At 33.5% G+C, this 72089-nt stretch overlaps 1 long non-coding RNA gene across 1 annotated transcript; it reads right to left on the reverse strand.

Moving 5' to 3' along the window:
• Positions 1 to 4068: 4068 nt before the first annotated feature.
• LOC116567204 lies at positions 4069 to 58205 on the reverse strand. The gene is made up of 3 exons (XR_004276149.1): positions 58094 to 58205; positions 5734 to 5777; positions 4069 to 4386 (listed from the first exon to the last, which is right to left on the reverse strand). It is a non-coding gene; the product is annotated as an uncharacterized LOC116567204 (long non-coding RNA).
• Positions 58206 to 72089: the final 13884 nt, after the last annotated feature.

The following is a 72089-nucleotide window of genomic DNA, read 5'->3' on the forward strand; positions in this document are numbered from 1 at the left end:
GGTTCTACTCTTAAAGTCTTTGAACTGATTGAATCAGACCTATCCAGATTACCTAGGATAATTTATCTTATTTAAAGTCAACTGATTATAGACTTTAATCAGATACATGTAATACCTTTCACAGCAAAACTTAGATTAGTGTTTGATTGAATAATTGGCAAATATATCCTAGCCAAGTTGATTAATATTATTGGCCTATATAACCACAGAGCTCATATAATCTTAATGATCCTCAGATTTTTTTTTTTCCCCGCCATCTTTAGGACCAGGAATATATGATATACATATGAAAAGGTTATTTTAATTTCTTTGCTTGCTTTGAGTCTGTTATTTTGCTTTATTGGTACCATGAATCTGTAAGTGACCATAAATTCTGTGATACATACACACCAAGGGAACTTCATTGCATCACACTCTTGTATATGCCCTTCCCTTGGAGTTTAGGAAGAATCTATCACTTGCCTCTAACAAATAGAATATAGCAAAGGGGATGAGATGTCATTCCTGTAATTGCAATATATCACATAAGATTCTGATATGAAAAATTTTACTACTGGTCTTGAAGAAGTAAATAGTCATAGCATAGCAGTAAATAGTCATAGCTTCTTATAGAAAAGCCAAGAAACATGAAACTGCAGTGACCTGGAAGACCAGAGGGCAGCTTCTCGTCAACAGCTGGTAAGAGACTGTGACCTACAGTCAAATGACAGCAAGGAGATGAATTTTGCTAACACTGAAAAAGCTGGGAAGGAGATCCTTCCCTAGGCATATGTCTAGATGAAAATGCAGTATGGTGAATAGCATTAGGGTCCTGAGCACAGCAGTCACCTTAACTGATGCCTGCTTCTCAATCCATGGAAACTGTAAGATATAGATGTTTGTTTCCTCAAGCCACTAAGTTTCTGATCATTCGCTATGCAGAAATACAAATTAATATAATTCCCTGTCTTTATTTCTGGTTAGGGAGGCCTAATTCTTGTTTGGGTTTCTGTTAGTAAGACTGTTTATAGTAATCCCATAAAGCCTCATCCCTCACTCTAGATTGTATCAATAAGAAAGGTAATATTTGGACTTCTATGTGTTTTCCTGCTTGTTTTATTGATTCAGAATTTACACTAAGTAGAGAGATGGTTAATTAGGGTACAGGAGAGACTACACTGGTCTGGTTCCTGATCTGGGGCTATTCAGAGATAAAAAAGCAAGAGAAATGTGCAGACCCAAATAATAAATAGTGAGATTTTTGGTGGAGCCTCTAGGCTCCAAAATTCTTGAACTTATTGTAAGGCCTAGGTTATGGCAAATTTTCTTCATAGCCTTTACAAATATCGATAGATTTAACATTTTTACTCAGTCTAATGGCTTTTCTGTGAGGTCTTGATCATGAGGAAATTTTAGTATTGAAACTGTAAGCATTGACCTTTATCCAGTGTCCAGGCATTGGTCCAGAAATTGTGTGGCTTGTCTGCCTTGAAATCATTCCGAAGCCTCTATCATTTACCCTTTGCTAATTTTCCTCATGAATATTTGAGATCAATAGTCAGGCGTTATTTTCAGAAACATATGACATAAAAATAAAAGGTAATAGGTGACCCTACCATGTCAGAGATAGAAGATCTACTTGAAAAGAAATAAAGCCAGATGACTTCATAACTATGTAAAGACCAAGAAGTTATCTTTACAGAGTAGTTCTTCTGAAGTGACTTGGCAATTAGGCATAGCACAAGGAAGTAGAACAAAAGATAGAGAAATTACAGGATACTTGAAATTAATAAAAGTGGTTCAGGAAATAGTTTCAGTAGTAGAGTGGTGCAGGCAGAGAAATATGGAGAAATAAAAAAGTGTAGGGGAAATACTTTAAAGGAGACTTGACTCTTCAAGGGATAAATTAGACCTGTAGTCTAATTTAGATTAAAAAAGAGGGAGTATATCTAAGACAACTTTGTATCAAATCTAACTTCATTCAAAGACAAAGTTATAAAGGAGGAGGTTTGACTGGTTACTTGGTGAAAGAACATTACTGGGGACCAAAGATGTCTAATAAAAAAGGAAAGGAATCAATTTAAGGAGAAGATTGGAATGACAACCCTAGGGAGAGATAGGATTCAGGAAATTAAAAATCACATTCCTTAACGCTTAGTTCTATCTGAAGTGCACAGAAAACAAACTGTCTTTAATAACTCTATTTGAAAGCAAAACATGACTTTACTTGAATTCCATTGGGAGAAAAGATGACTAGAGGTTACTTACAGTCTTTACAAACCTTACTTTATGTGAATATTAATACATTTGCAGCAGAAATGTTAATATGCAGTGCTATGGAGTGCTCACCAAACCCCGTATAGGTCTTACATAAAATACAATATGTGGGCAATTTCACATTTCTGTAATATCCAGATTTTGAATTCTGAAATATACTTACCACCAAGTGTGTGGAATAGAGATTGTGGAACTCTTTTAAGAAACACCCTTTCAGACTGGAAGAGATTATGCTGAGTGAAAATAAGTAAAGCAGAGAGAGTCGATTATCATATGATTTCACTTACTTGTGGAGCATAAGGAATAACATGGAGGACATTGGGAGATGGGAGGAAATGAGTTGGGGGAAACTGGAGGGGGAAACAAACCATAAGAGGCTGTGGACTCTGAGAAACAAACAGGGTTTTGGAAGGGAGAGGGCTGGGGGTTGGGTGAGCCTGGTGGTGGGTATTATGGAGGGCATGTATTGTATGGAACACTGGGTGTGGTGCATGAATGATGAATATTGGAACACTGAAAAGAAATAAAATAAAATGAAAAAAAAAAAAAGAAACACCCTTTCACATCTGAAGATAGAGAAGGCATTACACAGACTACTAGAAAACTACCTAGGATTTATAAAAGTATACAGAAAATATAACGAGTATAATTGGTGGCATGCATACCCTCTGTTTCCTGAGCAAAAAGAGTTATGACAGTTTATGGATCTAGGATTCTAAAGGATAGGAAAAAGCTATGATAAACTATGTAAAAGAAGAATTAGTTCAGACTAACAATTTAGTCTAGGCCTAATATGAATTTTGGTTCCTTAGGAAAATTATCTCTTGAATAGGATTACCTAATTAAAATTAAGACCACCTCCAAAGAGACCACAGGAGCTGTTAGAGATCTTATAGTAAAAGTCCAAGAGTATATTTTGTAAATTTATTTTTTTCTGGCTCAATCTCATTTTTTCCTCTTATTTTCTTTCCCATATATTTTATTTTTATTTTATCTTACTGTATTTCATCAAATCTTTTCAGTCCTATAAGAAATGGTATTTAACGGGTGCCTGGGTGGCTCAGTGGGTTAAGCCGCTGCCTTCGGCTCAGGTCATGATCTCAGGGTCCTGGGATCGAGTCCCACGTCAGGCTCTCTGCTCGGCGGGGAGCCTGCTTCCTCCTCTCTCTCTGCCTGCCTGCCTCTCTGCCTACTTGTGATCTCTGTCAAATAAATAAATAAAATCTTTAAAAAAAAAAAAAAAAAAAGAAATGGTATTTAAGCAAATAGAAATAAATATACATATATCATGATATTAATGTTTCTAAGGAGTAGTTTCTTTCTTTCTTTCTTTCTTTCTATCTTTCTTTCTTTCTTTTTAATATTTTATTTATTTGACAGAGAGTGAGAAAGAGAGATCACAAGTAGGTAGAGAGGCAGGCAGAGAGAGAGGGGGAAGCAGCCTCCCTGATGAGCGGAGAGCCCAATGTGGGGCTCGATCCCAGGACTCTGAGATCATGACCTGAGCCGAAGGAAGAGGCTTAACCCACTGAGCCACCCAGGCGACCTCTAAGGAGTACTTTCAATAATATCACTATTCTACTAAAAAATCCTTGACTAGATTCCCATTGCTTATTCAAAATAAAACGTGTTCTGTGCTTCAGTTCTTATATCCATGACCTCCTATATTGTCTTGAGAATGGAATAAACCTTAAATGCTATTTTTAAAGAACACATATCTTTCTGAGAACTTCAATAATGGGTGTTCATTTTTTCCATTTGCAATTGGTATGTAAGAAACTACCCTAAAACTTAGTGACAAGCCAGTGAACTACTATTTATTGTGACAGTATGGATTGGGATTTGGGGCAGTACTTTTCCAGGTGGTTATTCTATGAAACCAGTTGGGAAATTTATTCAGCTGCATTCTGCTGGCAACTGGGTTAGGCTGGACGGTCCAGGAAGGCTTCACTCAGTATTTGGGTGATTCTGTATTCCTCCCCATGGCCATCTTCTTTCCTTGTATCATTTTCTCCAAAGCTTTTTTTTGTTGTCTCTCTCTTTCCCCTGCAGAATATCCTGAATTTGCTTACAGCATGGTTGTTGGTTTTACAAAATAGGAGAAATGGAAGCTGACAGTCTTCTTTAGGCCTAGATTTGGAAGATACAGAACAGCACTTGCGCTGCATTCTGTTGCTTAATGCAAGTCAAAATGCATGTACTGTGAAGGGACAGATTGTTAATGACTCTATTTAGTGGCTATCTGTTATTCAAAAATACTTATTCACATATTCAATATGTTAGGCAAGACACTAAATATTGCTGATATGGGTACTGCAGACACCCTTTTATTCCAAACAATCTATTTACATTTTTAATATGTCAGACATAAGCCTTTTTTCATTGAACTACATGTCTAAAGACAAATACTAATCGAATAATATATTTAAAATCTGAATCTAAATTGTTATATTAATAATAAAAAATTCAAGGAGCTTTTTGCATCATCATTTAATTTGGAGGTGTTAATGAATAATTTCTGGGCTGGTAATGAAGACTGAATACAAGTAACTGGATGACGTGGTAGAAAGAGCTTGGTAGAATTTCAAGCAGAAGTAAAATGTGACAACACAGGTATGATAATATAGCAACATTGATGTTAGCTAGTGCTATTAGATTAGAGAGATTAAGAGAAATACTGGCTTGAAATGAGGTTAAACAGAGAAGCTGGAACAGAGTTCTGGGTCTTGCAAACTATAGTAGGAGTCTTTGTCTTTATCCTTACAGTAATGAGCTTTTATTGGTAAGGACTGATATGATTGTCTTTATTTACATTTAAAGTTTACACTGGCTGCAAGGTATGCAATGGATTGGGGAAAAGACATGTACATAGGGAAGAACATTTATTTGAATGACCAGCAGTAATTGAGGCAAGAGATGCTGGTAGTTTTGTCTTGGTAGTTGGAGTTGGGGTTCTTAGATGAGAGTTTTTTGTTTTTTGTTTTTTGTTTGTTTTGTTTTTGTTTTGTTCTTAAGTTAAATCAACAGAACTTGGTAAACTATTGGACAGAGGAATTAGTGAAAGTGATGTATCAGGGATATAGCTTTTTCAGAGTCTGAAATTCTCTTTCCAATTGTCTGGCTTGAGAAGGTAAGTGAATTTTGGAAATGTGATTCTTAAATGCCTTTGACATTTCCAAGTTGAAATGTTAAGTATGGTCTTGGATATATATGAGATATATGAGGTGGACATTTTTCTCCTTTGAATATTATTTTTTTAATAGTTTATTTTATAAATTTAGTTCAGGATATGTTATTTTATCTATGTGGGTACTTATATCAGTTAGTTACACCTTAACATATTACATTTTTCAAAGTACATTTTAAATTGAATTAGCACAGTTTCTAAGTATTATTTACAGTTTTAGCTTTCTCCTGAAATTAGGTCATATATATTAGATTGATCTATTTCAATATAGTATTTCTTCAGAATCATACCCTGCAACTTTCTCAGAGTCTGGCATTTTCTTTTCTCCTTCTTCCTACAGAAATAAAAACATACTTAGAAGTTATACTCATATGATAATGAACTTAATTAATATGTTATCTACTCTAAGAATACAAAAGAAACATTTGAAACAAGGTAGAAAAGAGAAACTCCTTTTTCTCTTCTTTGAAGAAAGTAACTCTAAGTATGGCATTTCAAAATCTATTAGCTGTAGCTTAGTACTATTTCGTCTTAAAACATCACACTTCTCAGCTAACAGTCTCTAATGTGTGCATTTAAAGTCCGGATTTACTTTAACAGTAGCAAGCAAGGATATTTTTCTATGCTCTAGTAGGACAGATGCGTTTTGTTCCTTATATTAACTTAAAGGTTCAAGGAAGTATTTCTTAAATATCATGTGAGAGTACTTCCCAATTTGACTGTTCTGGTTTACACATGTATCAGTATACTTCTAACTATTCTTTTATTCTCAACATCATCCCTGTTTGGATAATAAAGTACATGATCAGGTTATGCAAACATTATGAATTATCTTATTTGCTGATATTTGTGACCCTTCTGAAGACTGTCTGTTTTTTGTTTCATTTTCATTTTAAGCCCATCTTAAAACTATACATTTCCTTGGATTATACAATAATGTAAGACATTCTATATTTTTGTTAAATGCTATAATGTACTCACCTACTTTAATTAATTTACATCCTTAAATCTTTTTTTTTTTTTTTTTTTTTTTTTTAGAATTTACTGAGGTATAATTGACATATAGTATTCTATTACTTTCAGGTACACAACATAATGATTCAACATTTGTATACATTGTGGAATGGTCACCACAATAAGTTTAGTTGCAATCTGTCACCTGACAGAGTTAACACAATTTCATTCAAGACTGTATTTCTCATGCCGTACCTTATGGGACTTACAACTTATTTATTTTATAGCTGGAAACATGGACTTAACCCCTTTCACCCATTTTGCCCTCCCATCCCCCAAACTCTCTCCTGTCTGGCAAACCAGTCTTTTCTCTGGATCTATGAGTCTGGGGTTTTTGTTTGTTTGTTTGCTTGTTTTGTTTTGTTTTAGATTCCTCATGTAAGTGAAATCATGCTGTATTTGTCTTTGTCTCACTTACTTCCTTTAGCATAATACCTTTAGGGTCCATCCATGTTATCATAAATGGCAAGATTTTATTCCTATTTATGGATGAATGGATACCACATCTTCTTTATCCATTCTTACGTTGATGGACACTTAGGTTGTTTTCATATCTTAGTTATAGTAAAGAATGCTGCAGTTAACATAGAGATGCATCTATCTATTCATTTTTTATTATTTGTATGGAGGTATAATTAACATACAGTTTATATTATTTTAGTTGTACAATATGATTCAATAATTCTATGCATCGCTCAGTGTCATTATGACAAGTGAACTCTTAATTCCCTTTACTATTTCACCCCTCCCCTTTAGCAACCCCCAGTTTTTACTCTTATTTAAAAGTTTTTTTTACGTTTGTCTCTTTGTTCTTTGTTCATTTGTTTTGTTTGTTAAATTCCACATATGAGTGAAGTAATTTTGTGTTTGTCTTTCTCTGTCTCATTTATTTCACTGAGCATCGTACCGTCTAGGTTCATCCATGTTGTTGCAAATGGCAAAAATCTCATTCTTTTTGAGTAATATGCCATTACATACATATCTACACACACATACATACACACACACACACACACATACACACACACACACCACATCTTCCTTATCCATTCATCTATTGATGGAAACTTGGGTTGTGTCAATATCTTGGCTATTGCAAACAATGCTGCAGTAAACATAAGGGTACATAAAATCTTTCAAATTAGTGTTTTTATTTTTTTGGGGGGGGGTAAATAACCAGCCGTGGAATTACTGGATCATATTTCTTTTTTATATTTTTAATATTTTGAGAAACCTCCATACTGTTTTCCAGTGACTGTAGCAATTTACATTTCCCACCACCAGTGTATAAGCATTCCTCTTTCTTTTTTTTTTTTTTTTTTAATTTTATTTTTAATTTTTTTTTTTAATTTTATTTCCAGCATAACAGTATTCATTATTTTTGCACCACACCCCGTGCTCCATGCAATCCGTGCCCTCTATAATACCCACCACCTGGTACCCCAACCTCCCACCCCCCGTCCCTTCAAAACCCTCAGATTGTTTTTCAGAGTCCATAGTCTCTCATGGTTCACCTCCCCTTCCAATTTCCCCCAACTCCCTTCTCCACTCTAAGTCCCCATGTCCTCCATGCTATTTGTTATGCTCCACAAATAAGTGAAACCATATGATAATTGACTCTCTCTGCTTGACTTATTTCACTCAGCATAATCTCTTCTTTATATCCTCACCAGCAACTTGTTTTCTGTTTTTTGTTTTTCTTTTTGACAATAGCCATTCTAATATGTGTGAGGTGATACCTCATTGTGGTTTTTATTTGCATTTTCCTGATGGTTGGTGATGTTGAGCATCTTTTCCTATGTCTCTTGGCTGTCTGTATATCCTCCCTGGAAGAATGTCTGTTCAGGTTCTCTGCTCCCTTCTTAATTGGATTGTTCATGGGTTTTCTTTGTTCATTTGTTTGTTATTGAGTTGCATGAGTTTTTTGTTTGTTTGTTTTATTTTTTTCTTTGCTTTTTTTAAAGATTTTTATTTATTTATTTGACAACAGAGATTGCAAGTAGGCAGAGAGAGAGAAAGGGGAAAGCAGGCTTCTTGCCAAGCAGAGAGCCCGATGCATGATCCCCGGACCCTGGTATCATGACTTGAGCTGAAGACAGAGGCTTTAACCCACTGAAACACCCAGGTGCCCCAAGTTGCATGAGTTTTTTATATGTTTTGCGTATTAACATCTTATTAAATATGTGATTTACAAAAGTTTCTCATTTAGTAGGTTGCCTTTTCATTTTATTGATAGTTTCCTTTACTGTATGGAAGCTTTTTAGTTTGTAGTAGTCCCATTTGTTTATTTTTGCCTTTTGGAGTTAGGTTAAAAAAATTGCTAAATCAAATGTAAATTTACTTACCACCTTTGCTTTCTTTTGGGAATTTTATGGTTTCAAGTCTTACATTCAAGTTTTTAATCCATTTTGAGTTAACTTTTGTACATCATACAAGATAGTGGTCCAGTTTTATTCTTTTGCATGTAGCTATCCAGTTTTCCCAGCACCATTCATTGAAGAGACTGTTCCAGTTGCATGTTTTTCCTCCTTTGTTGTAAGTGAAATGACCATGTATGCATTGGTATATTTCTGGGCTGTCTATTGTGTTCCTTTATATTTGCCTCTTAAATTATTATATTTTAAAATTTGCCTTATAGTATTATATTTTTAAATTGTGCCTTACTCTTTTTTTTTTCCCCCCCTCTCCATCACTGGAGTAACATTACGTTCATTCAGCTTTTTTCTCCTCTCACTATGTACTTTTTCCTCTCTGGACCTTCTCTAATACTCATTCTTAAAAAAAAAAAAAAAAATGTGATGACCAAAAGTGCTTGGAGTATTCAAGGACAGGTGCATTAAGGTTTTCTACTAGAGTAGGATAATATGGGCTTTTGGGTTTGCTTTTGCTTTTATGTTTGCTGGCTTCCAAGACCTGTCCTGAGGGTGTTAAGTATTGTGTTGGCTTCATTGTCTGCTGTAGCACTTTGGCTTGATCTTCCCAGGGATGAAGCTCCAGCTTCCCACATTGATACTCATCATGGTGTCTTAAGGGTGCCACAAATGTCTTCAGCTGCTGTTAAAAATTGGCAGTTCAGATATCTCCTTCGCCATTGCCTGAGTTAAGCCCACTATGACACCAGAAATATGAATGAATGATGATGGCATATTTCCTTCAGAAGCCACTACCTTTGTTCTAGACATTAGTATTTTGGAACCTGACATTTTCTATCCTTCACAATTACAGTGTCCAGATAAAATGTTGTTTTTTTATCTATTATCTATCTATATAAGGAACAATGTTTCTAAAATCATGGAGTAAAACATTTTTAGATTTCATCCATATAAATCAAATAAATCTTTCAGATGTTTCCTACAAAAAACTGAATAGTTTATATTTTATTCATATTTAAGGTATACTTCTTCAAAGCATTATATTCTTAAGACAAAGACATTGAAGAAATGGTTTCCAGAGCTCATATTCACTATCTCACTTCTTTATTTTTTTTTTAAGATTTTATTTATTTACTTGACAAAGAAAGATCACAAGTAGGCAGAGAGGCAGAGAGAGAGGGGGAAGTAGGCTCCCCGCCAAGCAGAAAGCCCGATGCGGGGCTCAATCCCAGGACCCTGAGATCATGACCTGAGCCAAAGGCAGAGGCTTTAACCCACTGAGCCACCCAGGTGCCCCCACTATTTCACTTCTTAGGCAAAAATTCTTATAGTTTGGAGGTACATTATGAGTACTCCTCCCCTCTTAATAATGGGAGGTTTTAAAGTTCTGTTTAAGGAATAGTATTTTACAGGCTGAAATCTCAAAGGAGAACAACAATCTGGAGTTATTTTCTCTTAAAAGATAGGGAGAAAATCCATTCTATATGCTTTTCGTTACTAAGTCAATTTTCCATCCAGCTTTAGGAAAGTGATTTGCACAATCAACTGAGAATGAAGACACTAGCATTTATCTCTCTTATGTAAGACTTTTCATAAGCTAAGCAAGTCTCTTGAGGAGTAGTAGCATTTCATTTTAATCTCATGGCACAGAAACAATACCTCAGGTAAATACAGAGAGAAAAATAAAGCATGGATAAATGAAAATAATGTATTTATAGAGTGGATTGTCTACTCATAGAAATGTATAAAAATATAACCAGAAAAATGCTTAGTAGTGATCATCATTTTTTTTTTTTTAATGGTTTAGGTGAGAGACATTGTAAGAGGGATTTTAAAGCAAGGGGTTCAGAAACTCTTAAGGTATAAACTCTCTTCTGATCCTGTTTACAGAAGAATTGAGCAGTTTGATAATCTGTTAAATGATGTTTTGGGGGGACTGTGTTCTCTGGAGGAGAAGGTAGACTGTCAGAGAGTAAGAAATTTCTTCTTGTCCAGCTTTTCCCATTTTATAGATGGGAATACTGAATACCAAAGGGAATGTTCTAAAGTGCTCCAGAGGGTAAATGGGGTGACTTGCCCAAGGACATACAGGGATTTGGTGACAGGACCCAGACAAATGCTCAGGTTTCGATCCTGCTGTAGGTTGTTTCTGTGGCTGTCTCTGGATCCTGGCATTTGGGAGCTCATCTGCTTAGCATGCCTTGGCTATGCTGCCCAGGATGTGCAGTTCCTTTAGGCATCTCAGAATATTCCTCCAACTCTGCTTAGAGGAGAGGGAGATGTGAGATGCCAGGACACAGCCTGTACATTCCACCCCAGCTACAGAGGGCCTGTGATAAGGAAGCTAGGATAGTATCCTGCAGTGAATGAGAAGGGTCTCTGCCCTTAGAGGAGAGAAGTTTTATAGACTAGTGGGGGAGAGAGGCAAAGGAAGAGAAACATTACTTAAGTGTTGAACTTATATTATCTTTATTTTACATATGAAAAACATTTCACAAAACAAAACAAAATAAAAGAACAACTTGCCTAGGATCACAAAATTTTTAAGCCAGTATTGAGCCGCAGCACACAGAGTCCAGACCTTTCTGTTCTAGCAGTATATGAGAAGGTACTCCCAAGCAAATTAAGATGGAAATGTTCAAGGAGAAATACAAATATCCAAAAGAAATATACTTTAGGAAATACAAATTGTATTCATTAGTGTTGGATGATGATAAATCCTTACATTTTCCCCATAGTGGTCATAGGTCATTTGATAGGTGTTGTAGAATTAGACAAAGCTTAAAATTATGAACTTTACTTCATATAGATGAGTCAGGAGATAACATTTTCTAAAGGAAAGAAATGCAAGAAACTATAATGTTTTTAAAAGCCTCTTTGGATTATGGTATGATTTTACTTATTGTAAAAACAAAATACAAAAATAAAAAAAAAGATAAATTTTTTTTTTGTTTTATAATATCAATTTTGGGCTAGAAAACAGGATGATATTTACTTATTTGTATTTTAAAGATTTCAAATATTCAGGAATCTATATTTTATGATTTGAGCCACTTGATTCTCTTAGGTATTTAGTAAATATGATATATCTATATCTCATATGTAATATGAGATATATAAAATATGATATATATAATATGATATATATACAACACTAAAATATCTTCATATAATATATATATGAAGATATATATGAAGATATCTTAGTGTTTATATGAAGATATATGAATATATATATGAAGATATTTTAGTGTTTTATTGATATTCATAGTATAAAAGGGGGAGGATGATGAACTTTAGAAAACCAATCAGATATTTTTGCTGTTTCCTGAAAATCAGTCAAGCAGAGAAGCTTTTGCATAGTTGAAGGTTTTTTCTATATCCATTTCTCAAACAGGCATGCTAATGCTATAGGTTCATCTGAACAAAAGAGGTTTGTTTGACCAATGAACATCTTAAAACATACCATGATAGAAATTATAAGAATTAACTGAGAGAAACTTCTGTGAAATTTTAAAAATTATAAATATGTTATTTAATTAGTAAATGGGAAAGAAAATACATGTTACAGCCATACCATACAGGTAACCAGAAGATAATGTTCCGTATTTCCTGCCAGAATTAAGTATGTTTACTTATTAAATAAATTATATAAACCACTTCCCTTTTTCCAAGATATGGTAATATGTTTTCTTTAAGCATACTTTTACATGAAGCAGTTTTCCATGTCTATCAAATACTTTTTAATATATAAAAGTCAAAGATCATAATTTTACTTGGTTTTTTTTTGTTTGTTTGTTTGTTTCAGTAAGGAAAGGCTCCTCACCCCCACCATCTCCCATATAAAGAAGCATTTCTTCAGAAATTCCCTATTTAGGTCCTTAGCTTTTTTTTTGTTTGTTTTCTTTTTTTCCCAATCTTACCTATCTTTATCTTATATGTTGCGGTTATTTTATTTCTTTCCAGTTTTGTTATCCTTTCATTTTTGACATACATATGTTTCAAAAATTACGTAATTAGTTTTATTACATTATGTCTGTCATTTTCTGTTGTCTTTCACTTACAATGAAGTCCCTTATGTTGAAATTAGATATGCACCCACACTTACTTTTAATGTTGAAGGTTTTTAAATGTTTGTTTCTTTGAGCAAAATAGAATTTATTTTTGTTTGTCTGTGAGACAAGAAATTTAAGCGTTTTTTTCCTAAATACTTTGCTAGCATTAGCTATATTTATAATTTACCTTTTCTGTAAAAGTGTGTCATGGCATCTTCTACAAGTATAAAATTCCTATATATACCAGCTGTGTTACTGGGCTATCTATTCTATTTAGTGAATCTTGCTGTCTCTGCTTTGCAGACGCCAGAATTTTAATTACTGTATTATCATTTATATTATAATAAATTAATTTACTACTAATAATTATTTCTAGTTACAGTTATGCCTCTGTTACTCTTACTTACTGATTTCACTGTTTATTACACTCTGTGATCTGCAAGATGAAACTGTTTTTTGTCTTTTTTTTTTTTTTCACATTTTGCCTTGTTTAGATGGTTTGGAGAAGCATCATTAGGAAAAATACATCAGTCAGGTTAAGTTGGGTTATACTGAAATACTGGCAAAAGAAAAAAAAAAATCTTCATGAGTGTAAGAAGGGTTTATATTTCAGTCATATTCCTTGTCCTTTGCAAATTAGTGGGTTGAGTTGGAGACAAGCTTGTCTGATAGTAATTAACAAGGGTCTGGGCTGCCAAAGACCCCCATCTTGATGTATGTGCCCACAAGAGACAACAGATACAGGAGACCTATGGACTTTTTCATTCACTCTTAAATCTTCTGTCCAGGAGAGACATACATCCCTTTGATCATGTGTCAAATCAAATTAGTCATATGATTTCACCTACCTTCAAAGAGGGAGGGGAGTATAATCCTGTTGTGTTTGAACAGAAGGAAATCTGAATTATTTTCTGAAAATTTTACCCTTCTGGTCACCAAAGGTAAGACATACTCACTCATAACTTACAAGAAAAAGACACAAAAGTGCTATGGTGAGTGTGTGAAATGTGTAAGCCTGATGATACACAGACCTGTACCCTGGGGCAAATAATACATTATATGTAAATAAAAATAATGATATGTCTTTAAAAAAGCATTAATAGCAAAAAGTTGGCATAAGATGTCTCAAAAATAAAAATGAGGATGGGAGAAAAAAAAGAAAACACAGCTTTATGTTGTGGTCTGGGTGTGTACTTAGGTTTCATCATTCAGGTTTCATCATCAGCAGGTGATGTCAGCAGGTGGTCTATAGTGTATCTAAAATGTGTTTCTCTTGACTCAGAAATTTAAGATAAAAAAACAAACTACGTTTCTAGCCATCCAATATATAATCAGTACAACGGTGGAATAAGGGCAGGCTAACTAAAATATGTATTTCCATTCAGAAATAATTAATGGTTATAATGTAAAACACTCAGAAGTCATATGTGTATATATGCATGTATGTGTGTGCATATACTTAACAATCAAATATATATATTTATTCCTAGCAGACATTATATCACATAACAACATAATTGTCCACATATGTAATTGAGTGACCATCTTCAAATTCTGGAAGAATTGAAACTGCATTTGAGCTCCAGACTCTGATAAAATTATTTATGCCATTAAGGATGCAACTTTTACTTTTTTGATTATTTATCAGATTATTTTTTCTTTATAGGAATCATATGCAATTATGGAGTTAGTGATGGAAATATTATCAGTGATGGAAATATTGCTATTAGAGTATTAGAGATGTGTGTCATATGCTCTCTCCCTTCTGTCCCCATTTTCCCCCTATTTCTCCCCTATTTCTGCCATTTATACTGTTAATTTTATTCACTGCCAATCATCTCCTAATTACCCTGGACACAGTTGATTTGATATGATGCTGTGTCAATCATATAAAAGCTAATAGAAATCTAAATGTGGACCAGAAGAGATTTCATTTTGTGTTTGGTCACAACATTTTAAGAGTATATGATAGTCACTGCATGGAAATTTACAAAAAAAAAATGCAGGGGAATTTTAAAAAGCCTATAAGTTTGAATTTCTCAGATTTTCATGACATTTCATATTAATAGAGGCTTGTCACTCCCAGAATCTATTAATTGCATCTGAGGAATGTGTGTTTCATTGACAAGTCTTTCAGCTGAGAATAACATCCTATATTGTCAAATAATCAGTTATGATGTTTGGTGGTTCATTCATCAAAGAAGAGTTGGAGTAGTGGAGCAGAGAACTTTGGTAATATAAGATCTACACAGCACTTTAGAATAGCTAGGTGTTGCCTTTACCCAGATTGACTTCCTTCCAATCACTGTGGGCCATGTATATGATTTTTTTTTTATTCTTATTTTTGAAGACAAATCATTAGTTCTCAAAGAAAATAGAGAATGAAAAATTAGAAAGTAACATTTTTTGAAAAGTTTTATAACTTCTAAGCCTATGTCGCTTCAGCGGATGTTAACTTTCATCTTCTTACTGAGAGCACTTATAAGTTCTTTCCTTTATTCTATCCTTTTAAGTTGTGTGTTTATCTAATGCTTGTGGTAGTTATCATCATAGATTTCTCCTGAACTACCAGTTCAAGTTCTAAGGACTTAATAAGATCATTAACTTAAAATTTATTAGTGTGCACATATTTATGATGAAGAGATAAAGAAAATGTTGTATATATATGGAATAGAATATTACTCAACCGTAAAGAACAAAACCTTGCCATTTGCAGCAACATGGATGAAGCTAGAGAGTATTATGCTAAATGAAGTATGTCAGTCAGAGAAAAACAAATAGCGTGTGATTTCACCCATATGTGGAATTTAAGAAACAAGACAAATGAACAAAGGGGAAAAAAAGAGAGAGAGAGAAGCAAATTCAGGAAACAGACCCTTAACTGTAGAAAACAAGTGGGTAAGGGTATGTGTTAAATAGGTGTTGGGGATTAAGGACAACACTTGTGATGAGCGCTGGGTTTTGTATGGAAATGATGAGTCACTGTATTGTAAACCTGAAACTATTATTATACTGTAAGTTAACAAACTAGAATTTAAATAAAAACTTAAAAAATGTTAGCAACAAAATTTCAGATGTTCATCATAATAGTTTTGGTTCATATTCGATTCATATTGCTTCTTTTAAATTATTCTATTAAATTATCAAATATTATATTTATTATTTGTCACATATAAATTTTAAAGCTTTATTTGATAAATAATAAATTAAAAATATGTAAAGCATACATTTGGTGAGTTCTGATATATAATTAAACCTGTGAAACCATTGCTGTGGTTAAAGTACTGTTTTGGAAATCTCGCTAAAAGACATCCTGTAATGCAAACAGTAACAGTTAAGCCTTAAAGAAATTAAAATTCCTAGTAGGGCTTGTCATCATATGTTCAGTTAATTTTTTTAGGAATTTCAGATAATCTGATTGGTGAATACTGCATGATTTAAGAGTGCACTACCCTGGGCGCCTGGGTGGCTCAGTGGTTTAGGCCTCTGCCTTTGGCTCGGGTCATGATCTCAGGGTCCTGGGATCGAGCCCCACATCGGGCTCTCTGCTCAGCGGGGAGCCTGCTTCCCCCTCTCTCTCTGCCTGCCTCTCTGCCTACTTGTGATTTCTGTCTATCAAATAAATAAATAAAAATCTTAAAAAAAAAAAAAAAAAAAAAAAAAAAAAAAAAAGAGTGCACTACCCTGGCTTGGTGAATGTAATTTCTCTGTAATTATAGTCTACCAATTACAAAATTACAAAATTGTGTGGATAAGAAAAATCATAAAAACTTGGTTTAGGTCATTTAAATGATCAGCTCCAACTCAAACATTACTTCTTCTTTCTAGTCAACAAAACGATTCATGATAATCTTATCCTTAAGTTGATTATGGTAAAGTTGTAAACACCTAGCATTTCATGAAAATAAAATAAAACTTTAATGAAATCTAAAAAAAATTATAAAACAGGCAGATTTATTTCATGACTTATATAATAGAGATATTAAAAACTTCTCAAAGCATACAAAACATTTAATTTCATCAACTAAAATTTCAGTTTTAATTTTGAAATGGCAACATAATAGATATTTGAATACAGACTGATTGAAACATCAAGAGTAATAGTAGCCCTTAAAAAAATGATGGGTATTTTGAATATATGAAACCTGAAATGATATAGATAGCAGCTGAAAATCCTCCAGTTCAAGAGAAACCAATTAGGGGCACCTGGGTGGCTCAGTGGGTTAAGCCGCTGCCTTCGGCTCAGATCATGATCTCAGGGTCCTGGGATCGAGCCCCGCATCAGGCTCTCTGCTCAGCGGGGAGCCTGCTTCCCTCTCTCTCTCTCTCTGCCTGCCTCTCTGCCTACTTGTGATCTCTGTCTGTCAAATAAATAAATAAAATCTTAAAAAAAAAAAAGAGAAACCAATTAAAATAAATAAATTAATTAATGGGACTATGACCTGAATTTGAAAACAAATAAATTCCTGCTGCTACAGTAATCTCTTTCAGTGAACTCATTCCTTACTATTTATTTTTTAGTAACACAGGTAAGATATGAACATATTATCACTACAAAATAAATACATTACATTTATAAAGCCGAAGTTTTCTGTATCTGCAGATCTTAGTACTGTACAAACGACTGTCACTACCATTCACATACCTATTAGTATATACATGGTAACTATTATGCAATAATTAGTATACAGTTATATATTATAATAATCATATGACTATGGTGTATCAATATAATATAATTATGTTAATTTATATTGATATATTTATATGTGCATAAGCATAGACGTGTGTATTCATTAGTAGGACTGATTAGATATATAAAAACATAAAATGTGGAATAATATGTAGTTATTAAAGTGAGTAAGGTAGGTATGTATGAATTATACAAAACATGACAATTCTATATTATTAAGTAAAAAAGAAGAAAGTTTTGCAAAAATTTTAATTTTGTAAAAAATTTTGCATTTTGTAAAACTTTTAAATTTAATGTTTCTGTATTGGCTGTGAATGTGTATATACAGAAAATGTCTAGGAGATGAACATTCAACTGTTAATTATGACTTTTAAATTCTGTCTGGACCATAGTGAGATCTTAATAAGGTTTAGGTATATTTTAGGGAAGGAGGGAGTGGCTGGTTAAGAATGTCTTTATTTCTATATCCTTACCTACTGTATAGTTTTGATTTTTATAACAATCCTATTGCACTTATAATAACCAATAAAATTCAGTTATTTTAAAAATATAAAGAATTACTCATTTCTTTTAAATCAGGATGCATATGTTTAATTTTTATCAACAAAGACGTTTTTTAGACAGAAATTCTTTACATTTGATTTATTCAGATGCATCAATTCCATGTCTTATCATTTTTGTTTTGGGACTTTTGAGTATGTGCACTGTATACTTTTTTTATTGTTTATAAATAAATCATTTTTTCCATGTGGACATAGCTCTTCATGGAAATGTATTCTTTTAAGAAAATATCAAAATATTTAAGTTGAGTTATTTAAAAATCAAGCTGAAATACTTACTGGAATTCCAATGAATTTATGGAAAACTTGGAGAAAATTAACATCTTTATCATTTTAAGTTCTATCCAAGAATTTGGATTCATTCTCTTATTAAAGTTCATTTATATTTTTTCACTAATATATGACTAATATGTCCACTATAGGGACATATTAAACTTTATTTTTTATTATTTTTTAACGATTTTACTTATTTATTTGACAGAGAGAGACACAGCAAGAGAGGGAACACAAGCAAGGGGAGTGGGAAAGGGAGAAGCAGGTTTTCCACCAAGCAGGGAGCTCGATGGGGGACCCGATCCCAGGGTGCTGGGATCAGGGTCTGAGTCCAAGGCAGATGCTTAATGACTGAGCCACCCAGGTGCCCCTTAAACTTTATTTTAAATTTATACTTTAAGGGGTGCCTTTCACTCGGGTCATGATCTCAGGGTCCTAGGATCTTTCCCTGCACCGGGCTTTCTGCTCAGCGGGGAGCCTGCTTCCCTCTCTATCTCTTCCGACCTCTGTACCTACTAGTGATCTCTCTTTGGCTATCAAATAAATAAATAAAAATAAAATCTTAAAAAAAGATAAATTTATACTTTAAGCTTGATATTTAGATATTGTATAGTTGTTGCTTTTCATATTGGTATATATTACTTTTAATTATATGTTATTTTTTATTCTTTGGGAGAAATGTTAATGATTTTTGTAGTTGATATTCAAACACATATTGTAATTGATCTTGCATTAAAAGTACTGAAAACACTGATACTAATTTCATATTGTATTTTGTACGTAGTTTAATCATCTTTAAATGATATTACCTTATTTTTCTTCATATATGTATCTATATTACTTACTTTGTTTTTCTTGGTTATGTCCCTGATATTTAAAGGGAACATTTGTGGCATGCCTGGGTGGCTCAGTTGTTAAGCATCTGCCTTCAGCTCAGGTCATGATCCTGGGGTCCTGGGATTGAGCCCCGCATTGGGGTCCCTGCTCAGCAGGGAGTTTGCTTCTCCCTTTCCCTCTGCCCCTCCTCCCACTCATTCTGCTAATCTCACTGTCTCTCTCAAATAATAAATAATAAAATCTTAAAAAAAAAAAGGAATGTTTATAGGGCATCTTCTTTAAGAATAATAGTTACTACAGATTTTTAAAAGTGCTGCCTATTCTAAGTAATTTCCCTTTGGTCCTTAGATTACTGAGCTGTTTTAAAAAATCATAGTTGAAGGTGCCTCATTAGTGCAGTAGGTAGCGTGTCAGTCTCATAAAAATCATAGTTGAGGTTTTTGACCTCATCAAATATTAATCCTTCTTCTGAGAAAATTTTTTATAATTTTCCTCATAGTCTATTAATGTAGTTAAACATAAAACATTATTTTATTTTTTAAAGATTTTATTTACATATTTGACAGAGAGAGATATCACAAGTAGGCAGAGAGGCAGGCAAGGGGGAGGGGGATGCAGGCTCTTTGCTAAGCAGAGAGCTGGAGGTGGGGCTGGATCTCAAGACCCTGAAACTATGATCCCACCAAAGGCAGAGGCCCAACCCACTGAGCCACCCAGGTGGCATTATTTTAATACATCATTGGATTCAGTTAGCTAATACTTTATTTAGGGTTTTCACATAACTGAATTAGGTTCTTTTATTGTTTCTTTTCCTAGCTTTATGGTCTAGGTACTGTTTGATTTAAAAGTGAAATAAAGAGCCTTCCAGTTTATATTTTCTGTGAGGTCATTTAAGAGAAAAATAACGTGTTCCTTAGAAGTTCGAAAGACCTTCTTTGTAAAATTATCTAGGACTTGAACTTCTTTTCTTTCTTTTTGGAAGAAGACAGAAATATAGAAAGAAGATACAATTTCTGTTTCTTTAGCAATCATTGAAATGCCTACATTTTTTGTTTCTTAATTGTTCAGTTTTAATATAGTGCAGCTTTATGAATATTTTATACCTAATAACTATCATATTATTTTAATATTTTAAGTACCTTTTGTTATCTAAAGATTCCCCTTTATTAATTTTTATATTGATTTTTATTTGTACTAGTCTTTTCATTTGTCAACCTTTGAAAAACTGTATCAATAGTATTTCTAAATAACCAAATGTATGGTTATATTTGCTGTTTTTATTGCTGTTCTGTATTTCATTGACATCTGTCTTCATCTTTATTATTTTCATTTTCATTTGAGCTTGCTTTCATGCTTTTTTGTCCAAAGTTCTCAAATTGAGCACTTCATTTTTTTTTTAATTTTTCTTTTTTCTAATTTCTTTTTTCTTTTTTCTAATAGCCGTATTTAATACTTACAAAAATTTTGATAAACACAATAGTTTTCATGCAGTTCTAAATATATCATCCCCATGAATTATCTTTTAAACTAAGAATTGTGTAGTAATAGTACCTTTAGTTTCTAGGCTTACGACATTTGTTTTCCTTATTTTGATATTGATTTTTATATTTATTAAATTTTATTTTATTTTTTAAAAGATTTTATTTATTTGAGAGAGAGAGAGCTGGGGCAGGGGCAGAGAGAGAGGAGAGACAGAATATCAAGCAGACCCTTTGATAAGGGAGCGCCATGCAGGACTCTATCATAACCTGAGCCAAAATCAAGAGTCAGATGCTTAACTGACTGAGTTACCTGGGTGCCCCAATTTTTATTGAATTTTCATCAATAACCAATATATATAATCATAGCTATTGACATGATTTAAGTTGGCTTCTGCAAATATACTTACTAATATGTTCATTTCTTTTGAGTCTTCTGTTATTTATTTTATATATTTAAAAAGAAATATTCATTATTGTTTGTTCTTTTAGAAGTATAAAATTTTCCATTTTTATTTGAATTTTATTTTGTCCACTACAGATATGCTATGTTGTTTTATTTTATTTTGCTCATATTCATATTTGGCATTTTTATTTTTCATTTTAAAAATTTCATCTATTTTTATCCATTGCTTTGTAGTGGGAATCATGTTACCATGGCTCTCAAATATCCATGTTCTATAGGTTGATTGCTTCTTTTTTTTTTTTTTTTTTTTTTTTTTTTTTTTGTTGATTGCTTCTTAATGGTATAATTTAACTTGTCTTCTTACTTCTTGCATTTCCTGGGAATTGTTATATTGATCTAAAGTACTGGTTATAACCAGCTAATTTTGTTTTACATAGGAATATTTCATGAAATAATGTTTATTGTATATTATAGGGTAGTATCTCATTTTCTCATTAGTAAGTCTAAGATTGAAATGTTACTTCTGGTGGTGCTTTGCTTCATTTGGAGGAATTTATTTCTGTTCTTGCTTCAGTTCTTTCTCCAGGAGTGTTTTTATTATGGCCTTCCCTGTGATGACACTTCTGAGGCCTTGAATGCTTAAAGGATTATTTCTATTGCACATACATAGATGAATCACAATTTTGTAGGATACTGTTTTACAGGATGTGTATTCAAATGTCATGTCTTCTTACATATTGGAAACTTTTTTTTATGTTAGATCAAGGATTGCTTGATTTTTATTACTTGTGATCTGAATTTTCTCTCTGAATGGTTTTAGAATTTTTTGTCCCTCTTAATTTCTTAAATTTCACTGTAATATGTCTTAATAAACACTTTTATTTTCTACACTGTTTGGCATTGTTGAGCACTTTTAATCTTATATCTTCATCTTGATCTGATTCTAGACCATTCTTCCCATGATATCTTCAAACATTTTCTATCTTCATTTTTCCCTATGTACTACAACTTCTATTTTTTATATGATGATCTTTCTACCGTTCTCATGATTCTTAGCTGTTCTCTTACATTTTATTTTTATTCTCATTTGATATTTTTTGAAACAGTTATTAAATTGTTCTTTCAGCTTATGTTTTTAATTTTTCCATTGGCTCCATTCATCCTATATATCTTCCCTTTCCCAATTTTGGACTTAATTAATTTATTTTACAAAATAAATGTATTCCCCTAATTTATAAGTGTATATATACAGATTTGGGTACACACACACATACACACATACCCCACTTATATATATGTCATTATATTATATGTGTTTCCCTTGGCATCTCTGTTCCATTGCTTTGTTGCTTATATATTGCTTTGTTTGCTGCTTATTTTTATTGTGATCATATGTCATTCCAGGTATCTAATTAATTTTGATCTATGAACTCATGTTCCCCAAAGGTTTTAGCTACCCTATCTCTGATAGAGTAATGGAGTAGGAGCAGAATCTCAGGCCCCAGTTTTTTCCCTGCTGGTGATGTTAAGAAGATGCTACGTAGGGGCAGTGGTTAAATAATTCTAGATGATCACAGATTAACTATTGACCAACGCAGTTTACAAACACATCCTCATGTAACTTTTTTTTTTTTTTAATTTACAAAGAATGCTTTAGTTGTTTTGTTTTGCTTTAATCACATAATCTCACTTAAACTTTTTGAAGTAAGTGTCACTGGAAAAAAAAAAATAGACTCCTTACTCTCCTCAAAATTTGAATATTCAGAAGAGCAGAAGCTAGGGCACAATTTTCCACACTTGTTTTCATCAGCTACTTTCTCCAGAATAGTCTTAGCACTGTTGGATATTATACAACTTATTTCTAATGATGTGAGCTATGGCTGCCTATTTCCACCTTATTTTGGAAATGGGAAAGACAATGTCTTTTCCAAGAGCAGAAATTTAATCTTTCATCCACTGTATCCCTCCATTAAGCCTATCCCCAAACATCCCTAGCTGTTGGCACATACTTCTCCTTTTATGCCAGTTTAAAGAACCTTAGTCTTTACAAATACTTCCCACAGTTACTTGTAGTTCCCTAGGCTCATGCTGAGCTATATTTTCTGTAGTTTCTGCAGAGTAGATTATGGTGAAAAGGGACAAGAGCTGGTGCCAGTTTATCATCGTTCTAGGATCTGAGAGTATCATCCTTAATTTCATTTCAGGATTGTTTCTTTATCAGCATCTTTTGTAGAGTCATTTCGTGTATGTGTACATATGGGAGAGATATTTCCTCTAACCATATAAAATGTATTTTTAAAAAGTGTTAACAATCCTAACTTTAAATGTTAGTTTAGCTTATATGTTAATTCAGGAAACAACCATCTTCGAAGACATAAATAATTGACATTATTGACATTATCCTAAGTAAATGTGTATATACATGTATCTATAAAACTTACAGTAACTTGTGAATACAAGCATAACATCAACTGAATTATGCACTAATAATAGTCATGAAATTAAAAAAAATCCTACTCTGTGGGGTTAATCTAGTAAAGCATTCTCTAAGAAATCAGAACTGATTCTTATAAATATCTGATGAAGTATGAAGGAAAACAGTGTCTCTTCAAATATAGTCAACCCTTGAATAAAGAGTTTGAATAATGTGGGTTCACTTATACCTGGATTTTTTACAGTAATATAAATTATTTTTCTTCCTTATGAATTTTTTAGTAATATGTTATTTTCTCTACTTTATTCTAAGAATACAGTATACAATACATATACAAAATACATGTTAATTGTCTGTGTGTATTATTGATAAGTCTTCCAGTCAACAGTAGTCAAAAGTTACATGCAAATTTTCAGCTATGCAGGGGATCAGCACCCCTAATCCCTGGTATGATTCGAAGAGAAAGTGATATCTAGTTGGCTTTAATTTTGATTATATCTGTAAATCTAAATTATTTTTTCTTTGTATATTTTTTTTCTTAATAAACCATGATGTTGATTGAAATGATAATTACAAAACGTAAAGAGACTGGACCCTCATATATTTGCAGCTCATGACCTTGATTAGTTTAAAATTTTATCCTAGTTGATGTAGTGAATGGATCTTGATTCTTAAATGTTTCATTCACCATTTTGTACAAGTTAAATAGAAAGAAAATATATACTCTACAAATGCACTATGGTTCATTAGTTCATTCCAAGCCAACCATTTACTTAGCCTTCTATACTATTTATTTCTTTCATCTTATCTATATATTAAAATAACAAGCATTAGCTTTCACAATATTATCAGTGAGTTTCATTGAAGAGACAAAGATTCATAGAAACACTTATCAAAGCTGCAGTTAAAAATTAGACCAATTTTTTTCATTTAATTTGTTTTTCTTTCTGACATTTTTTATCCTAACATGATACTTTAGGACCTCTGCATGTGATCAAATAATGATTTATGCAAAAAGTGGGAAAATGAACACTTAAAATTTATTTATTTATTTATTTATTTATTATGTTCAGTTAGCCAACATATAGTACATCATAAGTTTTTGTTGTAGTGTTCATTAGTAGTATATAACACGCAGTGCTCATTCCAACATGTACCCTCCTTAAAATGTTTTTAGATATTGTAATCGTGTGTTACAGAAAGCACTGGTGATGTTGAATTTGTGGTCGTTAGAACATAGGTCAGCCATGCAACTGTCAACTCAAAGTGAACTACCTACTGTATAGGAAATCTGATCATATGTGTCTTAGGGTAGCCTAAAAGTGAAGTAATATGAAAACAGTGTGCAAGGACGGTTTTAAATATTAATATATGAGGGGCGCCTGGGTGGCTCAGTGGGTTAATCCTCTGCCTTCGGCTTGGGTCATGATCTCAGGGTCCTAGGATCGAGCCCCGCATCGGGCTCTCTGCTCAGCAGGGGGCCTGCTTCCTCCTCTCTGCTTCCTCTCTGCCTGTGTCTCTGCCTACTTGTGATCTCTGTCTGTCAAATAAATAAATAAAATCTTTAAAAAACATAAAAAATAAATATTAATATATGAATATATATTACTTCATGTTTGTTTATCCTATTGCTCAGTGCCATCCCAATTCCAAGAGATAAATGTTTCAATTATAGAGAAGACCAAGTGGTAAGGATACCCTTACTCCTATCAAATGACAGAAGATGAAGGGATAATACTGACATTTATTATATTCTGGGTGTTTTATACATATTAAATATACATGTATATTATCTAAAACATATTATAAATCAAAACCCATGCATCATCATCTGTATTTTATAAACAATCCAATTCCAAAGATTGTTTTTAAAAAAGATTTTATTTATTTATTTGAGAGAGAGAGACAGCATGAGTGGGGTGAGGGGCAGAAGGAGAAGCAGATTCCCACTGAGCAGGGAGCCTGATATGGTACTTGATCCCATGACCCCAGGATCATGGAGCTAAGCTGAAGGCAGATGCTTAACCAACTGAGTCATCCATCCATCCCACAAAGATCATGCTCTTAACCATCAGAGTGTGCTAAAGTGAACACTCTGATGTTGCTATGAGAGTTGAACTTCATAATTTGTAAGCACCAGATGAGGTGTGAGCAGTATTGATTTATTTGTTTTGCCTTCAGAATTTGTTGGTGTCACTCATTTTCTAGTTTCTGATTCCTAATTAATTAATTAATTAATTAATTCCTAATTCTTTGATCCTATTCAACCATTGCATATGTTTATGCACATCTGTAGTATGGAGTCAAAATACATTAACTTTCTAGGCATGTTGTTAGATACCAGAAGCTTCCAATAAAGAACTATTGTCATTTTCTAGTCTAGTGACCAATGATTGTTCTTTGTTCTTCGTTCGCTACTAAAGGAGTTCAGGAGGCAGAGCTTTCAATTTTAAAACCAAGAAAAAAAAACTCCCAGGGAAACCAGGATGAGTTGATTAATTTTTATGTTTTGCTTCGCATTGCTAGAAGCAGTGCACTTTCCTAACCTAGTCTTCATCCACACACATTTGATAGTTTTTGCTTGTCTATTTGTTTTTAAATTGTAGAATAACCTAATGTATCATTTAACATGAATGGAGATAATTTATACTGATACCTGAAACCTGTGTAATACATAAAATTTCTCTCTTGTTTAAAAGTTAAAAATATTTCACAATTTAGATGCATTTATAAGTTACCATACAGAGTATTCAATAGTTGGGATTTTGTTATTAAGGGACTTTAAGGAAATACCTGAAACCTGACAGACTACCACTGTTAACCCTTTTCCTGTAGAGGAAACTATTCCTATAAGCCTTGTATATCATCCTTAATTTCCATTTAAGAGTCATAAATTCCAAGTGACATTCCTCTCCAGAGCTGGCAAATTACGCTACCTCATTGCTTTCTGGTGTTCAACTGGAGAGCCATATATCTTGCACTTTGATGGCTGCATGCTGAATGGCCATCGGGTAATAATAATAATGTAAAATGTATAGGAGTGCGTTTTCAATGATACACAGGGTGAAATATGAGTAAAATTCCTCCTACCAATAACAGCACTTACACTTGAAGTAATAGCTCTTTCAGAGTATGGAGAATGGATCTTTATAATGTTTAATTCTAAATCATTAGATGATGATGGGCTCTCAATCTTGACAGAGCTCATGGTATGCATAGAGAAATCGCTTATTTTGATAAGATCATCTTATGCACACTGCACAGCTGAAGAACATTTCAAACCCCCTAATGATTAGAAGTACAGTTATCATCTGTGATTTATATCTTTATGCATGTATACCTGCATGACTCTCTTATAACTAGTATGTTATTTAGGCATGTGTTTGGTGACAGGACTTGCATTCCAATTTTCTCAAGGCTGTATTACTTTAAAAAAAAAAATCAGTACTGTGAAACACTATGGTAATCACATGTGTATTCTACTCTCAGCACATAAATATATATTGTATAACTTTTCCAGGCAAGGCTTTCCTACAGATTCTTAGTAGACCTCCTATGCAAGTATATAATAAATGGGAGGTAAATTTCAAACAAATAGCTTATTTTTATTTCCAATTCAGTCATCCATTATGCAGGTCCATTATGTTTTGGCTCCTATGGAGCTAAGCACTGCGGGAGCAATGAGTTGAGCAGTACTGACTACCATTCTGATTAGACCAGAAGCTGAGACAGGGTAATTTAAATAGAATAGGCTGGCCAATGGCTGGATGGAGGGGTTTGAATGAAGTGAGGAAGTCATTTACAGAGTTGGACAGCATCACAAAGGCAAGATTATCTAGGCTCAATCCCTCACCCATCGCTTATGTCGTCCTCATTGGAATACGGTGGCCATAGCCTGCTGTTAAGACTCACTTTGTTCTCTTGCAGGTTAGCAAATAACATCTATTTGGAACTATTAGGATTTGCTGTGGTTTTACTAAGGAAAAACCCCACAGAGCTTTAAATAAGAAACTGTACCTGTACTTATCTAATTCAATCTTCATATAATCTACAGTCTAGTAATTGAAAATCAAACAACAAATGTAAGAATGAAGATTATTCAGGCCCAAGAGTGTAGAACAAATAACAATAAAACTGTAATTCACATTGCAGCTGGAAGCAGGGATAATTATAGCAGGTATTGGATAGCTTTCTTTGCCGTTAGAAAAACTGGGCAGTGAGGGAGACCTAAAGGACAAAGTTGAGGGTGAATCTCTGATAGCAAGTTTAAACATTTGTAGATTTAATGATCATGCCAATTCATTACAAACAATAGTAGTTCCTGTCGCTGAGATGTAAATTTGAAACACAGTAAATGTCTATGTGGAGAAAGGAGCCATGTGGTAAGGGTGCAAACCTGGGTGAGCGCACCTTCAATAAGCAGCCTTGTTGGTCTCATTTAATGCAATATTTTTATTGAGCTCAAATAAAAAGGGGCAAAATTGGTATTGCCATCCATATTATACAGATAATAGATGAGGAAACAATGCGCTATTTTGAATTTCATGGATTTAGACAATTACTGGTAATCTTTGAATATACCCTTTGTTAATGATATTAAAAAGCACATCAGGAATGACAAGTTTTATCATTATCTTGGCATTCTGATCCATTTGAATATAGTATTTTGGAAATAATTTGTTTTATCACCATAGAACTAATGACCAGTTCTCATTGAATTAGTAGCACTATCCTGTATATTGTACAAAACTTTATTTACTAGTCTTATCACAGATCTTTAAAATTAAGAAATATTTAAATTAAAATATCATTATATATTTTAATTATGATTAGAACCATTTATAAGGCTTCTTTTCATTATTTAAATATTCAATTAATTGCTTTCTTGAATGCTCTGAAGCAAATGCTTTTCTAATTTTGTCTTAGTTGTTTAGGATATAAGGAGTCCATTTTGGAGATTACCTTTCCGAAATTAATAATTTCTATAGTATGGAAAATAAGTCCAAAAGATCAAATGGCATGTGCAGATGGAACTTGGCCCTTAAACAAAGCTTGCCTAAATCCTTCTTTCAACTGAAGACAGAATGATCTTGTACAAAATATTTTTAGTTGGCAATTTCTTCACCTAGTTTAAAGCATTTTTCTACATCTTAGGGTAAAACTGGCAGATCATAATCAGTCCTATTTTTGCCTACTAATGCAAATTGAAAACATAAAATTTGGTGGGTATGAATTAAATTAATGATAGGAAAAACACACAAGCCTATTTTATACTGTGAGGTGCAAACATAAAGTTGAAAATTGTTACCAGAGTGTACTCTGGGGCCCTTTTACCATGGGTTGATCATTTCATCTACTTTTCCTGAAAGACATAGCCAACCTATAGGTACCACAGGCTTGGAGATAGCCCTAGCCAAAATATACACAGTTGAAAGGAGTAAATGCCTATCTGTGAGCTTGCTATGTACTCTAATCCTGTTATTGGGTATGGGGGAGAAAAAATGATGTTTTCCTGAAGAACAGGTGTGCACAGTAAACCACTAGAAGTAGGAGTATCTTGTGCAACAATGTATTAGTTCAAGCAGTATTTTACCTAAAGTTTCAAGGCAGAGAGCTCCAACTTTGTAACACAGAGTATGCTTCATAATTTAGTGTTGACATTATTTGCGGTGCCTCTTAATGTGCATGTTCCCATAAATGGGGTCCTAAATTCCACTTCCCTGTATTTGGTGTGTCTTACTAAAGTAAAATGTCTATACAAGGAAAGTAAAAACTCCTTTCCCTGGGCGGCGGTATATATTTTTCTTTGTAATGGGAATATTAAAGTTAACCTTCACATCTGTTCTACTTTCTAATTACACATGGAAACAAAAATGTATAATTCACGACTGTACCACAAGACATAAGTTGTATATGATTTAAATTTGTATGCAGTCTACACTTTATTCCAGGCAATATACATCTGTTAAGTTATTCTCCTGTCATAGAAATAAATCAACAGGGAATGTCTTTCCCTGGGGAAGAATTTTCTGCTGCCTTTGCCTCTATGTAAACAAAACATGATTTTTCTCTACAAACAGAACTTTCATTTCATTCATTTTTAGAGCAAAGTTCAAATGGCTGTATTGGTCCTGTGAGTTTGCTTTGATTCCAAAGACTAGACCCAAACTTAAAAACAAAACAAAACAAAACAAAACCACTCAGACAGAAAAAGTGGTCACTTCATGAGAATTTTACAAATACCCAGTCACTTAGGAGGCTTTTTTCAGGAATCTTTTTCTTTTTTTCTTTCTTTCTTTTTTTATTGTATTTAAGAAAGTTAACAGCTGAATTGGTTTTATGTGAAAATGTAGTAGACTACAACCCTCATTAAATAAGCCTAATTTCCAGTTCCATAGCCTCGAATCATACTAATTAATTCCATTTTCAGACCAGGCAATTCATTGTTTTTCACAGTGCCAAGAGTCATTACCCTGAATAAAGAAAATTTAGCCATGATATTTTAATTTGATTTTGAAAATTAAGTGTTTGAAATAAATTATATAATATATAATGGAATTTGTGTTGGAATAATAGAAAATGCAGATAATCTCATTATTGTATTTATAGTACATGTTTTGTAAATGTGAAATAAATGGATAAATTGAACTGAAAGGAAAATATGTATCTGCCATTCATTTCATTCTCTCTGCTTTCATTTTCATTTTCAGTGTCCACACACTGAGTTCTTTTATAAAGATGGTTATTAGACAAGTCTTTCTTCAACCAAGATCACTCTTTCAATACATTTTCTATGGTGTTCTTTGAGATTTATCATCTTCAGTTACAATTTTTGTGTGATTAACTTCTTTTTTCTTGGTTATCCAGTTGGTTGCCAAATTACATCAGACTCAGTGATTTACATTGTCCTGTCTCTAAGTTTACTTATTGTTTACTCTGCCTGCTCAAATCTGTTTTGTACATTTTTTTTTCTTCATTTAGTACATTTTAATTTTGTTTGCACTTTTAAGTGACAGAATTAAATTTTGGTATATTTTTAGGTTTTCTGTCTTTTTATTGGTGTTTCCATTTTTTTCATACACTGTTTTCTTAAGTATTTTATATCATCCCATTCTTTGCACAGTTTTAAAATAGTTGTTTTAAAGTCCTTGAGTAGTATATCCATCATTAGATCTTTATCATGGCAGGTTTTGTTGATTTATTTTTTTCCTTCAAATGTGTTATATTCTTACTTCTTTGCATGCCTTGATTTTGTTGTGGTTGGGCATTTAACATTTAAATGGACATTTAAACCTACTGATGTGCTAACTATGAAAGTCAGACTCTCCCTCTCTCCTAGGGTCTGATCTTTTTCATTTTGTTTATTGTTTATTGCTTTATTTGTTTTTTGGGGGAGGGGTTTGGTGTAAGCCCTGTTGGTTGCAAGGATTATCCTGAGATATAAACTTCAGGTTTGTTTAAGTTTTGAGCCTATGCCTTTCTTTGGGCATGTGTGATGACTTTAAAGTTTTTTCACATATATACACTGGCTTTTGAACGTTCTAATCTTTCTTTAATGTCTGGCTCCCATGAGAAGAAAAAGAGAAAAATGAAGAATACTGAGAGCATTAGCTTTTTAAGTCACATAGTAATCACTTCAGCCAGAGAGGGAGGGACTTGCAACAGTGATGGCAAGTGGAACAACAATGCCTCCCTGCCTCTTTTGCCTACATCTTTGAGATCAGAAGCAACAATCAGTGATCAGAGCAAAGATCCCCGATTTTTTGTTCACCCTGGCTCTTATAAGTTGATGCAAGCAGCTTCAGGAATGCATGCATGATTACCTGACATGGGATAAGGGGATAGGGAGTAGCTACTGCTGTGCTGAGACCTAACATTGATTGAAATTAATAAAAATTAGCTACCTAAACCTTCAGTGGGAATTGCCAAGGCTTCAGTAGACTCCAGAGTTTCAAAATAGTATATGATACAGATCTGCCAATTCAATAGTTGCATGGGTGAAGAGACAAGATTCCTAGTGCCTCCTACTCTACCATCCTTCCCTGTATTTCTTTTACCTTCACTTTTATAGTTGATATACAAATAACTGTACATATTGAGTATGTACAATTGATGAGTTTGGACATATGCAAACACCTATGATACCATCACTATACTTAAGGTAATAGATATATGCAACACTTTCCAGAATTTCTTTGTGTATCCTTTTTGTGTGTGTTAAAGATGCATATCATGGCATGTATTCTCTTAACAGATTTTGAAGTATGCAATACTGTGTTGGAAACCACTGGCACTATGTTGCATAACAGATGTCTAGAACTTATTCATCTAGCATAACCAAAACTTCACACACATCAAATAATCGACCCTTACTTTTTAATGACTCTAATTACCATAAGAAGGCTTGATTTCTTCAAATCAATATTAGCTCTTCTAGTATTTGGATTTTCTTAGAAAGTTAACTCAAAAAATAATTACTGCTTTTTCTTAATTGGAAGGGAATTTTTCCATCAGGTTCCTTTGCCACAAAGAGTACACAACCTTGAATAATTCCTTTCTTTCTTTATTTTTTTGAATATTTTATTTATTTGAGAGAGAGAGAGAGAGGGGGTACACATGAACAGGGAAAAGGGCAAGGAGAGGTACCAGCAGACTCCAAACGGAGTGTGGGGCCCCACAAGGGTCTTAAACCCAAGGTCCTGGGATCATGACCTGAATCAGAACCAATAGTTAACCCCTTAACCAACTGAGCCACCTAGGTGCTCCTTGAATAATTTCTTTTAAAATAATGGCTTTAGGGGTGCTTGGGTGGCTCAGTCAGTTGAGCATGAAACTCTTGGTTTTGGCTCAGGTCATGATATCAGGGTCATGAGATTGAGCACCATTTGGGGCCCCATGAGCTCAGTGTGGAGTCTGCTTCTCTCTCCATCTTCCTATGCCCTTCCCCCTGATCTCTCTCTCTCTCTGTCTCTCTCAAATAAATAAATAAATAAATATTATCTTTAAAAAACAACAACAATGAAATAATGACTTTGTTACAGAGAGGGATATGGAAAAGGAAAGAAGTTCTTGGTTCTTACCCCAGCCCCAGAACAAAGTTTTATTAAAGTACACTCCAAGGAAAGAGTGGGCCAGTCAAGACAAACAATGGTCCCAGAAACTCCAGGGTATGGTTTTACATCAATGTTTTCTTTTTGGTGGGTCCTGTGGTCCCAACATTTGAGTGACAGGCCTGAATTATATAATTAGCCAACTAAGCATGTATTTTCCCAAGATGTATTAGAAATGTTTATGGGAAAGTTCAACATTATTTCCATTCTGGAGACACAGGTCATATAAGGACAAGCACTGCTTTCTGCACAAGAGTAATAAGCACAACAAACTGAACTCTTCCCCTGCCAAGATCTTGGAACTTCAGACTGACTATTAAATGGATAGAATGACATGGTTCCTGGGTGGTCCTTTGTTGGGGTTCTCTGTCAGGATGTCTAAGGTCCATCCTCCTGTGGTTCATGCCTATCTTTCTGCCCAACAGTCTGACCTTTTCAAAGGAGAGTAGATTACTAACAGTAGTAATCCTGTGAGGCAAACTATATGCTAATCATTTGTGTCATTATTTGTCTTAACTTTTTTAAGGGACACTCATTCAAAAGTACTATTTTACTTTTAGTTCTATACTTAAAAAAAAATCCTTCCATAGAGGTTAAAGAAAGCAAAATAAGAGCTTTCTTAAGGATTTAAGAGAACATGCATATAAAATTGGCCTTATAAATGATGGCTATATGTTTCTAAAAATTAGTAAGTGGACCTCTTCTGGAAACTAGAAGGGTTTAAATCATGGGTTTGCATGAGATTACTTATAAAATGTGAAGGAGGAAACTAATGTTATCAGGAACCATAACTCTAGTAGAAATAGTTCTTTTGGGTAATTAAAAGAGAGATAATTTAATAGGAGAAAATTAGGAGATTTTATTAATGCATGGAGTCCATCACACAAGGGAAGTCAGGCAATGTCCTAGTCTAGGTTAAAGTAAGAGTGGGATAGTCACAAATTATGGTCCATTCAGTCTCATTACTGTTTGCTAATGTACCATCAATTAACAGGGGAAGACAAAGCAGAAACCTTCACTGATCAATCCTTCTTGGCATACTGTGCAATGTATTATATGGCATGGAATGAAACTCCAAATTAAAGAGTCTAAGTCCAACATTGTACACTTGATCATGTAAAATAAATTTTACCTATTTGTGGAAATATGTTCCTGTCAGAAATACATACAAATATATTAAACAAATAACATTCTAAATTAAGTAGTAGAATGACAGGGGCAACATTAAAATGTTTCTGTACACAAATGCTATGCCATACAAGTCTATTGCACCATGAGAAGTTAAAACCAAATATCTGTGTAGGACTTAAGAGGAGATTCAGGTATGCCTGTTCATCAAACTAATCCCAATTCAATCATATTTTACCTTGCTTATGATTGATGTTAGGTCTCTGTAACATCAGGAATATACAATGTTAACCAGTTAATTCAAATATCATGATTTAGAAACCAAGAGAGTACTCTAGAGAACACGATGGAACCTGAACATACAACCCACCAAGGAACTGAGAATATGTTTTTAAGAAATAGGAACTAAACCTATGAGTTAAATTGAGAACTGTGTCATAGAGCCTTTGGAGTGGGATTTCTGATAATATTGAGATTCTAGCAATGAAATATATTACTTGTGGAACTTTAAGCAATCCCTTATTCTATAACCTTAGTTTCCTCATCTATAAAACTGAGATCTAATAAACAGTTCATTCTGAAGATTGAAGAGCTAATATTAATGAGGAACCGGATATATATAAGATATTAAATGTTAGCTATCTACCTCTTCCTCAGAAAGTTACCCCCCAGTAACTTAAATTCGCTAATACAATGTGAAGACACTGAATATAAAGGCGCATGTGCATGTGTGTGGGTGAACAGAATCTTTTTCCTACCCATCAGGAAGAAAAATGCTATCTGAAATTTATCAAAAAGATTTTGCTCCAATATATTATTTAATATTTACAATTCTTTAGACACCACTCCTAAAGATATTACTTTAGTTTGATTTATAATCTATACATATTAAGGACTATAAAACAATACCTACCTAATGGATTAATCAATTTTGAGACCAAAGGTGTAAACTCATTTTTAATTATTTACCATGACTATCAACCAACTGTAGAAGGCAGATTTCAGAAAACTCATAATTTTCTTTGAACAATAGGACAGAATTCTCTTTCTTGAAAGCAGAGTTCTTGGTACATAAGGACCTTTAAATGATAACAAGGTAGATTATTTTTTTATTTACTAAGTTTTATTTTAATTCCAGTGTAATTAACATACAGTGTCATATTAATTTTAGGTGTAAGATATAATGATTCAACACTTCCATACATCACCCAGTGCTAATCAGAAGGGTCCTCCTTAATCCCTATAACTTATTTCATTCATCTCCTTCCCCCTTTCTTCTGGCAACCATCACTTTGTTTTCTATAATTAAAAGTCTGTTTCTTGATTTTTTTCTCTCTTTTTTCCTTTGCTTATTTGTTTTGTTTCTTAAATACCACAAATGAGTGAAACCATATGGTATTTGTCATTTTCTGACTTATTTTGTTTAGCATTGTACCCTCTAGACTTGCATAATATATGCAATAACTAATTTATGCAATATATGCATAATATATGCAATATCATATTTTTCAAATGGAATTGGAACTAAATCAGTTTATGATTTTAATGAACAACCTAGTTCACCTTAGCTATGTGCAATTAATTGTTTAAATAATGGTTAATTGAAATATTTCTGTTTTCTTCTTTTAATGGTATTCAAGGACTAATAACAGTCTCTCCCTCTAAAAGGAGATCATGCCTTGTGTCTTCCCCTACTGACAGGAGTTCTGTAATACTACCAATGTAACAAAAGGGACACTCAGAATACCATTTGGCAATCTGGAAGAATTGACCTTGTTCAACACAGGTTTTATCTGAAAATCAGTTAATTCACTAGTGTGTGTCTGCAATGTCCTCTTGTCTATCTAAGCAACCTTCCATCAGTTAAGTCTTACTTGAGATTAAAGGTGAGGCAGTATTGTTGGTGAGTCATGATAAAAACTTGAAAACACTGAAAACTAGTTCTAGCAAGTCCCATTAAACAAATTGAAAAGAAGGGGAACTATACTATGCATTAACAATGAAAAGAAGGTTGTTACATATCAGCTACTGTGTTTTAAATAGTCATTTTTATGATAAGGACCTCTCCAAACTGTATATTTTTTGTTGTATTCTTGCTAAAAATTACAGTAGATAATGAGACAAAGTTTTTTTTTTTTTAATTTTTTTAATCTACTTGACTTTTCTTTTTTCTCTTTATCTCTAAATCCATGATTTTGCTTATAGGAAGTAACACTGTGTTGGGTCATTGAGATGATAATGCATTTTGTTAAAATGGGAGGCAAAATTATAGAGTGGGCTTGGGCAAAATTCTTTGTAAGTATGGGGAAATCTACTAACCACCTGCAGGGTAGCTATATACCCAACATTTATCACTGAAGTCTAGCACAAAACAATTAAATAAACATGCAAGAGGAAACCTCTCAAATCCCAAACAGACATAGATGAAATGCTAGTCAGAAAATAGAATTTGCAAATATACAAAATTACCCCAAATAAGAAATGGCACAGAATGCCATGTTAGTTTTTATGAGCTTTTTTTTTTTTTATGACTTTTCCTATCATGGAAGGGAAAGCTGATACCCCTCATCACTCTCTCTCCGAAGGAAATTTTGGTTTGTTGCATTATTCATTTTATTTGGTTGTTAAGAATTCTGTGATCTGGAGCATTTATTCCTGGAAAACTCTGCTTTTATTTGCTTTCACCTGTGTACTGACTTTGCCTATTCCATGTAGTTTATTCTCCTTCAGAATTACCATTGATCTTTCCTCTTAATAAACTTGACACCACCTTGGGATTCTGCGAATACCACCATTACTGATGGTGGTGCATTTGGTGGGGTTTTAATACTTGGAAATGCCCCAGTCATTTTCATCCCCAAACTGTTCTTATGCAAATTGTTTGTCTCTGAAGCCTTCCATAAAGTGTGCATGGAATTATCTCTATTTTCAGAAGTTCCAGATTTTAATTGGATGACTATGACTGAAGCCCTTCGTTTGTCTTTAACTGAGTATGTATTAGAGTACTTAATACGTGGAAGCTACCCCTTCTCTCAGCTCACAGTTGACTGGCATTCCAATATAGAATATTATATGACACTTTATGTCAAAAGAATGAACAGAGGAATGGCCACTAACCTGCATTCGGCAAAGGATTTTTTGTTTTTGTTTTTGTTTTTTTTAAGATAACTGAATTGAATTTTAAAGAATAAGTACTTCTTTGGCAAAAGAAGAGTGGGGTGTGTTTTAATGGGTGTGCTAGTGTTCTTGATTATATGTCTAGGCAGAAAGAAAACCTTTGCAAAGGTGTGTATGTATGAGGTATCATGGCACTGGGATAGTACATAGTTGAGCCTACCTAGACTATAAAACACAAGATTGAAATGAAGAGGAATATTTGGAAAGAAAGGAATTAAAGCAGACCAGCATAGTAGGAATTCTGCTGTCCTAATAAAGTGAGTCTGAAATAATTTACTAGTGATTTTACTAATACTATTGTTGAAGTCTCAATATGTACCAGCTTTTATGCTAGATGTTTTACACTCATTAAGTCCCTTAATATATCAGCTCTATGAGAATTACTACTATTTATAGATTTTGTTCAGATAATATTAAACTTGGAGGTTAAGTTACTTGTCCAAATTGTGTAACCAGTAAGTGGCTGTATTCTCTCTTCTTACTCAGACTACCATGCTATATCTTAATACCTACATTTTATTCCTCTTGGGGTAGACCCATAACATAAGTTTGTATTCCTAAGTGCCAAAACAAAATTCTTTAAAAAAAAAAAAAAAAGATTGTGAGATAATTATTTCTTCAAAAATGGTTAAAAGAGAATTCAGTCCTCTGCAATTTACTTTCCTACATTCCCTAAAGACTCTGCCATTATATATATATATATATATATATATATATATATATATATATATATTCCATTCTCAAACATCTTAGTTCTAATGCCTCCAACACACATGTTCAACCAATGATACTGCCACAGAATTCAGTGTAAAAAATAGAAGCCATCGTATGGGTATTCCCTTATTTCTCTAATAGCAAATCTAGAACTTATAGCCATACGCCCCAGGCTTTATTTTTTTTCTCTACTTTTAAGAAGGAGAAAGGATTTTTAATCTAATTTATTTATTTATTTATTTATTTTAGTGGAAGCCAATTCTTTTACATTTGCTTAATACCCCATACTCTCTGCTTTTAGTGAATTCACACCTTCAATTTTGCCCTCTTTTCCTACATCTTCAAAAATTTCCTTACAACTGTATCAATTGAAGTTTCTGTTTTTCCCATTTACAAGTTTCTCATCATCCTATATCTCTTTATTGCCTTATTTTTTTGAATTTCCTAGTCACTCTCATAGCAATTTTTCCTGAAAGATTTTTTTTTTTTAATATATACATAGATTCTTCAGTCTTCATCCAGAATATCTTTTCATTCTTGGTGTGTGCAGTGTGTTGAAGGAGGGGAGAGGTTAAGGTAATACAGATTTATTAAGACTGACTAGTTAAAATGAAGATTGGAATTAAATAATGTTCTACTCCTCAACCTCACATTTGGAAAAGGTAAAAGGCCCCAGTTTACCCTTATCCCACTGCCCCACTCATCATTATAATGACCAGGACATTATGGCAAAGGTGGAGAGACAGTTGGCAAGGTTTGGAAGCATTAGTTGGCTTATTGATGTATCAACAGCTTCAGAAACATCATATCTTCAAGGTCCAGATGGTGGTCTATGTAGTTTCTGTGTGTCACCAAGAAATGATTCCTGATAAATTAAACTTTTGATTTTTGGCTTAAAAAATGGATGCTGTTCCATGAACTGGTTGAACCATGAATCTACGTGGTCCCATATTATATTAAAGGCACTTGTGGTTCTATATTGTATATTAAAGGCACTTGTGGTTGTCTTCCTACCCCTGGAGCAGTAACTCAGTTATTCTCATCTGTTCTCTGATTCCCTGGGCAATGGTATCCAAAGTCCCTTCAGATGTCCCTTCATATGATCCAGTACAGCACTTCCATGTCCAGTTGACAATACAGTTAACATGAGTTACCATGCACTAATAGTAGAAGTTAAAGAGCTTAATGATACCCCTAGCCTTGGATTGGGGTTCTATCATTATCCTCCAAGCAAAATCTCATGAAGTTGGCCTTACCTTTCTTGAAAAGATTATCCACAAGAAAGTTGCAAATATCACATTCTATCACAGAACAAAGTCCTTAGACCAGTAAGGTTTTGCAGAGCCTGGTTCTCCTTTATTTCAACCTCAAATTACTCTCCATGCTCTATACTTAGTCCTACTGTTCTCCCATCCATTTCCCATGTGTTACACTCTTTCCCCAGAAGGGGCATCATACATGGTATTTCCTGTATTTGAAATTATTGTTTCATTATCATTCTACCACTTTAATAATAGTTACCTTTTAATAATTCACTAAATGTTAGGTCAAATATTCATATTCAAAGAAGCTATTCTCTAACCTTCAATCTAAATTTGAAGGCCCTATTATTTTCTCTTGACATACAGTCCTTTTCTTTATAACCTTACCAGTTTTTCAAGTCTTCTTTTTTGGTCATTGAATTTTCAGCAACTAGTGCATTATCAGCAAATAGTTATATCAGCACACAGAAGGTCCTCAAGTAGCATTTTTAATGAAGTGAATGTATGAATGAATACTGAGTTCTTTACTTTTCTTTTCTTTTTTTTTTTTTTTAATTTATTTCCAGCATAACAGTATTCATTATTTTTGCACCACACCCCATGCTCCATGCAATCCGTGCCCTCTATAATACCCACCACCTGGTACCCCAACCTCCCACCCCCCGTCCCTTCAAAACCCTCAGATTGTTTTTCAGAGTCCATAGTCTCTCATGGTTCACCTCCCCTTCCAATTTCCCCCAACTCCCTTCTCCACTCTAAGTCCCCATGTCCTCCATGCTATTTGTTATGCTCCACAAATAAGTGAAACCATATGATAATTGACTCTCTCTGCTTGACTTATTTCACTCAGCATAATCTCTTCCAGTCCCATCCATGTTGCTACAAAAGTTGGGTATTCATCCTTTCTGATGGAGGCATAATACTCTATCCCCAGGGGTACAGGTCTGTGAATCACCAGGTTTACACACTTCACAGCACTCACCAAAGCACATACCCTCCCCAATGTCCATAATCCCACCCCCTTCTCCCAAACCCCCTCCCCCCAGCAACCCTCAGTTTGTTTTGTGAGATTAAAAGTCACTTATGGGCCAAAGGGGCACATGCACCCGAATGTTTATAGCAGCAATGTCCACAATAGCCAAACTATGGAAAGAACCTAGATGTCCATCAACAGAGTTCTTTACTTTTCTACTCTTGTGGTAAACTGGTAGGAGGCAGCAATGTTTAGCATGCTTTTATTTATTTAAAACACTGAGTTAGGCCCCTTTTCACTTATTTTTCTACTATAATCCTGCTAGAGATTTCATGGAGGAGTCAGGATTCTTACACCAAAGATTTATATCAAGGAAATAAACTTGGACATTCACAAATTTACAAAGTCAGAATGTCTATTTACTGACTTATCTATTTAAGTAGGTCTATTTGATTCCAAATTCAGTGCTCTAAGAATACCCCCTTTTCATAGAATGTATTAACCTTTGACTTAAAAAATATTTAATCCTAATGCTGTAAGCATGAGAGTTACAGAAAAAAATGATAAATCTTCTTTATCAAAATTAATAGTTTCCATTCTCTAAGAAGTACTCCTGTGAGAAAGATGTGAGTTAAAAGAATAAACTTGTCAAAACACATGTCTCATAGAAGACTTAAATCCAGCATGTACAAAGAGCTCTAAAAATCAATAATAATAAAACCAATAATTCAGTGAATAAGTGGGTAAACTCTAAATAGCTTCTTCACATTATATATTATATAGAGAGATGTCAAATAAGCATATAAAAGTAAATAATCATCAGTCGTAATTGAAAAAAAAAAACAGTGCAGTAACACTACTCATTTAAGGTAGAATGACTAAAGTAAAATAGAAAAAACTCACAATACTAATACTGGCAAAAATTTGGAGCAATTTTAACTCTCATATATTGCTGGTGGGACTAAAACATGATGCAGAATTTTGGAAAACAGTTTGAAAGTATTTAAGTTAAATACATACTTAAAATATGACTAAGCAATTCTACTCTAAGTAATTAACCACACACACACATACAAAATGCATGTTGCACAAAAACCAATATTTAAGTGTTTATAGCGACTTTATTCATAATAATCCATCCAAATGGGACAACCTAAACACCCTTCAGCTGATGAATGAACAAACTATGGTGAATCCATAAATACTCTTAATTACTTAGCAATAAAAAGGAACTGATATATGAAATAACATGGGTGCATCCTAAATGCATTATGCTAAGGAAAAGAAACCAGACTCAAAATCTTCGCCATACTGATATGATATTCAGGAATAGATTAAACTATATGGACAGAAAATAGGTTGATGGTTGTCAGCAGCAGAGAATATGAGGTGAATAAGTGTGGCTTTTTGTTCTTTGGTGTTGGTGGGATTTTTTTTTTTTAATCTTGATTTTGACTGATGTGATATAATTAATTGTAAGTGTCAAAACTCAAAGAACTATACACTAGATTGGTAAATTTTATTGTCTATAATTTTTTTCATGATTTTAAAGGAAAAGCTCTCAGTTTTTCACCATAGAGTATGATATTAGCTATATGTAAGCTTGTCCTATATGACCTTCATTATGTTAATGCATGCTCCCTACACCTACTTTGTGGAGAGCCTTTTTCATGAATGGATGTTGAATTTTGCTTTTTTCTGAGTATATTAAAATGGTCATATGATTTTTAGCCGTTGTTTTGTTGATATGGTATATACCATGTTGATTTGTGAACATTGAAACATTCTAGAATAAATCCCATTTGACCATAGTGAATAATCCTTTTAATGTATGGTTGAATGCACTTTGCTAATATTTTGTTAAGGATTTTTGCATTTGTGCTTATCTGTCGTTCTCTCTCTTGCTTTGCTATTGCTGTTGTGGAGTCTTTGGCTTTGTTGTTGGAATATGATGGCCTTTGAGAATTTGTTTGGAAACTTTCTTCATCTTTTTTATTTTTTCCTCTATCTTTTGGAATAGTTTCAGGAGTATAGGTATTAGCTCTTCTCTAAATCTTTGGTAGAATTCACCAGTGAATCTATCTCTTTTGGACTTCTATTTTTGGTAGTTTTTTTGATTACTGATTCAATATCATTAATAGTAGTTGTCTGTTCAGATTTTCTATTTCTTCCTGATTTAGTTTTGGAGGAGTGTATATTTTAAGGAATTTATCCATTTCTTCCAGGTTGTCCAATTTGGTGGCTTATAGTTTTCTCTAGTATTCTCTTGTAATTCGTTGTATTTCTGTGGTGTTAGTTGTTACTCTTTTCTGTTTCTGATTTTGTTTATTTGGGTCTTTTGTTTTCTTGAGGAGTTTGGCTAAGGGTTTATCAATTTTGTTTGTCTTTTTAAAGAACCAGCTCCTGAATTCCTGACTTCATTGATTCTTTTTTTTTTTTTTAACTGTGTGTGGGTTGTGTGTGTGTGTGTGTGTATATATATATATATATATATATATATATATATATATATATATATATTTGGTTCTGTGTCATTTATTTTTGCTCTAGTTTTTATTATTTTCTTCCTTTTACCCACTGTGGGCTTTATTCTTCTTTTTCTGATTCCTTTCTATAAAATGATTTTAAAAACTCAATTCTTTACAAAATTCTTTAGAAAATATTTTTTATTCCAAATCAGAAGTTTTCTTTCATATTCAGCCTATCTCCACTTTATGAAAAATATAATAATAATCTGATTTATACTCCATTTTCTCCTGAAAGTAGACATAGTAAGTAGCATGTGTTAGGATTATAGACCTTGGACTACATAATTATGAATACCAAAGTTGATATGGCATATTGTAAGTGTTTCTTTTCTCCCATCTATATATTCATTCTCTGTTTCTTGTGTTTCTTTTATAATTTGTCCCCTATGAGAATGTTTGCAGAAAACATAAAGTATGCTTTATTCTCATGCTTACATGGTTAGAGAAGACACAGTGTCTTTCATATACCTTAGAAAGCTGAACAGTTAGATTTAGAGAACTTTTATCACTCCAACCCTCAATGCAGAAGGAATAGTCTCTGTTTTCACATACATTTAAACATCACATACTTTCACATACTTTATATATCAAACACAAAGTCTGTAATCGCCTTCATTTTTATAATAGGAAAATTATGATTCTGAAAATAAAAATTAAAGTTTCTCACAATCACAGGTTATAATGGTCTGGGTTTGTTACTTGCTAGTTAGGAGCTCCTTTCAAATCACTATATTGTCTTTCAAAAAAAATGTAAAGATACATCAAGGTGGGAGTTGTCCAGAGGTAATTGTAGCTGAGGTTAATATAAATATAGAATCTAAGAAATCATGAATCGTTACACATCACAATATTCTTACTAACATGCTTCATTATTTTATGGCTGGGAAATACTACGAGTCAAATTGTATCCTGTGTCATAGTGAGAGTAAATGATTTAATAGCACAAAGGAAAATACGGTAGCTTCCCCAAGGAAAATACGGAGGAGTAATTCATAAGAAGTGCCAAAATGTTTAGTGATGTCTGCAAAATAAAAGAACATTTTTCTCATTGGACTCACAATCAGAAAAAAAAAATTGCTTTATTTTTTCCTTCTAAAAGTCAAAGAGGGATAAAACTTCTGTACCTTTATAGCATAGGAAAAAGAGAAAAAAGTAGCAGATTCATCTTTGAGATGAATCTCAAAAAAAATGGTAGCAGATTCATCTTTGAGACAAAACAAGTGGCTGACAGCTTTTCTTTATAAAAAACAGCATTGCATACTAAAAATGAGAGCACATTTAGAACAATAAGAATACAAATTATGAAAATAATTACTTTTCAATAGACTGATTATTTCCTATTTTAGTAGTAAAATACCATATACCAAGAATTTTAGCCATCCTTCACATGCCTGAAAAACTTGCTAAGTAGTGCCTCATTCTTTTTTGTTGTGTAAAAATACCATTTTGGATACTTATTTGACCAGTTCACTATTCAAGTCCCTAAAAAGATGATGAAACTCTCTGACATAGGAAAAGTTTTCTGACCATGTGGCATTAGATGTAGAGCTGCTGGATTAACTAAAATTTGGGACTAATCATTTTTGTCTTATTTCTCTTGACTTAGGACTTAGTGATGTCCCTTTATGGCTGTTTGGTTTACATACAGAATATAAAATCATGTTCTCTCGAGCACAACTTAAAAGGGTTAGCTGTGCTGTCCATATGTAGAATATAACATTCATGTTTCTGAATTAACAGAATGATATTTTTCTACAATAAAGGAATTCTAGGTGTATATGCATTAAATATATGTGTATATGTGTGCATGTGAGTGCTGTATACACTGTGATTTTAATATCTACATACTTATAAAAGTTACATATTATATATCATGTATAAATATGCATACATATATATGCACATATACATGGAAATACTCATAAATCAGAGGAAAAACACTTTTCTTTTGTTCTTATTTGCTATGTTTCTTGTTGAATATTACCCTACACACTACTATGTTAATTCTTTTGCATATCTTCTTGCACTAATGAATTACATCACATTATGAAAAACATTTCATGTCCTAATTTTATCTAAATAGGGATGACTTTAAGCAACTTCTTTTTCCCAGAAAATCTTCACAACAATGGCAAATGCTTTAATGTACTAAATGCCCAATAGTATTAATGTTGTAATTATTGAAGACTTGTTTAGAGGTAATGAGCTAAAGTGTTGGCAGAATTTGTGATTATGAAAGTCTAATTTTTGGACATGGCATCCCCCTCACCATGGAAACACATATCGAAAAGCTTGATTTTCGTAAATCCCTGTTAGTAGGCCATCCAACAACATTTCCCTTTGGCTGGCAATTTATGTGGGATTCAGCTGTATGTCCTGGATGCTCTGAGACCTCATAATCATATTATGTCTGCTCTTGCTCATTTTGAAACTGGCAAACTCATATGTGGTGAATTGATTATTTAGTTGGTTGTTTCCTATTTTATTTCCAGAAGAGAAGTTATAGAAAATACACCTTCCTGAGTTTTAAGGTAAAGCTCTTTCAGTTATTCACGGGGAACTCTCTTACAAAGAGATATTAAAATATATATCATCTTTAAAATCTCATGTTCCATATTCACATTAATTATAAGCTCTGCTTTGAAGATTTGAGGGCTGATTGAATATGTTTAAAATAGTAACAGAATATCATACCCAACTGGTATTTTAAATAGAAAATCTGTGCATAAATACCTGCTTTATGGACATTTTTAATATTTAGATTACTTCTCACAGTTCTGCAGACTGTTACTATATGATAGCAAGCAGAATTAGAAGTAGATTTTATTAAAGTATAGTATTTTCCTCTTCCTTACATCTCAATCTTTATTCCTCAGCCTAGACCTAAGCCAAATTTTCCCACCAACATAACACTGCCAGAATATATTAAGTTGTTAGATAGTACCAAGTGGCCCAGGACTAAGACAAAGGTAAATATATTCCCAGTCTCACAATACCACTGATTGTCCTTGAAGTATGGGAGGCATCTGTGTGTGTGTATGTGTGTGTGTGTGTGTGTGTGTGTGTGTGTGTGTGTACTCATAAGCTGAGAAACCGTGGAGTCACTGATTCTCACTTGTGGAGCCAAGCAAGGTTCATCAGTGGAAGTACCATTTGAGCTGAATGTTGAAGAGTCAGTGGGGTAATTACACATAAGAGAAATAAAAATTTAGGTTGCAGGAGTGTCTGGGTGGCTCAGTGGGTTAAGCTGCTGCCTTCAGCTCAGGTCATGATCTCAGGGTCCTGGGATCGAACCCCGCATGGGGTTCTCTGCTCAGCAGGCTCCCTTCCTCTCTCTCTGCCTGCCTCTCTGCCTACTTGTGATCTCTGTTTTTCGGATAAATAAATGAAATCTTTAAAAAAAAAATTTAGTTTGCAGTAGGATGGAAATAACTTTTATATTTTTCAGTTTAAAGTTTGGATTTTATCAACTAGTCAGCAGACAGACAACTTAAAAGGACATGGTATGATCAGTTTGATCTTTAATACCTCTAGAAGTAGTGCAGAAGATGAATAGGAAGGAAAAATTGTCAAGGAGGCAATTTCAAATTTGCTTCAATGATCTAGGTAAGAAAGAATTAGAAGAATGTGCTTCATTTCATGTTAGTAAATATTTAGTAAGTGTTTTATTTTTATGACAGCAAGGTTTAACTTCTCCATGAAGACTTTTCTGGTTTTTCTACCCATCTCGATATTACTAATTTTGATATTACTAATTTTGAATACTAGTATAAAGTCCTGTAATCAGTACTGTTCAGATTACATGTTAGGATTTTTGTATGTTCTTTGATCTCTATAACTTGACCATAAGTAGATCTCTTAGGCCATATAACAGAATGTCAGGTATGCAGTATGTATTATATAAATTACTTAGAATTTTTAAAAGTTTGTTACTAAAGTATAGTTTTAATGTGATGTATTTAATATTTTAGTAGGAACACTGGCAAAGCTACAACCGAAAGCTAAATATATGCAAAACTACAACCGAAAGCAAAATATATTCAAAAACAAAAGACAAATTCAAAGGTCATTTGATCTATTTTCTAATTGACTCAAAATTTTTGGTTTTGTGCAAAAACACATTCCACCAGGAAAATTAATAATTATAATCTAATAATATCATAGTTTTAGGCACTAAAAAATAAAATTAAGACATTCAGGTAGCCATGTATCATTATAATACAGTCTGGTCCTTGAATATCTATGAATAAAGAGTCTTTTTTAAGTTATCACAAGATTGTCTTTTTCAAAACAAAAAAGTTTTCCCTATCTTCTGAGAGGAAAAAAAGTAAATGATGGAATTGCCTTACAACATCATGTAACTATGATTTTATTCCTTTGCACTATAAAAACTTTCACTTTATTAGAACAATTTCATTTTTTTATTGGTGAGAATTTTATTTGAATAATAACTGGAAAACAGCTTTTCAGTCAGATTGAGAGTGGTTAAAATCATAAAACTTGAGTGAAGAAATAGAACTATAGGGTTAACCTTTGATAAAAACACCCATTACTCACTTACTCTGCCCAGTAAATTAAAAATTTATGGTTTTGTTTCCTGTGTTTTGCAGTAACACTGAGAGATTAAGGGAAAAATAAAGCTTTTAAAATTTTGACTTTTTAAAGTTGATTCTAAGTCACTTTAAAGAGGGCTTCTGAGTTTTATTTAAAGAGTGGTTCAAAATACCAAAATTTTGTCTATGGAAACCTCAGTTAGCCTCAATTAAGTTCAGAATAGAAAACTACGTGATGTATCAAACTGTGAACACTGAAATCTCCCTAAAAAGTATCCAGTAACTGATAATATTAAATGAAAACAAATGATAATTTGGAACCTCTTAAATTCTATTTTAAAATGAGTATGGACTCTTAGCTATATTTCTCATTTTCTTTTGTTTTGTTTTGTTTAGTACATGCTGCCCACTCTACAGATTGGTATGTTTCCCTGGATCAAATTTTATCTGATGAGTAATGTACTACCAGAGCATCAAACACATAAAATGAGATTAGCATAATGCATAATGTTCCCCCAAATGTGCAATTTAGAGAATTTTAATGTGATGTGTGGGTCCAGAGGGGAAGCGATTACCTACCAACATCAATCACTATTCATCACATACCAAGTCCAAAGTGTATAGTAGAAAATGTCTAGAATGAGCAAAAATAGTAGTTGGATTGATGAGTGTACTAGAAAATTCCTTTCATAACAAGATCCCTGGGGTAGTCCTTTATATATGCTTAAAGATGCATAAATCACCAATACATCCTCTTGGCAGGCTTCTTCAAGGATTGATTTACTGAATCATTCAATTTTATGGTTTATAAGCTTTTACATTTAAGACAGGGTAATGAGATCCTCGTCTCACATTTGAAAAATTACTAGGTTTCTTAATGCTACGGAATCAACAACTGTATAGAAATATGGCATCCTTGGACAGTTTCAGCTTAAACATAACAGAGAGTAAGGCAGGATTTTATTTTTATGGCTTATCGTTTCCCATGTATGCTGACCTTCCTACAAAACAGACTATTTACTAGATGGAGAACTCTATATGGAATCTGCTTTTGATTTGGTATATATATTTTAAATAGCTAATAGCTAAAGCACATTTACTTACCTAGTCTTATCTAGAAAGAAAATAGTTCCTTTTCATTTCAGTTTGACATATTTTAATATCTTTTGTTTTCATAGAATTTCAGATAAAATACAAATATAAGACACAGTACTTGGTTTCAAATGGCTTTATCTGACCAATCTGTCATCTTTCCAACTAAAATTTAAGCTAGCAAAGAAAGGGTGTATGATTGTGTCAGCAGTGCACCCCTGCAATGCTTGATAATCTGATATTTTTGAAATAGTTTATTTTTCATAGATACCTAGATATTAATTTAGTGGGAAGATTTTCACAAACAAATTTTAACATAACTTGGCAGAAAAGAGGAAAGGGTGAAGAAAGAAGAGGAAGTAAAAACAAAATGTGAAGAGAATCAAAGAGAAAATGAAGCTCTAAGACCATGACATAATTCTAGTTCCTTCTGTGTAAACTACAGAAGGAAAAATGTTCATATAGGAATTGTTTTTTTATACTATAGTTAAAAAATAGCTTGTTTCAATTTTTTAAAATTTAAATTCAATTAGCCAACAGATAGTATATGATTAGTTTTTGGTATAGTATTCAATGATTCATTAGTTATGTATAACACCCAGTGCTCATCATATCACAGTTGTATCAATTTTTAAAACAACTATTCCATATATTAAACTTATATTCATCATTATGTGAATGTCTGCCTTAGACAAAAAAATTCAAAATGTAAGATGAAAATACAATGTGCAGTGCTTCAGTTAAAATCATTGATAATGAATTATATCTTCCATTGGGAAAGTTTGCTCTCAAATTCTTGTTACTCTGGTATCAATATATAGGCCTACATTCCATTTTCTCAAATAAGGGAGGCTGAGATATTGCTGATCTGCTGACTAAGGCTCTGCTTTAATCCCAGTTTTTGTTAAAGTAAAGTCAGGGACAAGATTTTGGGATGACACACAGTAGTCACAGAACAGAAGTCTAAAATGTTGTGTGCAATGATTCTGGCCTACTTTATTTAAGATAGCTTGACAGCATCATTCCAGTAAACATTTATGACAGGACTGTTGTAAAGAATGATGGTTTCATTTGACCATCTCTGTATGGTGTAGGTGGTGTAGCCTTGAGGCGATGTAACTTGGTAAACATGTTTTATTACCTGGAAATAGTTCTGTACTTTTAAAGTAAAATTGACAGTGTTTAAAATGAAAATGATCTTCCTAACCTGTACTCAAAAGCAAATGAAATATAATCACTAAGGTGAGTTTGATCTTGACGTGCTCAGAAGAATTGTTGCTACCTAATGGATCATTTTTTTTTAAATATACTTTATGCCTGATATTAAGTTTGCAAGCATAACTGCAAACAAAGCTAGTTTGAGGACAACCACATGTCGAAAATCTTGATTGTGTAATATGTGATTAAATTTAGTTATGCAGAAAGTAGATTATATCTAAACAGTGGAGCTATAGTGATAGATCAAGAATATCTATAGGAAATAACATTTTCCTATATTAAATATGCTTCCAATTAAATAAACTTACACACCAACATGAAACTCTCATAATATGGAAAATCAACATAGGGTATGTGTCAAATATCTATACTAATAAACTTGCTTCATTTTTAATTTAAATATATTTGAGTGGTTTAGTCTTAAGAAATCTTCATGTAAAATTCTAAGTATTTTTCTGTGTATATTATGTGTATGTGTGTGTATATTTATTTTAAAGAATTTGCCACACAGAGAACATGATCCCTTTTGAAAGAAGGTATGCAAATCAAGGCTTTATGGGTGCAAAGGGATAAAATGGGGGAACAATTTAAGATTAAAATAAACATAGCTTCCATGCAGAATCTGTTCAGTTAGCAAATTGACTACATTGTTCCTGTGGAAGATGTCACAAGAAGCTGTTCCTGTTTGTGTGTGTGTGTGTGTGTGTGTGTGTGTGTTCTTTTATAATCTTCCTTTAACCAAAAAAATGAAATCATTACTCCATCTTTGCTTCAAGGACAATATTGAAATCTGTTTCTACATTTCTTCCTGATCCTGATGTGGATCACTGCCTATTGGAAGGGTATTTTGTTAAACAGTTTGCAGTAGGCACCATCATTATCTATCTTCTTGTTTTTAACTCTGTCTCTCACACAGGTAAAGCATGTATTCCCTCAATATCAGAATGTAAACAAGGTTGCAGAAAGTGGATCAGAAGACACAATATCAGCAGCAACAAAACGAGTCTAACTCTGTCTTCTCATATATATATTGGCAAGAAAAACAAGTCTTAAACAGTTTCATTTAGGTGGGAAGTTTCCCTTTGAAATAATTACACAATGAGGGGTGAATTGCAAAGTGACCTCAATTAATACAAAAATGTTCACTTAGACGTTTACCTTTCTTTTGCATATGTTATAATGTTATGTCATATTGATAATTTGATAATCAAGTTCTACAATTGATCCTAGGCTGAGACCAACATGTAAAGAAGTTTTTTACCTTTTGGTTTACCAGTAATATTTATTTGCTTTTTATTTTTTTTAAAGATTTTATTTGTTTGACAGACATCACGAGAGGTAGTACAGGCAGGGAGAGTAGGTGCAAGAGAAGCAGGTTTCCTGTTGAGCAGATCATGACCTAAGCTGAAGGCAGACAATTAATGACTGAACCACACAGGTGTTCCTTACCAATGATTTTTAAAAGGTGACTCGTATGCTTGTGTCGTAAGGAAGAAAAGAGTACTCATTGGTTTGAGTGACAGGAACCCTTATTTTAATTTCAGTTTCACCATTTTTAAGATAGTCATGCACATTTATATTAAACCGACTTTTAGGGACACCTGGGTGGCATAAGTAGGTTAAGTGTCTAAGTTGATCTCAGCTAGGTCTTGATCTCAGGTTTGTGAGTTCAAGCCCTGTATCCGGCTCCATGCTGGGTGTATAGCCTACTCAAAAACAAAAAAGCAAAACAAACAAAAACCCTTATAGATATCGCCATTAACTTCCTCAAATTTTAACTGTTCCATCTGCAAAATGACAATGATGAAATATTTTAACTGTTCTCATTAAAGATTATATGAGATATTCTTTGCTGAGTTGATGGAGCTCCTTGACACTATCCTGTAGAATATCCATACTTCTTTTGTTTTTATCTTGTAGGAGTCATCTCCAGTGCTACTTCACATGAGCTCAGTAGCTTCAAAATAGTGTTGGAAAAACATCCGTTCATCTATTTGGGGTTGAAATTATTCACAGAGGAGCTATATATATATTTTAAGATTTTTAAAATTTATTTGACAGAGAGAGATCACAAGTAGACAGAGAGGCAGGCAGAGAGAGAGGAGGAAGCAGGCTCCCCGCCGAGCAGAAAGCCCAATGCAGGACTTGATCCCAGGACCCTGAGATCATGACCTGAGCCGAAGGCAGCGGCTCAACCCACTGAGCCGCCCAGGCGCCCCAGAGGAGCTATATTTGAAAGAGCCTACCTCACATTGTTTAAATAGTCTTTAGTTTCTTGGGTATAGCAATAAAGAGCTTTAAGTCTTTGTGGATACTTTAGGAAATAGCTTATAATAAACTTGTTTTCATCATCAGATACAGAGTAGTAATCTCTAAGGCAGGGAATTAGTCTCTCATGGTTCATCCCCCACTTTGATTCCCCCTTCTTTATTTTTCCCTTTCTTCTTCTAATGTCCTCCATGCTTTTTCTTATGTTTCATAAATAAGTGAAACTATATGATAATTGACTTTCTCTGCTTGACTTATTTCACTTAGCATAATCTCCTCCAATCCCATCCACGTTGATGCAAAAGTTGGGTATTCATTCTTTCTGATGGCTGAGTAATATTCCTTTGTGTATATGGACCACATTTCTTTATCCATGTGTCTGTTGAAGGGCATTTCAGCTCTTTCCACAGTTAGGCTATTGTGGACATTGTTGCTATGAACATTGGAGTGCATATGGCCCTTTTTACACTACATTGGTATGTTTGGGATAGATACCCAGTTGTGCAATTGCTGGGTCATAGGGTAGCTCAATTATAATTTTTTGAGGAACCTCCACACTGTTCTCCAAAGTGGCTATACCAACTTGCATTCCTACCAACAGTGTAGGTAGGAATTCCACAGCCTCTCCAACATTTTTTGTTTCTTGCCTTGTCAATTTTTGTCATTCTAATTCGTCATTCTAATTCAATGTGGTTTTGATTTGAATCTCTCTAATGACTAATGATGATGAACATTTTATCATGTGTCTGTTAGCCATTTGTACGTCTTCTTTGGAAAAGTGTCTGTTCATGTCTTCTGCCCATTTTTTTGACTTGATTATTTTTGGGGGTGTTGATTTGATAAGTTCTTTATAGATTTGGGGTATCGGCCCTTTGTCTGTAGTGTCATTTGCGAATATCTTCTCCTATTCTATGGGTTGCCTCTTTGTTTTGTTGACTGTTTCCTTTTGCTGTCCAGAAGCTTTTGATCTTGATGAAGTCCCAAAAGTTCATTTTCACTTTTGTTTCTCTTGCCTTTGAGACATGTTTTGAAAGAAGTTGCTGTGACTGACACCAATGAGGTTACTGCTTATATTCTTCTTGAGGATTTTGATGGATTCCTGTCCCACATTGAGGTCTTTCATCCATTTTGATTTTATCTTTGTGTATGGTATAAAAGAATGTCGAGTTTCAGTCTTCTGTATGTAGCTGTAAAATTTTCCCAGCACCATTTATTGAAGAAATGGTCTTTTTTCCATTGAATATTTTTTCCTGCTTTGTCGAAGATTATTTGACCACAGAGTTGAGGGCTCATATCTGTGCTCTCTATCTTGTTCCACTGGTCTGTGTGTCTGTTTTTTGAGCCAGTACCTTGATGTCTTGGTGATCATGGCTTTGTAATATAACTTGAAATCAGGCAGTATTATGCCTCAGCTTTGTTTTTCTTTTCAACATTTCTTTGGTGTCTTGGGATCTTTTTTGGTTCCATATAAGTTTTAGGACTGTTTGTTCCAGGACTTTGAAACATGCCATTGATATTTTGATGGAAATTGCATTGAAAATGTAGATTGGTCTGGGCAGCATAGACATTTCAACAATGTTTATTATTGTGATCCATGAGCATGGAATGTTTTTCCATCTTTTTGGGTCTTCTTGAATCTTTCATAAGTGTTCTGTAGTTCCTAGAATATAGATCATTTATCATGTTTATTCTAAGGTATCTTATAGTATTTGGTGCTATTGTAAATGGAATTTTTTCTCTAATTTCTCTTTACACAGTTATATTGTTAATGTATAAGAAAGAAACTGATTTCTGTGCATTGATTTTGTATCCTGCCGCATTACTGAATTGCTGTATGAGTTATAGTAATTTGGGGGTAGAGAATTTTGTATTTTCCACATAAAGGATCATGTAATGTCATCTGCAAAGAGAAAGAGTTTGACTTCTTCTTTGCAAATTTGCATAACTTGTATTTCTTTTTGTTGTCCAATTGCTGTTGCTAGGACTTCTAGTACTGTTGAGCAATAGTGGAGAGAGTGGATGTCCTTGTTGTTTTCCTGATCTTAAGGAAAAGGCTCTCAGCTTTTCACCATTGAGAATTATATTAACTGTGGGTTTTTCATAGATGGATTTTATGAAATTGAGGAATGTTCCATTTACTGCATACTCTGAAGAGTTTTAATCAGGAAAGTATACCATATTTTGTCAAATGCTTTTTCTGCCTCAGTTGAGGGGATCATGTGACTCTTCCTTGTCCTCTTATTAATGTGTTCTATCACATTGATAGATATGCAAATGTAGAATCACCCTTGCATCCCAGGGGTAAATCCCACCTGGTTATGGTAGATAATCCTTTTAATGTACTCTTGGAATCTATTAGCTAGGATTTTGTTGAGAATTTTGGCATCCATATTCATCAGAGCATTGGTCTGAAATTCTCCTTTTTGATGTGGTCTTTGCTGGGTTTCAGGATCAAGGTAATGCTGGCCTCATAGAATGAGTCTGGAAGTTTCCCTTCTGTTTCTATTTTTTGAAACAGTTTCAGGAGAATAGGTCATATTTCTTCTTTGAATGTTTGGTAAAATTCCCCAAGGAATCCATCAGGTCCTGGACTCTTGTTTTTTGGGAGATTTTTGATCACTGCTTCAATCTCACTACTGGTTATTGGTCTATTCAGGTTGCCAATTTCTTCCTGCTTCAGTCTTGGTAGTTTATAGGTTTCCAGGAATGCATCCATTTCTTCTAGGTTGCTTAATTTATTGGCATATAACTGTTGATAATATTTTCTGATGTTTGTTTCTGTTTCCTTGGTGTTAGTCATGATCTCTCCCCTTCCATTCATAATTTTATTAATTTGAGTCCTTTTCTTTTTTCTTTTGGATAAGTCTGGCCAGTGGTTTATTGATTGTATTAATTCTTCAAAGAACAAGCTTTTAGGTTCATTGATTTTTTTTTTCCATTGTATTTCTGGTTTCTTATTCATTGATCTCTTCTCTAATCTTAATCATTTCCCTTCTTGTGCATGAGTTAGGCTTAACTTGTCGATTCTCCAGTTCGTTAAGGTGTAAAGATTATTTTGTGTATCCAGGATTATTCTGTTTTTGTTTGTTTGCTTGTTTGCTTTGAGTGAGGCTTGGATGGCTATGTATTTCCCCCTTAAGAGCACCTTTGCCATAGCCCACAGGTATTGGACTGATGTGTTTTCATTTTCATTGGTTTCCATGAATTGTTTAAGTTCTTCTTGATTTCCTGGTTGACCCAAACATTCTTAAGCAGGATTGTCTTTAGCTTCCAAGTGTTTGGATTTCTTCTACACTTTTTCTTGTGATTGAGTTCCAGATTCAAAGCACTATGAATATGTGCTTTGAGAATATGCAGGGAATAATCTCAATATTTTGGTCTTGGTTGAGACCTGATTTGTGACCCAGTGTGTGGTCTGTTCTGGAGAAAGTTTCCTTTGTGCTCGAGAAGAATGAGTATTTTATGTTTTAGGATGGAATATTCTGTATTAATCTATGAGGTCCATCTGGTCCAGTGCGTGCTATTCAAAGTTTTTATTTCTTTGTTGATTTTCTACTTAAATGATCTATCTGTTGCTGAGAGTGGAGTATTGAGGTCTCTTGCTATTAATGTATTATTATCAATATGTCTATTTATTTTGGTTAACAGTTGGCTTATGTAGTTGGCTTCTTCCATGTTGGTGGTATAGATATTTACAATTGGTAGATCTTCTTGTTAGGTATACCTTTTAAGAATGACATAGTGTCCTTCAGTATCTCTGACTATAGTTTTTAGCTTAAAATCTAATTTGTCTTATTTGAAAATTGTTACCCCAGATTTTTTTTTGAGATTCTTTGGCATGAAAGATTGTTCTCCATTCCTTCATTTTCTTTCTGGATGTATGTTTAGGTTCAAAATGAATCTCTTGTATACAGCATATGGATGGGTCCTGTCTTTTTTATCTAATCTGCAACCCTGTGCTATTTCATGGGATTATTTAGGCCATTCGTATTGAAAATGATTATTGAAAGATACAATTTTATTGTCATCAGGTTGCCTGTGAAGTCCTTGTTTCTGTAGACTGTCTCTGTAAATTTCTGTTCTATATCACTCCCGGGGTCTTTCTCCTTTTATAGAACCCCCTTTAACATTTCTTGCAGGGCCGGGTTAGTGGTCACATATTCCTTCAATTTTTGCAGGTCTTGGAAGCTCTTTATCTCTACATCTGTTCTAAATGACTTCCTTGCCAGGTAAAGTATTCTTGGCTGCATGTTCTTCTCATTTAGTACCCTGAATATGTCTTGCCAGCTCTTTCTGGCTTCCCAGGCCTCTGTGGACAGGTCTTATGTTATTCTGTTGTTCCTTCCTTTGTATGTGAGGAATCTCTTTCCCCTAACTACCCTTAGGATGCTTTCCTTGGTTTTAAGATTTGCGAGTTCCACTATTACATGCCTGAGCATTAGTCTGTTCTCCTTGTTCTTGGGAGGGGACCTCTCTGCCTCTAGGACATGAATGCTTGTTTCATTCCCCAGAATAGGGAAGTCTTTAGCTATGATTTGCTCAAATAAATCTTCTAGTCCTCTTTATCTCCACCCCCTCAGGGATCCCAATAATTCTAACATTGGAACATTTCATGGCATCATTTATTTCTCTAATTCTGTTTTCATGGATTTTAAGCTCTTTTCCAGTCCTCCTCCTGTTCCTTCTTTTCTATCAGTTTGGCTTCCAAATCCCTAATCCATTCTTCTGCCTCATTTACCATAGCTATTAGAGTATCTAGATTAGATTGGATCTCATTTTTAAGTTCTATCAGATCAGCTCTTATTTCTGTCTTAGAGAATCTATGTTGCCATTAATGGTTTTCTCCATTCTAGCTATTGTCTGCATTACTATTACACTGAAGTCTGTTTCTGATATCTTGCCTATATCCACATTCATTAGTTCTGTGGTAAAGGTCACAGTCTCTGAATCTTTCCTGTGTTGGGGGTTCTTTTTCTTAGTCATTCTGTTAAGAGATGGTTGAGGGAATGTACAGAGTGCAGATTATTGACTATACCCAAAGCAAGATGCACTTGTTTTATAGGGAACTTAGGGTTGTCAGCCTCTTGTTCTTCCAGCTTGTCTTCTGGGGGAGGGGCCTGCCACACTGTTACTCAGGCAACCCTGTTTGGGCAGAGTTCCACTGCCCCCTGTGGAGAGGGGGATGGGCTCAGTGAAAACCAGTTTTGAGGTACTTTTAATCTTTTAGGCTTTCCTTGGCAGCTTTCCACATCTCTTCCAAGAGATGGGGAAGGGACCATATCCAAACTTCTGTCTCAAAACAGAGAGATCACAGTCTGATCTCCAGAGACCCCCCCCAAGGCCACAATGACTCCATTTCTGTCTGTGCCACTAAAAACCAGTGTCCTATATTGTGCTTTCAATAGTAGCCGTATTAGCTTTTGCTTCCAGGTCCAGGCACACCTGTGTCTTTTGTGCTTCTAAAACTTCCAGCCACACCAGTTTGTACATGCAACCCCACAGCTCCAGTTTTCAGTCTTGAGGCTGCCCTAATGTCCTTTCCCAGCTGCTACTGGTTTGTGAGTCTATGTCTGGTCCTCAGCTGGGGAGCCTTTTGTGGTCTGGTGGCACAAGATCCCAGAGGCTCCCTCTCCCTTATATTTATCTTCTGATATCTGCCCACAGAGTCATGGCTTCCCATTTCATACGTTGAAACAAACCACCACGAATATTCTGTTTGTAAATATATTCTTACATCTCATGCTGATTTTGTGGGATTTTAGAGTGGTCTCATAGATATCCAGCTCAATTCAGGGGGCCAGTTAAATCTTACTCCTCTGCCATATTTGTCCCCCTCCTCTGAAATATTTCTATTTCACATTTATCAAAGTGAAATTTTCTTTATAACTGCATTCCATTTTGTTTGATCAAAGAAAGGCTTGCATTCACTAGGAAAATTGACATTTTTATTTTTTTAAAAGAATACTATCTTCAGTAAGATTAGCACAGAAAAATGGCAAGAACACAGAACAGTAAAAAGGGACATGGTTGTTTTATTCTTTCTTCTTGTACTGGATGACTGTGTTATTTTGAACACATCACTTAATAACTTAATAAAGTTCCACTACTTTTCAAAAAAAAAAAAAAAGAAAGAAAGAAAGAAAGAAAAAGAAAAAAGGAAGAATATGCTTTTAAAAAAATTTCCTGCACAGGTTTTTAACTGATTGTGATTTTAAAATTGCAGATCACCTTATGCATATAATGTATCATTCTTTCCACTAATCAGTTCACTTGACCTTTTTAATTCATCCTTGAGAAAACTTTTTGGACTACTTGAAAACTAGAGAAGTAATGAAAACATATTACTTTATTTGCCAAATTCCTGAAATTTTGCTTATTTTCTTTATTTTTCATATTTAAATGCACCAGGCACACAGTTTGTTTAAAATTATTCTGAGAAGTAGACGAAAATGTATGTATAGACTGTAAGTTTCTATATAAGTTAGAAAATTTTAGGGATACTTACCTTTAATCAATTTTATAAGCATAGATTCTCTGTAAGTGGTAATTGCATTCTTCAAACTTATGAAAATGCCTCCTGAGATGGTGCCCAAAGTGGACAAGTGAGAGAAAGTGCAGTAGGGAATTATCATAATCTTCTGTTTCATGTAGTAACTTAGTTTTTAAGCTTTTTTAACTGTAGCAATTGTCTTTTGTGACCTCACAAATGTGGGTTTATATTCTTGCACTTACCTGTTGTGTAGCTCTCTGTATTCCTAACAACCTACTCGATGTGTGGTTTGACTGAGGACAGGCAAATCTTAATGTTCCATACTTATAAGAATCCTGCCAAATACGGACGTCAATACATAGTGCTAAAGAAATAAAAAGAAGACTGTGAATTTGGGAAGACCCTATAAAAGACACTGAAATTTCAGTATGGAACAAAAAGAATAAATTTTAATGGATGAAAAACAGAACAGACTTTTTAGAAATAGATTGTTAACACTGTCAAATTCTTCAGAGAATCTAAGCACCATGATAACACAGCTATCAAATTTGGCAATTTGGAGATCATGGGTAACCTTCAAGAAAACAATTTCATTAAGAATGAATGTTAAAGTAAAAGAACATGGCTTGAGAAGAACAGAAAGGGATGAAGGGAAGCAGCAATCACAATTTTTGTTTTGTTTTGTTTTGTTTTGTTTTGTTTTAAGAATTATAAGGGAAGAGATATTGAAAAATAGAGTCATAACTAAGGAAATAAAGCAAATGTAATGAAAGTCAGGAGGCACAGGGCCAGCAGAGAAAGGTATTTGAAAGTACACTTAATACTACTATCTATTCTTAGATGGAACTTACCTATACCTGATATTAATGCCCAATGAATAGGTATTCTATAGTTAACATTCATTTTTTACACTTAACATTTTCTCCTGTGTTTTAACATTTCCACCAAACCCAAAAAGGCTGGCCATACCTTCTTTATCTTCCCTGTCTGGCCTCTGGCTCACACATTATTATACTGTTCCCTCTTTTCTGAGCTGCTGCTATCATAACAAACTTTTTTTTTTTTTTAAGAAAGCATGAGCTGAGTGGGGCAAAGCAGGGTGGGGCAGAAGAGGCAGAGGGAGATAGAGAATCTTAAATCTTAAGCTGGCTCCACACCCAGCACAGAGACCAATGTGGGGTTCAGTCCCACAACCCTGAGATCATGACCTGAACCAAAATGAAGAGTCAGATGCTTAACCAACTGAGCCACCCAGGAGCTCCAAGAAGTCCTTTTTATGTTGTGAAATATTACTCAATATATTAAGGAAATTGCTTTATAAATGAATTCAGTTGGAGTCAGCAAGTATGACTATTTCTACTCCCAATATCTGGAGTTAATTACAGGCATCGCTGATTGATCTGTGTACTTTTTTGTGTTAATAATTGAAGGAGCTTAAACAAAGAATTTCAATAAGCTCATCTCAATCTACCATTATACAAAGACAAAATTTTTGCCATTCCTGAGATGGCAAATTTGATTGTTAAGGTCATATATTTAATCTGACACTACACAAATAAAAACTTCATTTTTAATCTAAATCTAAAGAAAGTTTCACTTTGAATCTTAGATACTTATCTTGGAGGTTTATCTTTTAAGTCACAGAGAGTTAATATGCATTCATTCATTTCTTACATTTCCAACAAGTTTATCAATTGCATTAAGGTAGATTTTCTAAGAGACCCAAAGGTACATACAAAAAGTACTTTTAGCCTCAATGATCTTTTAATCTAGTTAATGCTTATAACAGTATGGGATATACTAATAACATCAAACTTGTGCATATTATATATTTAAGTATAAAACTTAAAACTCATCAGTGTTTGATCCATAAAGACAGATATACAACCTCACACACATATGCACACAGAACTAGATGATTTAAAAATAATACATCTATTTTAGAAGCTAACATTCCTGGTTTTACTTATTTATTTATTTATTTATTTATTTATAGTAAACTTGCAAATGCTACCTCATTTATTATACTTTTAAAGGGAGGATGAACAAAATAAGCACTTAATTTATTGTTGCTTTACAAGGTGTTTACAAGGTGATATTTTCAATTTTCTTGCTCTTCTGTCCATCTCACTTTTCATTTGTCTTCAGTTAGAACTTCAGCTGGAGGTTAAATAAATATTTAATTACCACTCTTGATGGGTTTGGGACTTGTTCATCCACATATCGTAGAGTTAGTGTAAGACACCAAGGGGTGGGGGGAGAGAGGGAGAGAGAGATAGATTAACACAGAGAGAGAGATTGAAAGAAAATGCCTGATACATACCTACATATGATCCTTCAAAAGCTGGATTGATTAGTTATGATACACAGATCACATCTGGATGAATACCTACAACTATGTCCATGAGAGTGTCCCTATGAACACATTTTGAGAAAACATTCTCAAAATTATTCTTCTGCCCTTCAGTCAGACCTCTCAGGCTCCACAAAAATAATAAATGCAAATATATAACAAATATACATTGTGAGTGAATACTAAGCAATTCTACAGCTTCCAAATTTCAGCTTTGGCTTAGAAATCTGTTAACCACTTACATGGATATTGTGCTTTATGATTATATATTTGTGTTTATTCTGATGATCTTAAATCTCTAGCCATTTCTGAGTTTTTATTTCTTCATCCCTAAATTCAGTCTTCTATATAAATTTATTTTTTTCTGTACGTATCTTTTATGAGCACTCATTCCTTTCTATTTACTTTATTATCATCACGGCCTAGAACTACATGAAGGAAAGCTACAATAATTTTTCAGATTATAACTGAATCCATCTCTCCCTCCTTCCCCACATATTTAGATAGGGAAATATTCCAATCATTAACCAAAAATTTAAGAAAAACCTTTTCTTTTCTTCCCAAGATTCTATGATATACAGATTCCCAAGAAACCTAAGAATAATATACTTCCTTTATATTTACAAACATATTCTCAATTTCTTTGTGGTATGAATCCTTTATTTTGAGCAAACTATTTATCCTTTGAATGATTCCTCACAATTTTCCTTATGCTTTGAAGACTGCTTTCTCCTGGCTGCATGGTTTAGAATGTCACACTCTTTCTCTTCAAAATCCATTTGAAAGCACTTTCTCCACACAAGGTGTGGAATTGTGTGTCATCAATCAGGTCAGAAATTTCCAGTAGGTGGGTGGAATGGATGAATTTCATACTATTACATTCCTTTTGGAGTTATATTTTCTTCAGTGGAGATAATAGAGAAACCCAAGCCAATCTCTCTCTCCACCCCACTGAATATGACAATTGTTAATATACAATAATGTCTAAGCACTACTCATGAAATGGCACTGGTAAGATAAATCATGGTGATTCAGAAGAATTAATGATAGCCATTGAAATAGTACATTTATGGAGAATAGCATGTCTTATATTAAGGTTACCCTATACCTGGCATAATATATTTTATTAGAAGATCTTCAGCAACAATATATTAGAAATAATACCTAGTCAGTAGACACTCTAAGTTCAGTTAGTGTCTACATGTGTGCTTTTTAAAAATGACATATTTTTTGAGTTTAAGAATTGGCAAGCTATTATTAATTGCCAACACACAAATAATACATGATGTTTATGTATTAGAGAAAAAGACCAATGTTTGGAAGTTATTTACTTTAAGATGCAATGTGATAGACAAAAGACATTTATTCCCCCATAGATAGAATAAATGCTGTAAGAAGTAAAACATGAGCAATGCTTGAAAAGACTGAAACATCATTCAAATATATATTATATAGTAGTTTGGGGATATTCAATAATACCATGAAACATCAGAGTCAACCTTGCCCAGAATTTGTTATGTTCAAATGTATATTATAAAATGATACAAAATGAGGAATGAAATATAAAAGTAGATCAAGACGTACAATATTATAGCAATATTTTTTAGCATGCAAACTTGTCAGTATGAGTTCTGATTTAGTCATCTCATAAAATGGCAGCATCAAATCTGTCAGCATTTATATAAAAGTTCTTCATAGAAAATTGAGATTTTTATAGGAAATCGTGAGGTAGCATCATTCATTTTAAATGATAAATAAAACAATCCTTGGGAGCTGATAGACAGTTGGCATTATTTCAGTGCAATATAAAGTTTATTCTTTAGTATTCATTATATAATGATAATGTCACAAAAAAGCTTTCTGATCTGGGCAAAACTTATTTGTAGGCAATTTATTTGGAGCTTTTGTATATGTTTGTGTATATGCATGTGTTTGGAACCTATGCCAAATGGTTCTTTCTTTGGTCATGAACAACAACAACAACAACAACTTTCTATAATTCTGTATATTTCAAAATGTTAATATGGATTTTAAAACCAAATTTTACATTTAATTTTTTTAATTTAGTATTTAAAACATAAATACTAAAATTATTTCAACTTCCCTGTAACCATATTCCATAAGTTTTCTACCACTTTTGTGCTTAACAGGAGCAAATAAAACTAAAAATAAAAAATAGTGGATATTTTGAAAGTCCGTATTACTGCTGTGGAAAATTCTTAAACTCTTCCATCATTGATTCCCAAAGCCCAGTCACCATTACACAGTCATAAAAAAATTCCTTCAAAAAGCAATTCTAGTAATTCAAATGGTCTCCACTCTGAATAATTTGGCATTTCCCCACTTCATACTTTTTTAAAAAATTTTATTTATTTATTTGACAGAGAGAAATCACAAGTAGATGGAGAGGCAGGCAGAGAGAGAGAGAGAGGGAAGCAGGCTCCCTGCCGAGCAGAGAGCTGGATGCAGGACTCGATCCCAGGACCCTGAGATCATGACCTGAGCCGAAGGCAGCGGCTTAACCCACTGAGCCACCCAGGCGCCCCCATACATGTACTTTTGTTTATTTTTTATAGTGGAAAAAATTATATGAGATTTACCATCTAGCAAATTTTAATGTGTACAGCACATTATTAATTGTCTCCCATTTCTTCCTTCCTTCAGCCACCGGGAAATACCATTTTACTCTGCTTCTGTGTGTTTAACTTCTGTGTGTTTAATTACTTTAGATACCTTATGTAAGTGGAATTCTGCAATATTCTGTCATGGGCTAATTTCAAGTAGCATAATTGCTCAAGGTTTATCCATTTTGTTCCATACGATAAAATTGCCTTCTTTATTAAGGCTGAAAGGAACCACATTTTCTTCATCCACTCATCAAAGAACATTTAGGTTGCTTTCACGTTGTAACTACTGTGAATAATGCAGCAATGAACATGGGAATGCAAATATTTCTTCAAGATCCTATTTCCTGTTCTTTCATGTAAATGTCCAGAAGTGAGATTACTGTATCATATGGTAATTATGAGGAACCTTTATACTGTTTTCCATAGTGGCTGCACATTGTACATTCCTAACATAGTACAGCATTCCAGTTTCTCTACATCCTTACCAACACTTTCATTTTTAATTCTTTTTTTTTTTTTCTAATAGTCATCTTAGTAGGTGTAAAGTAATATCTCTTATGGTTTTAATTTGGATTTCCCTGATGATGTTGAACATTTTTTCATATACCTACTGGACGTTTGTGTGTTCTCTGTGGCTAAATATCTATTCAAGTCCTTTGCTATTTTAAAATCAGATTGTATTACTGTTTTTTTTTTCTTTTTTAAATTATTGGGTTGTAGGGATTCCTTATATATTTTGGGTTATAGCCCCTTATGAAATAGTAGTTTCCAAATACTTTTTTTCTTGTTCCACAGGTTGCCTTTTCACTTTGTCAGTTGTTCCCTTTGCTGTGCAGACAAATTGTAGTTTGATGTAACTCAGCTTGATTATTTTGCTTTTGTTGCTTCTGCTTTTGTTGATATAACCACAAAATTGTTGCCAAGACCAGTGTTGTGAAGCTTTTCTCCTGTCCCCCCTGCCTTTGGAGTTTTACAGGTCTTAAATTTAAGTCTTTAATCTGTTTTGAGTTGGATTTTTTGTATTGTGTAAGGTAAGAGTCCAATTTCATTCTTTAGTATGTGGATAACCAGTTTTCCCACACCACTTTTTAATCCCTGTTACATAAATGATGGTTTATCCATTTAATAAAGTATCAAACAACAATAAAGAAATTATGTTTTCAAAGGTTACTTCACCAAAGTAATCTTGAAAATGCAAAATGTGAAAATGTCCATGAGATCATGGAAGGTGAAAAAAATTTACAATGTAAAGATGACTACAGTATGATTTGTTTTGTAAAATATGAATGAATGGATGGATGAATAAAGGAATGAGTAAAAATAATATACACTGAAACATTCACTTTCATTCTTCATAGTATGTACCAGAATGGAGAGGAGTAGGACTTACGTTTCACAAACATTTTCTCATGTTATCTGACCTTCTAAACAGACTTGAACAGTGGGAAAGGGATGAAATTTTAAGGAATTTTAAAGAACTTTCAAGAGCTAAGTACTCCATTGTTTGCTATAAAGATGATGAGAAGCCCATATAAAATACTGGAACATTGCTTTCTTTCTTTCTGTTTCTTTTTCTTTTTTAATGGATCATAGACTTTTCGTGATTTCATGGATTATCATGATATCATGAAATGTGGAAATACTCCTTTTTATTACCATTTAGCAAGTAGAGGACTAAGAATCAAACTAGTTAGGTAATGTTATTTAGTGGAAAGAACTCTGGACTTGTCCTATTTCAACTTCTATCTTCATTCAGTTATCTAATCCTGAGATTTGTTATTTAATCTCTTAAGACCTTTCTTAGTTTTCTTGCCTTTATCATTGTTGCTAGTTTTTTTTTTTTAATTTTTAAAATTTATTTATTTATTTAAACCATTTTCCCTTTAACTGATTTCTTCCATACAAATGACAAGATTTTATGCTTTATTTTGGCTGATTAATAGTATTCCAATGTGTGTGTACACACACACACACACACACACACATGCACACACAATTTGTTTACCCATTCATCCTTGGATAGACACTTAGGTTGTTGATACTTTTTAAAATTTATCTATCTATCTATTTATTTATTTATTTATTTGACAGACAGAATTCACAAGTAGGCAGAGAGGTAGGCAGAGAGAGAGGGGGAAGCAGGCTCCCTGCCAAGCAGGGATCCCTATGTGGGGCTCCATCCCAGCAGGTTGGGATCATGACCCGAGCTGAAGGCTGAGGCTTTAACCCACTGAGCCACCCAGGCGCACCTTGTTGATACTTTTTGTTACAGTTCAATTGGGTATGAATAAACTAAGCTTAAAGAACAGCAAACTTAACCATATCAGATCACATGATCAGTTGATAACGTTGGTTTGTTGTTTCTGATGAAACTGCCTTGATTTTCTTTGCTTATTTTTCAGCATTCGTAATTGATTTGGAGCTTAAAATTTCATTAGTGCATGGTACTAATATTTAGTTTCGTATAGTAAAGCCATTCCCTCTGGGTTCATTTATCCCATTTTAACTATTACCAAACAGATGGAAAAATATATATGTATCTGTAGCAGATCCTATAAAGCATTACTTTTATTTTAAGATGTCTATTCTAATATAATATATTCAAAATGCCTGTACTTTTAAAATAGATGATAGCGAGTAGAGGCTATTATGAATTAATGCTCAGTTTTCCAAAATCAAAGTACTAGAATATAGATTTTTATTCTCATCTTTTCAACTCTGAAAAATGAAAATTGGCTCTCTAGCCAAGAAAAAAATTCATTCATATTATGCCACAAGTTTTTTTCAAGAAGTGTAAAAGTTTTAGATTATGATTTCTCAAAATAATAATTGTGTAGAGCACAAAGTGCAAAAAAGCAATAGCTTTCAAAAAACAAAGTTAGAAATAACCACCTTACCTAGTCAGACTATAATATGAGAAAATAAATAAAACCATACTTTCTTCTAAACAAAAAATGTCACTGTAATCAATATGAATTTTTAATAGTACACTTAAATGATACTTGCCTGGATATTCTTACAAAGGTATTTGAAAAGTCAAAATAACCATTCTGAATACCTGTTGTTTCTTTTTAAATCCAGAAATAAATGAAGCTGTTTAAAATACATTATTTTTAACTGTATGCTTTTCAGAGTATAGCTACAAAGAAGACAACATAAAACAATTAAGAAAATGTTCAATTGGGCTTTGAAAATTAGAGTCGGGGCACCTGGGCAGTTCAATGGGTTAAGCCTCTGCCTTTGGCTCAGGTCATGATCTCAGGGTCCTGGAATTCAGCCCCCCATTGAGCTCTCTGTTCAGCAGGGAGCCTGGTTCCCCTTCTCTCTTTGCCTGCTGCTCTGCCTACTTGTGATCTTTCTTCTCTGTCAAATAAATAAATAAAATCTTAAAAAAAAAAAAGGAAAGAAAATTAGAGTCATGTGTAAGCCTGTTTTGTGGACTAAAAAGTTCATATTCTGAACAAAAACATATATTCTTTTTTTTTTTTTGTTATAGAAGTATAGCATGACTTTAATCTCAATTTTTTGAAAGAAAAATAATAATACAGTAGATATTTTTCAAATACCATATGTCAAGTTAAAATCCCAGTGCTACAAGACCCCACACTTAGGTCTATAATTATTTCCACTATTTAACTCTCTGAGGCTTATCTTTGTATCACATACAAGGAGATAAGGATTACCTTGGTAGTCTTTTGCAGTACCAAGGGAAACTGTATTTCCCACACATACAGCTGGAAAAAGAAGAAATGAAAACTTTCATTTCAATATAATATGACTGTACTTGTGGAAAATGAGGTCCAAAAACAGGCCAATGTCAGTATTAACTTGTTTATTTTTTTTTTAAGGGAGATTCATATGATTTATTTTATAATGTGATAAAGTGTATCAAAAGTTTTGAAATTGTGCATGGCCTTTCAGTAGCTTAAACTGCTTTTCCTAAGATAAATAATATTGTGTTCAACATTCTTATTGAATATTTCAGATATGAAAACAAGGAAAGGGGTGCCTGGGTAGCTCATTTGGTTGAGTATCAAACTCTTGGTCTCGACTCATGTCATGATCTCATGAGTCATGAGATTGAACTCTGCAAAGGGCTCTGTGCTTACATGGAGGCTGGTTGAGATTCTCTCCTTTTGCCTCTGCCCCTCCCCACCCCCACTCCTGTGTTCTCTCTCAAAATAAATAATTTTTTAAGAAAATTTACAAAAATAAATAAGGAGAAAATATGCTATCAGAGAGGCAGTTGAAGAACAGCATATAAAAACAAGGAGAAAATATGCTACTTTATCTGACAATTGGAAAGAAATTTCATAGTTATCATAAATTCAAATTACAATGTTAATGTATCAGGTAGACAGAATATCTCATATGCTTATACTTAAATAGTCTTTTAATTGAATACATTCTTCCAGTGCTGATTCCGAATAAACCGAATCCCTTAATGCTTTAAAAAAAGAAAGAAACCTATTTTCCTTATTGCTAATTGTAAAATAGATAATTCTAGTGATTCTGAATTTCAGAAACTTCATAATTATGGTTATTAAAAAAAGCAACCCCTTTTTTTGACACTCATGTTTTGATCTTAACTCTGAATAAGTAAATATAAAAGGACTGATTACTTAAAGACAGAATTTGAGACAATAAAGAGAGTATATATATATATATATGTTTTGTTCTATGCGATATATATGTGTATATATATATATATGAACATATATAAATATATATGTTCAATTCTATGCAAAGCTTCTAGGGACTTTTTTTCCCCCCTGTAGCCAAGAAAAGTATAGTAGGAAAATAAAACATTGGGAAAATGCCTGTCTTTTATTGAACTTTGTAGAATGAATGGTTATTCAACATATATATTTGTATTCTAGGTTCTACGTATGTATAAGTAAATATTCTAGTTTTGAGGGATGTAGAACTGAGTAAGACAGACACTCTTGTTCTGAATGAGCTCACATTCAGAACAGGTTAATTATTAGTTAGACAGCTTTTTACCTTGCCACAGCGAATAGAAAGGCTATGGTCCCACCTCATTTGACAGAAAAGGTTTTGTCTAATTGAGGTCAGCATGTAGAATAAATCTCTTTTGGAGTAAAAATAAATGATAAACAGATTCCTGTGTAACAATATTATAAACACTTTTCCTTGAGTGCAGTAACTTGGGATACGTGATTGTGTAGTAATTTTATACTCTTTTCTCCTTATGTAGTTCATATTATTCTCTTATTTCTGCTTCCCAGGTATCTGTGGTAGAGGTGCAGAGATTTTACATTGGAACACATTCATTCACTCTTTTATTTATTAGCTTGTTTGGTCTTTCAACAAGTATTTATGGAGTGACTACTACATGCCAATGAGACTTCATTAGGAGGAAACCATTCCTTTAGGAGACACAGAGAGAAAGATGAGAGTTTGCAGTCAGTTATAGTGGTATTCAAGTTTAAGATCCATGATTTACAAGCTGGTATTTATAATATAGGGTAAATTACCAAACATTTCTGTGTTCTCAAATCTGTAACATAGTCACAGGATTATTGCAGGTTTTAAGTGATAAGAGGTCTGCAGTGTGTGATAAAACTCTTAGGATATGATAGGTGTTCACCAAAGTTTTGGAATGATCCATCTTATTAGGATTTGTTTACAGAGACAATTTGATGTCATGAAAAAACACTAAGGAAAAATTGGATTTAATTTTTTACTTGCAATGGTAACTTTGGTCATATCACTTACAATTTCTAAGCTTAATTTCTCATCTGTTAAACAGAAAACATAATACCTTTTTTCACAAATGTAGTTATTGTAGATTACTATAGAAGAGGATGGTTAAAATGATTTACAAACAAGAAAACATACAATTTTAGTGAAAAAATAATGATACTGTCATGCTGAAAATAAATAAATAAAAAAAGAAAACATACAATTTTTTTTTTAAGATTTTATTTATTTATTTGACAGAGAGAGATCACAAGTAGGCAGAAAGGCAGGCAGAGAGAAAGGAAGGGAAGCAGGCCCCCTGCTGAGCAGAGAGCCCAATGCAGGACTCGATCCCAGGACCCTGAGATCATGACCTCAGCCAAAGGCAGTGGCTTAACCCACGGAGCCACCCAGGCACCCGAAAACATACAATTTTAAAAGTGTTGGATGTTCCCTTTTTTTGTCTTTTCTTTTAATTATTTTAATATAATCTCAGATTTATGTATATTAAAGTGAAATTCATTATTTTCTCCTGATATTTAATCTTCTTTTATTTATGCTTCTTGTTAGCTTTGTCTTAATTCATTTATTTACCCTTTTTTTTTTTTTAAAGATTTTATTTATTTATTTGACAGAGAGAGAAATCACAAGTAGGCGGAGAGTCAGGCAGAGAGAGAGAGAGAGAAGCAGGCTCCCGCTGAGCAAAGAGCCTGATGCGGGGCTCGATCCCAGGACACTGAGATCATGACCTCAGCCGAAGGCAGCGGCTTAATCCACTGAGCCACCCAGGCGCCCCTATTTACCCTTTTATTCTTTGTTCTGTTTTGCGCTGCTTTGTAATCTCTTTCATCTTTCACCTTAAACTAGAACATACCTTCATATCTCTCTCTCCACTTCTTGAAGAAACAAAACACATGCACATACGTGCATAATATACCTACCAACATTCTCTTTCCCTGCTCTGTTACAGAAAATTTAGATTTTTCTCATAGAGAATGATAGCTATTTATCACATTGATAATAATGGCTAACATTTCTTGAGCTCTTATTAATGTGGTAAGCAGTATGCTAAATGATTTTATATGTACAAATCTGATTTGATTCTTACAACAACTTTGTGAGGTTAAAGTTTAGTCATTTAAGTAATTTACATAATAATTAGATGAGAAAGTTCAATTCTACTTGTTCTGGAATAGCATACTTGAATATTACATGATACTTATTTTTTAATGGAGGAAATTCTTATCAGAGTCATTTTTTGGCAATTGAAGTTATAATAAAAGAACAATAAAATAGTTTCATAGTATTTATTTTAACATGAATAATTTTTACAAATATGTGATATGTATAAGATGCCATTTTTAAAATTTTGTTATGTTTAATCCTTTTTTTTTTAATATTTCAGGGGATGTTCTGTCTTTTTTTAAGATTTTATTTATTTATTTGACAGAGAGATAGAGGGAGAGAGGTCATGTAGGCAAAGCAGCAGGCAGGGGGAGAGGGAGAAGCAGGCTCTCCAAAGAGCTCGATCCCAGGACCCTGGTATCATGACCCGAGCAGAAGGCAGCCACTTAACTCACTGAGCCACCTAGGAACCCCTGTTATGTTTAATCTTTACCTTCTTTTTTTCTCTCTTAGATATGGTGTTAGTTTTTTCTAAAGATGACTTTACCTTTGTGGATACCAATATAAAAGTGATTTCATTCATTATCAGCATATCAGAATAATTAAACCTAAAAGCATTTTTATTTGTATTTTTATTACTATACATAAAGACAGCTTTGAATAACATGCAGATAAAAATCAAATTCTATATAGTGGACATTTGATTAGGGGCTGTTGTATAAATTTTCATCATATTACAAAATTATATAAATAGTCAATAATATCAAGCAATTTCTAAAACAGAATCAGCTCCCCTGTAAACCTATTTTATTAATAAAAACTGCAAGGCTTTCATTTGATTTTCACTCACAGCAAACAAGACCTTTGTTTTAAAAGGTTTCAGTCAAAAGTTCCCTGCACAGCAAAGTGCATGGCACTCAATTTATCTACCTAGAAGAAGATGAAGGGCTTAACTGGCCCTATGTGATTGGAAACTCTGGCTTTAGGAAGTCTCCTAGAAATACAGCCTGGTAAGCCACCCCTTTGACTCTCACATTGTTATTATATAAAATGCTATGATTTTTTTTTTTTCTAAAGTAAGTCTAAAATTGGCTATTTTTATCTCGAGACAAAGCATTTTAGATGGGAACAATATTATTTTTTCTGTCAGAAAACATTTTATCTAAGCACATTGAGTACACTTCACTAAATCAGCACAAACAGCTATAAGAGCAAAGTCAAACATCTCCAAGCCTAGATTTTATTAAAAATAGGGCATGCTCCTGCAGGTGGAACTTTTATGTAGGCATATATAAAGGGGGAAGAATTTTGACAAAAAGTAATAAAATTATGTAACACTTCTTCTTCTAATGTATGAAGCATATAGTTTTATGAAGTGCTCAGTTATTATATGTAATAGAGTACTGACTAGTGTTTTATATATGCACACACAATGAGAACACTTATAATTTACAAAATAACACAAACAGGCAATTCACAGAAAATAAATAGGCAGAAAACCTTAATTTCACTTATAGCAATGAAAATTGAAACTATAATATACCTTTTAAATTGAAATGACAAAAATTCAATACTTTTTATAATCATCGTTATTGGTGAGAGCGTGTGGAAAAATGAACTTTTTTGCTTTTGGGGAAGAAATTGATATCTGGAACATTTTTGGAGGGTGATTTGTCAATAGGTTTGCCATAGTTAAAGTATAAAATCTTTTAGTTTTAGCAGTAGTTGAAATTTAATTTTCAGATATATACTCAAGTGTATACAACTGAAAGTGTTTATTTTTATTTTTATTTTTTTAAAGATTTTATTTATTTATTTGACAGACAGAGATCACAATTAGGCAGAGAGGCAGGCAGAGAGAGAGGAGGAAGCAAGCTCCCTGCAGAGCAGAGAGCCCGATGCGGGGCTCGATCCCAGGACCCTGAGGTCATGACCTGAGCAGAATGCAGAGGCTTTAACACACTGAGCCACCCAGGTGCCCCGATAGTGTTTATTTTTACATTATTGAAATGCTGGTATCAAAAGTGGAAACAATGTAAATATTTATAAATGAAGAGATGATTAAGTACATTGTTTGGTAATTGTGAAGTGTATTAATATGTGACCATTAAAACAAATAGACTCATGTTCAGTATGGGAAGATTGCCAGAATCTATAGAAAGTTGATAATACACAAAACAGTAAGAATATTATGATCTCTTTC

This window comes from Mustela erminea, chromosome 1, assembly GCF_009829155.1.
Source record: "Mustela erminea isolate mMusErm1 chromosome 1, mMusErm1.Pri, whole genome shotgun sequence".
Taxonomy (NCBI): Eukaryota; Metazoa; Chordata; class Mammalia; order Carnivora; family Mustelidae; genus Mustela; species Mustela erminea.